The sequence below is a fragment of the Centrocercus urophasianus genome, unplaced genomic scaffold, assembly GCF_019232065.1.
Source record: "Centrocercus urophasianus isolate 14NV4802_14NV808 unplaced genomic scaffold, USGS_Curo_1.0 seq_28, whole genome shotgun sequence".
NCBI classification, from domain to species: domain Eukaryota; kingdom Metazoa; phylum Chordata; class Aves; order Galliformes; family Phasianidae; genus Centrocercus; species Centrocercus urophasianus.
The window spans coordinates 14,195,470-14,256,354 of record NW_024884844.1 but is presented as its reverse complement, the minus strand read 5'-3'; the positions used below and the strand labels follow the sequence as shown (position 1 = coordinate 14,256,354).

The window sequence follows — 60,885 nt, the reverse complement described above, 5'->3', positions numbered from 1 at the left end:
CCCACTCGCTCGCTCACTCACTCACCGCGGGCGGCGGCGGGCGCGGCCGCCCCCTCAGCCGCGGCGGGCCCTAGCCCGGGGTCTCCATGGTGGCGGCGGCAGCAGCGCTGGTGGCGCCGCCGCCCGCTCCGCCTGGCCGCGCTCCGCCTCCCCGCCGTACGTCACGCGACGCCCCGCCCCCCGCCCCGCTCCTATTGGCCCGACTCGAGGCGGGGCGGCGGAGGATTGGTTGACGCATCGCGCCGAGCCGGCCAATGGCGAAAGGAGTTGAGGTTGCTATGGTTACCGATGCTGTTAGGCGGGTGATGGGGAATGCCGGCAGTGCCCCGCGGAGGCGCGCGGCAGTGAGAACGGTTTGCGTGTGGCTGCTCTGACGTTCGGTCCGCGCTGCTGAAGGTGCCGCGAACCTCTGCTGGGAAAGGAAGGGCAGCTGAAGTGCAGCTGCTGCACTCGTAAGCCCGGAATTCATCTTCGTTACCCGCTTGGAAAATCGTCTCCTACCCCTGGAAGATTCTGGTGTGATGTCTGTGATAGCCGTTGCCATTTGCATGGATTAATACAGTAAGTGCTGCTGCTTGTGCTAAACGCAAAGCTCTTGGCGTATGTAAGTCTTGGTTCCTGGCTGCCCTGAGCATCCCATTATTCATACTGTGTTACACACAAAATGTTACCAAACCAGAATGGTGACCTCCTTCTAGGAAACAGAGTCCAGAGGTGTAAAAGCTTAAGCTTTGTAAAGGAAGAATTAGCAAGGGTGGAATAAGAACATAGAATCATAGAATGGCCTGAGTTGAAAAGGACCACAATGCTCATCCACTTCCAACCCCTGCTATGTTCAGGTTCACCAACCACCAGGCCAGGCTGCCCAGAGCCGCATCCAGCCTGGCCTTGAAGATAAAAAGTGGGGGGAAGGGTCAAAACAGAGAGAAGAGCAAAAGAGTAGGAGAAATAAGATGCAAGATCAGAAGAACAGACCTAGAATAAAGGGATGAGAGAGCACAGAACCTCTGAGAGTGATGACTTACATTGCCTGCAAGGTTGCTTCACCCAAAGGTGCACTGGATTAATTAGATCAACTTCCAGTCTAAACTGGATATAACCTATAATTTGGATGTTGCTACACTGGCCTGGCTTCTGCAGATGACAGCGTTTAGAAAATGAAAAAGCTTACTCGCCTCGCTTGGCAAACGGAACATTTCTGAGCATTATTGTTGTGAATACAGGAGGCACAGTCTACTGGCAGGCTGTGAAAGGTGGCTTAATGCCATCTCTTGGCCTTTCAGATTCTGGGTGGCTCCAGGTGGACAGCTGCAACCTTCAGTGTTATTTGGAACAGGCTGTTCCATGTGCCCTGTCTCCCTGCAGAACCACTACACTCAGAGTTCTCTCTGTATTTTGGAATTTACAGCTGGGGCTAGATGGGAGTGAGGAACAACAGCAAGAATGAGAAAATGCTCGTCAGCCAGTTCATCTTGGCAAGATAGAAATACAAAGAGTTAAAAAATAGGTTTTTTTTGAGACCTTATAAGATTTTCAAATATATTGAATGACTGTCAGTGAAGAACAGCAATTTCATTCTAATTGGTATTAGTCATGCAGTCATAGCTTTTCATATTTATTTTGGCACTCACAGCAGTCACTGCATTATCTAATTTGACCACTGTGTATCACAAGTCATCAGTTCCCACCCATCTATCCCTGTACTGAGCCCCATAGGGACAAAATGTGTTGTGGAAAAGCATCTGAGTTTGACTCGCCAGTAAAAAGAGCTTGATTCTCCTGATTCCATTCTTCTTATTCCATTAGCTAGTAGTTGCCTTTATTAAATACACATGTAAACTCTTACAGCAATTTTGGGATCAGCAACAAACAAGTGCTGTTTCTTTTTATCTTTTTATTTTTCAGAATGTGACTTGGAAGTAAGATTTCTTTCTCATTCTCAGTATCATCTGGAAAGTGCCAATTCCATTATGTTTGCAAATCTTTTTAAAAAAATCTAATGGCATATTTTCCTTCTGAAACTTCCTTGTTTTTTATGAGCCTTAAATCTGTTCTCTTAAAAGGTTTATGCTTGTTCTCCAGCTTTTTAGGCACACAATTTACTTAACGGATATTTTGCTGCTGCTGTTCTCCTTCAGTCTTTCAAGTCATTAGTATGTTTTTCTGCTTCATTTAATCTATCCTGAAATTAATCCAATTTATCTTTTTTGTTTGCTTTTGTTTTCGTTTTTAGTTCTGCTGCTATGTCCTGTCTGGATGACCTGCAACATCCTCCCACCACAATATCTCTTGTGTGAACTTTTCATAGAATCGTAGTATTGCCGGGGTTGGAAAAGAGCTCCAAGGTCATCTAGACCAGCTATCCATCTACCACCAATTTTTCCCCACTAAATCATATCCCTTACTACCACATCTAAACTCTTCTTGAAAACCTCCAGGGGCAGTGACTCAACCACCCACCTGGGCAGCATTCCAGCACCTGAATGCTTTTTTGGAGAATAAATTGTTCCTAACATCCAACCTAAACCACCTGTGGTGCAACTTGAAGCCATTCCCTCTCATGCTGTTGCTAGTTAAGCTGGAGAAGAGACCGGCCTCCACCTCGCCACAACCTCCTTTCAGAAGTCGTAGAGAGCAATAAGGCCTCCCGTGAGCCTCCTCTTCTGCAGGCTGAACAATCCCACTTCTTTCAACTGCTCCCCATAAGCGTGCACAGCTCCATTGCCCTTCTCTGGACATGTTCCAGGGCCTCGATGTCTTTCTTGTAGTCAGAGGCCCAAAACTGAACACTGCACTTGAGGTGCAGCCTCACCAGAACTGAGTACAGAGGGACGATCACCTCCTGCTCTGCTGGCTGCCCTATTTCTGATACAAGCTAGGACAGCATCGGCCTTCTTGGCCACCTCGGCACACTGCTGGTTCATGTTCAGCCGAGCATCAAACAACACCCCCGGGTCTGTTTCTTCCACATGGTCTTCCAGCCACTTTTGACCAACCCTCCCCTAAAGACACCCTAGAGGAGTCAGCTCCCTGCAGCTCAGACCTCCCCAGTACAGGGGCTCTTCTCCTGCCTGCCCATCTCTCCTGAGCAGCCTAAGCCACCAGCCTCAGCCCTGCCGCAGTGCGAGTTGTCCTGCTATCTCTCACTGAGCCTGCGGTATCATAACCCTAAGACTGGGCCAAAAATTCCAGTTTCCCTTGCTCATTTCCAATGCTACATGCACTTGTGTAGAGGAGCAGTATGGGGAGCAGTTCAGTTTGTTCGGCCCAGAGAAGAGGAGCCTGAGAAGCCCACAGCTCCTCACAGGGAGTAGAGAAGCAGTGCTGAGCTCTGCTCTCTGGTGACAGCAACAGGGCCAGAGGAAACAGCTCGGAGCTGCATGTGGAGGGTCAGGTGGGAGTGAGGGAAAGGCTTTGCTCCGGAGGGCAGTGGGCATGGCCCCGAGCTGCCGGAGCTCAGAGAACATTTGGACAGCACTCTCAGCCATAGGGTTGTGTTCAGGTGGTGCTATGTGGGGCCAGGAGTTGTGTTTGATGGTTCTTGAGGGTGCCCTACTCTGTGATTCTATGATGTTCACAGTCCTTGCAAAACATCATCATGCCTATCTTTAATTTGAGAGATAGTTTCTCTTTTTTCAAGATCACCCTTGCTTTCTCATTTGAGGTAATCACACAGGAACCGTAGCTTTGCTTAGAAGTGGAAGCTGTTGCCACAGAAGTGGGAGCTGTTGCTCCTTGGAAATGGAGGACAGGGAAGATCAGTACTGGGCACAAAAACAGTGTTGTCTTTGTCTTTTTTTTTTTTTTTTTTTTTTCTGGAAACTGTTTAGTGCTGTCTCTTATCTGTAATTTCTTACAGATGCTGAAATTACAAAGGATTGGAAAAAAATTGCTGGAGAAGAGTAATGTTCATGGCAAGGCTACTGAACAAATGAGCAGCTGCTTAGCATTCACAATGGAAATCATTCAGATGTGTGGGGCTTTTCCCCCTCATCACTAAAACCTACAATTTGATTTTAAAAGTTACTGCAAAGCATTGTGTTGATGTCACAACAGCTCAATCATGATACAGTTGACTTTGGGTAGCTTCTAAACTGTATTTGCATCTGGTTTTAGAAAGCAGTGTGCATTCTCATGCTTCTTTTGTTGTAAACTGAGATGTGGGAACTAATAGAAGATGTATTCCTGGAAGAGTCATGGAGTGACATCTTGCTGTTTCAGCCAGGGGTTTTTACAGAAATATGTAGTCTTGTATGGAGACATATCACATCATTGCTCTGTCTTTGGTATGGATTTCTCCTTCTCCGTTTAAAAACAAGTAAATGAGGAAAGCTGTTTGGATGACACCAAGTTATTTGCATTTCCTTTTTTCTTCTTCTATTTCCGTGGTTTTGCAGGGTCTAGAATCAGAAGTTCATACCTGGTGCTTCAAGCACTCATCATATCATTAATCTTCTCAGGGCACAGCCTCTTCAGTCTGGCTGAAGCCTAGGTGTGATGGAAAGGGGAAGTGCTATCCTGTCATGTTATCTCTCTAGCTTTCATTGTGCCAGCAAGCACGATTGCACAGCTGTGCAGTCAGCTAGGTTGGAAAATTGATCCAGTTTTCCCCAAACTCTCCACAACATAGCTTCTTTTTCAGTTGTATCAATGTCCTCGTCCAGCTCGCTGTTCTGGCCTTCAGTGCCCACACTGAAGCAGCGGGCAAGTAGCCATGTGTAGAGTGGATGGGGGACCTTCTCTTCTGGCAGTGATGTGAAATGGGCTGCCCTGAGCATCTCTGCCAGCAGAACTGAGGTTTGAGGAATAACAGCTTGCTGGACAGCAATATAAACTCAGTTGCTGAGTTTAAGAAAAATAACCTTTCTTTGGCAAAACAAAAGGTGTCCATATCAAGATATTGTCCTGGTTTATAGGGTGAAACGGTGAGTGCTCATTTGGCAATGTGGAGGGTACAGCGTGCTGCACCACAGGGACATCTACAAATCAGGGCTGCTCTTGCGTGCTGCTGCATCTGACGAAACCGGGCAGCTCAGCAGCAGCTGAGTGGGCGATATGGGGAGGGAATGTGAGAATAAGCTGTGGGAATGTCCAATAAAGAGAAAAACGATTAGCAGTCACTGTTTGGTGGGTTTTCATGTTCTAAGCCTGTAAGCATTATCTGTGGAAACTAGCAACCTATTTTTAAAAAATCAAGACCAAAACCAAAACCCCCAGCCAACAAAACAAAGCCACCAGCACTGACACAAATGCCACAAAAACTCTGGCGGGTGCAAGCACCAAAATCTGTTCAAGGATAGGTGAAGGCCTGCTGGGATAATTCGCAGTTCCTACGGGACAAAACAGTGCTGGGCTTTATTTGTGGACTGGAAAAAAACTTGGGAAAGTTGCCAAACTGTAATCTTTCTCATCAATCTAGGAATGCAGAATTTCAAACTGGAATTCAGGCAGCCTTACCAAGACAACAAAGAAAATACATAAGCAAGAAGGCTTTTGTTTATGGACTCTGCTTTTCTAAGTGTTGAAATAAGAGGCTTTCAGAAAAATATCTTTGTGTGTGACTCTGTATCTTTCTAATTGTTGGAAACAAAATGGAATCAGTGGGCTTAGCTGGTGATCAGTGGGGCTGTGATCTGATGACAGCAGTCCAGATCCCCGTGCAGAAATTTATACTCAGTGATCAGTAAACGATTTCTTTCTCAGTGGATTGATGACTTCTGCACACTCTGAGTGACATCAGGTGTCTTCTGCTGAATTTCTGCTATTACTTGGTATTGATTTATTTCAGTATCAGATGGCAAGGTAAATGTGATGGTACTCAGACTTCTGCTGCAGCTCCTTTAAGCCCAGCTCTCCAGCTATCCCTGCCTATGAAATAGCATCCTTTTCCCATTGGCCCTGTGTTGCTATAGATGGAACATTGCTCCAAAGCACTGGCTGCTCTCACCCCAGTCTTTCATTCCATGTTGTTAAAGTAACGTGTTTTCTTTTCTCATTAAGCCACCCCTTTCTTCTAAAACTTCACAGCTTTGGGCTTCTCTTCAGAAAGATATTTCTGCTACCTCTGGATATAATAATGCTATTAGTCCTGTAAGACCTTTCTTCCTGGTTATTTCATGCAGCCTTAGGTTGGTTGGTTATTTTAAATGTATTCTAGTTCCCTTAGAAAAATGTTCTTTTACTTCCTGTTGTATATTTGTGTAGTATCAAGAACGTGTGATACCAATTCAGACTTTACTAAACTCCTTGTTTTGGTATGTTTAAGGTTATACATGCAGCTGTGTGGTCCTTGGGATCCTGACCAGGACGGCCATAGCCTTGCAGAGCAGAGTCCTCAAGAGTAAACCTAAGTCTTTAGGAAGGACAATGGCACCAAAGCTTTTACAAATAAACAAACTGACATTTTTTTCTTCTACAGTTTGGAGTGATCTGTATGGATCATAAGTGTGGAAATAAGGAACTATGCAGTGTTTTCTTACAGATTCAGTTTGAAGTGCTGTGCCTTGTCTAGTTCTGGGAGCCACCTGTTAGAGAGGTAATGCATATTTTAGCTTGCCAAGGGAATTGATTTTGTTTTTAATCACAAAGTTAAATGTCCTTGTGACATAAAAGCATGAGAAGGGTTTACTTGGCTCACTTTAGTGTTTAGAAGGCAGGTTAAATTTTGGGCCAGGAGCATCATTTCATTAGTGCTCTTAAGCAAAGAAACCCTAAGCAAGAAGGCTGCTTTTCTTAGGGCTTCTCTGCTCTGTCTGCTATCTGTGTTTATATGACTCAAAAGTTTTCTGGTTTAAGAGAAAAATAAGACAGAATCAGTTTTGTGTGGGTGGCTGAAATGCTCTTTTTCCAAAACTGATGAGCCTGAAGAGATCATAAAATTGCAATATTTTGTTCCCCTAGTATCTCTCTCCTTGGAGTGCCTCAGACTTTGTTTTCCACTAGCAGAAAAAAAGTGTCAGGCAACACGGAGATGCTGTGCTGTAATGCAGGGAATGCTGATTCCACTGCAGTTTTCTGTAACATCGTTTTAAGCTCTGTTATGTTAAATGAGTAATGTAGATCCACGTTTTTTATAGGAAGGATGCCAGAGCAGCATAGCATTATGCTGTTCTATACACCATTGCAAATATGCTCCTTTCCACCTATGGTAGTGAATGAGCAGACATGCTTTGCAAGTCTGCTAATTAAGGGTCAATTTTACTGTACGTTTGTTGCTGCTTAAATAATGGAGGAAATTATAGGCTGCTGTGATGGATAAATTCACTTGCTTCTTCCAGCGAGTCTTTAAATAAATGTGTCACAGCATATGGTTTAATTTGTAATATTTTTAATGCTACACATGGAGGTAATGCTCTTAATTTCAATTATGCTTTGATATGGACAGGTGTGCTGCCTGCAGCTGGCTAACTTTAAATGCTGCCCTTGGTCAGTGCAGATGGCCTGTCCGTGTTTGCACAGAGCAGCACAGCCAAATGGCAGCTGGGTCCCTCGGCTCATGGCTGCCTGGCAGGCATGGGTGACTCCATTTCCTACCTTCTTATGTCCTTTGTCCACTGTCAGACATTTGGTTTCCTTTCTTTTACATCGTTGTTGCACTGAAAACATTTTTTTTTCTACGTGAAATTTTCTTCATTTTTTCTTGGGTTTGCTAATTAAAATATTTGAAGATACAAGAGGGAAATAGAAGTCCTCTTTCATGTATGGGTGTCCAGAAAGGTTTTGTTTCGCTTCTGTTCTGCTCCCTTGCAGCGTCACAGTCTTCCCACAGGCTGATTGCCCAAAGCGCTCCTCAAACTGATCTTCATATTCTGGATTAACATTTACTTAATGAGGAAATAACGAAGTTACATCAGACGAAGAGGACTGTGTCACTTCTGGGAACACTAAGGTTCTAACACTTGACTATTTCAAACAGCTCCGCAGTCCTTTCATGAAGGAACGACGGTTTGATTGATAATCCATCTATGGGATTTCTCTAACAGCTGTTTTGACGCTGAATGATGAAAGTATTATTGTGTGTTACTTTTGGTGGAGGACCGAGTGCTGCAAGTTCTTTGAGATCAAAATGTTGTGAACGGGTTTTCAGCACTCAGTTTGCTGGTAGGAGGAAATGGGTCTGATTAAAGGGGGTTATTTTTAGTTTTTACTCCATCCTGTGCAGTGAGTGACTTTTCTGCCTCTTTTTGCTAACAATGCTGAGGATCAGAGCGTTCAAACACCTGCATGTCAATATTCCTTTCCTTTGGATGGAAACATGCAAAAGCCAAGAAATTAATATTTCCTTCTAATATTTAGTGGGAGGTTTGGGGTTTTTTTTCCCCCTAGATTTTAAGAGATGTCTAGACATTAGAAAGTGAGAGCACTGACATGGAGGGACTTGAATGTTTGTTTTCTCCTGAGTTTGTCAGGAAACATCTGTCCTGCTCCTGTAATCAAAGCTGCTATTCATTCCTAACATTTTTCAATGGAGTCAGTGGTTCATTTCTGGTTTTTATTTTTAACTGTGTACGTCAGTAGTGATTTACTTGAACTGCCAACACCTGCTGTTGCAAAATTAAGAAACCCTTGTTTCCCCAAAATGCACCTATTAAACTGTCAGTGATTCTGCTGTTAAATTGTCTTTTGCGTAGAGTTGATACGGCTTCATATTATTGATTTTACATTTATAATACATCTGATTTAAAACCTGCTTAAAAGTTTAATTTTAAATAGCATGTCCAGACCACTAAATGCCACCCCCACAATAATTTTACTCTTCTGTCAATTAGCATCACTTTAGCCAAGAAGGAAAAATGATGGCATCACCTGAATCTGCAAAGACTTTTGTATGTAAACGATGTGTTGAACGGAGGCAGGGAGATCCAGACTCCTTTGAAGTTAGTAGCTCAGTTCTTTGTGAAGTCTCATGCTTGTGGAATTGGGACCTTCGCTGAGGAAGAAGCACCAGAAGCTGTGATGTGTGACATCCTCATTGGCCAGCTGTGCAGGCTTGGCTTGCTGCAGAAGTGCTGACTAACACTTGTGGAGTTTAATTTCTATTTAAATGAAAGGGAACAGGATCTTGCCTTCATGTCTGGCATTCCCATTTAAGAATATGCTTAAGTCATGTGCTTGAAGCACAAGTACTTACATTAAGATAAGAACATTCTTAAACGTTTAGTGAAATTGGAGGCATAATCCTTCTTTTAAGAAGACATATTGGTATTACCTTGGAGAGTTCTGAGCTGCAGTGAAGCACTGACTTATCTGCAGGAGCAGAAAAGGACGACTGGTGTGCCCTGTGCTTCTCACTGTCACTAAAAGGTTTAGTCACGGCCGCTTGTAGACATGGCTGATTTAGCAGGCTGGGGGAACAGTTCTCTATGTAGCGATGGCTTCTGTTCAATGCCTCTTTCTTCTTTTGTACTTTTTGTTTCTAAGATGCATCGAGGCTTCCATCCTGGAGGCTGTATTGAAGTTAGAACAAAGCCTGAAAGTGTGGTGCCTGAATCAAGGCTTAGACGGACTTTCATAGCATTGAAGAGGTTTTAAAAACATCAGCATTACAGCAGAAATAAATGTAACTTGCAGTGCTTATGTAATTCTCCTTGCTACATTCTCTAGTTACCGAAGATTAAACATGGGTTTGAACACATCCCGCCCTTGCCAAAACCATCTCAACATACTTATTTTCCATTTTGTAGCAGTCATAACATCGAATCTGTGGAATCAGAAAATGATTTCAGTTGACAGTCTGAGATCAAATAGAAATGTATGACATGATTGCAGAAGAGGTTGTGAGAGAATTTGTTCTTACTTAATAGTAAGTAATAACAGAATACAGTAGCCTTAAAATTGCAGAAAAATGGCCAGATTGCTGTGGGGTTTTGGTTTATTTTATTTTTTTGGATCAGTTCCCTCAGGCGTACTCCCCTACTTTCTGACCGAAAGGACGGAAGCTAATGGGAGTGTGTGAAATTTTGCTGAACAAAAAGTTGTTGGCTGAAGGAAGAGCTGGAATGTTTGTCAAAGGGATAAATAAATAAATCTGCAGAGGTAGCTGTGCACCTCTGAGGTTACCAGGATCCACTGTTACTTTCTGAAAGGGACAGCATTCCTTGTGGTGGGGTTTGTCGCTGAGGAGATGCTTTGTAGAAGGTGATCTTCACCTGCACAGGGCGTAGCTCTGTGTCTGCTCAGTGCCCTCAGGTCTCTGAGCTGCTGCTTTCAGTCTGCCCTTGATGCTAAAAACAAGCCTGAGCTAAGACCTCATCGTGTCTAAACTTTTTGGAGACAAAGTCTCCCCCCACTGTAAGCTCTGGAGCACCTTGTAGACTGCAAGCTGAGGAGGAGGAAGGTCCTGGCTTGTGCTGCCTGCTGGCTGGGACTGGAGCTTGTGTCTGTGATGTGGGAGCACAGCCATCCAGCACGGCCGGCTCCACGTGCTGGAGCAGTGCTATCACCAGGCAGTCACCCAGCCACATCCTGGAAGGACACTCACCTGACACAGATGCTGTCTGGGAAAGCAATAACAGTTGTGTAGGTACGGGCCAGGATCAGCAAGCAGCACGTGGCACGGCCGAGCTGTTGGTCAGAGCCTTACGGGGCACTGCGGGCACTGGGGGCACTCAGCCATGCTGCTGTCCCAGGGCACTGCTGGAGCTGCTCTGTGCTGCAACCAGCATGGGGCAGAGCCAAGAAAGGCAACACTGGTGGATTTCTGTTCTCTTCGGTTTTTTGAATGTGAAGGATTGGGTAAAGTGTTCTGGATTGAATGCTCAAGTGACACGACATCTCACCTTGGTTTAGGATGTTTGAGTGGTAGGCACTGCCTGACAGCAGCCAGAGGACGTTATCCCTTCAGATGTACAGACTGAAAGGACTGACCAAGTTTCTGGATAGTGTGCTTGATCCCAGTTGTGTTTAACAGGCATTAATAAACTGCTGAAAAAGGCCACAGAAACAAACCTATTCCAGAGAAAATATACAATGACTCTAAAAGCAGGACAGCTTGCTGCACAGTGAAGTTACCGTTGTTCCAAGCTGTACTATGTACCAAATAGCTTTTCTTTACAGAAGAAGTGTGTGAATTGAAGTTACTCTGCTGTACAGATGAACAGATTTCTGAAGCGCTGCAGTCTTACTAAAACTGAGGCTTTCACTCTGAAATTTCTTTAGGTTCAAAAACAAGTATACGAAAAAAAGGAGGCAGATGAGATATCAGGAATAGTTTACTTGCTAGATCTAGCTCACTATCTCTGCTCAAGCAGCTGCAAAACTTTAAAATTAGTCATTTGCACCATGAAACACAAATTCTAGATAATAAGCTGTAGTAGTTGCTACAGATTTCACCTGCAAGTTAGACAAGGCTGCAGGGTAGGCCTTGAGTGAGTGCTCCAAGAATTAACCCACAGTTATTAAATATATTTGTCATTTCCAGGTGCACAGTAAATTCAGTCTTGGTGAGATTATCATTACGATGAGAATATACCCAGCCCTGCTCCCCTTTACATGCAGACTCCACAGCTAGAAGTGCTAACAGGTCATAGAATTTAGTGAAGCAGGATCACAGTGGGAACTACTTTTTTAAGGTTATGAACTGAAAAAATTCTTATGGTCTCCTCAAGAGCGAAGGGAGGAGAGTGCTTAAGGACACTGTCACGTGTACTGAAATGCAATTAATATCCCTTGAATTCTTGCACTGCCTTTTGTGAACTGGAGTGGAAATGCAAGAGGAAGTAGACAATATTTCTGCTACTTATCACTGTCCACGGCTTATGCTTGTAAGCACAAAAATGGAAGTGAGCTTTCTGCTCTCTGAAGCTGCACAGCTCATTCACTCGGCAGGGATTCCCTCGGGCAGCTGGCACTGCTCCATGTGCTGTGTGCAGTGCTGGCCTGCCCTGCCTGTGCTGGGTCGCTGCTGCACACACAGGTACGGCTGTGCAGCTCTGCTGGGGGCTCAGCGCTTCTCAGAACCCTGTGAAAACAGCCCAGCTGGAGAACCCTTGGAGGTACTGATTCCCTCTAACATCAGCATGGGAAATCGGGGTGCCAAGAATAGCGAGAGCAAAGAAAAGCCATCCTGCTTTGTTACAGATCTCTCAGTTTGACTAGAACTTTGTAAGGAACTTTGGCGTCTCACTGCAGTTAGAACTAACCCACGCCCTTGTGGATGCATTATGCTGGGCTGGTACAAGTCTGAGAAGTCAGAATTCTGTTCTGTGACTCGTTCCACAAGGCACGTGCAGTCTGTGCTGTGTCCAATGGAGATAAATGTGTTTCTGCTTGCAGAATCTCTGAATATGGTATCCTTGCTGTTATCTCTGGCAAGGGAGACGAAAACTACTGTGTAAATATTAACCACAGCATGCAAATCCCTGAAGAGACATTGCCCAGTGTGCTGCTGGGCAGAGCTTGTGTGGCTCCGCTGACAGTGGTCACAGCCACACAGAATCATTTGGTTGGCTCTTGCCCTTCTTTTCTTGGCCTCAACCGATGCAGCATGTGTCTGGTGCTATTGGAAGAGGCCTGGGGCAGTTTTACCATGCTGTCATGTCAGGAGCAATGTCTGTAGGTGATGGTAATAACTGCTGAGCATCTCCCTGAATGAGGCTGGGGTTGTGATAGCTGGTGATTAAGTATTTCTTGTCCCAATTGTATTTCTGCTGATTCTTCCAAGAAGTAAAGGCTATTCTGTGCATAGCTGACCTTTTTAAGAAGCAGCAAAAAAATGTATTTTGTTTTAGAGGGGAAAGAAGAGACATTTCGACTTTGTGTGTCTTGACATACTAAGTAAGGGTGTAACTCTCATTCTGTACTGTTCTGCAAGTCTCTAAGTAGAGAATTTACATATAGAATGGATTTGATTAAAATAAAAATCAATTCCATCTGAAGTATATGTGCGGACAGAGAATTATGCAGAAACAGGTTGTTACGCCCATAGAACATTACCATCACAAATAGGCCAAACAAAGCAGCTTCTTCTGGGCAGAATTACTCCTTTGGCTGGATGAATTTGGCCTTGTTACATGGTTACAGGTTAAACCCAAGCAATTGCTTTAAGGAGAGAAAATGGGATCAACAAAATGAATATGCTAATTCTTTTCTTTCTTTTTCCCTTGAGCAGTGTGCAGACTTTGGGATAGCACCGTGAATTTGTTTGCAAGTGACTACTAGACTGTAAAATAAACATTAATGTTTTATAATAAGAACAAACTCCCAAATGTATTATCATATTTTCTCCTTCAATTTCAGCCCCTGTGATCAGATGTTGGCCTTCAGAGCAGCTCCTGACCCACTGATACTGCCAATTTCTTCCTGAACAAACTTGGAAAGGTCCCTTTCTTGTTAATGTGGTTGCTCTTGAGTGAAGGTAGATGACGTTTAGACTTGTGGATTTTGGTTCAGTGCAAGGCAGGGTTTCTTTCACTTAAATAACATAGAAGAATATGCACTGAGAAGCACTGGGAAACGTCATGCCATCAGTGAGCATTCGCTATTATCTACTTGCTGCCATCATCCAATATTCTTTGTACAGCACCTGATAGCCATGATTTTTCTTTGCTTTCTAACTTTCATCGTTAACTAAAATACAGTATGAATATCAAACAGTGTCTTGGAGACACAGGAATGGCTGTGTGCAGTTGTGGCTTAGTTTCAACTGCATTTGCTTTTTTTTGTTTTTTTGCAGTGGTAATGGTACTTCGTTCAATGAAACTTGTCCATCTCGGTCAGGTTTTTACACTTAAGCTGTTTTTGATGATTCTGCAATGCAGAATGTTGTCAGGAAGAAATATAGCTCGCAGGAACATACAATACTAAGTATCCTTGGTTGCAGTCGCAGAGTTTGTGTAGACTGAAATTAATAGCTCTCTGTCAGAGTCATTCCCTTTCAATTGCTTCTGCTGCTCTTCTCTGCCTTTCTTTTTATGCGTTGGGCCATCCTCGGAATTTGTGTGGATAAGCTGATTCAACTTGCTAGAACAGCAGAAAAATAACTCCACAAAACACAGATGAACAGACATTGCTGGTCTGCTATTTACTGTGTTGCTACTTGCTGCAGGAGCAGCACATGCCAAAGCTGCACCACATTAGGTGGAATTTGTGTCTAGGAAGCAATGGTGAGGTGAAGCTGGGAGTGAGGGGGAGGGTTTGGGGCAGACAGGCTGCATGCAGCCTTTCCCTTCTGCTGTGCTTCGGCCGTTCATCCAGATCTGCTGAAACCCCACCTCTAGCTTTGCATGCATGTTTGCTTCACATGCGAAACCTGTGATAGTGCCTAACTGAAGTGGAAACACAGTTCTAGGACATCAAAGTTGGCCCTGCTAGGCAGGGGGGTTGGAACTACATGATCCTTGAGGTCCCTTCCAACCCGGGTGATTCTGTGATTCTGTTTGTTTTTTAACTGCATTGTAGATGTTATTGTTTACGGTTGGACTAGATGGCCTTGGAAGCCTTTTCCAACTTTGGTGATTCTATGACTGCAGTGTAAATGCGAGGCTGATCCCAGCGTGCTGTAGACCCTTGATGTACATTGTCTGTCCTCACTGCTTATTAAGAATTAAGCCAGTATTACTGAAACAGCTGGGTTGGATTGGCAGGTGTTAATGCAGAGGCTCTTGAAGGAGTATAAAGAGATCTAGATATAAACTATAGTATGTAAGTACAAAATCAGAGAGGCCTTTCAGGCTTCATTTCTAAAAATCAAAGAGCAGCTCAAAAAGCAATCTTCCATTTGGACCAGTAGGACAGATACATTTCAAAAAGCATGAAGGATGAGTGATCTACTTGGTAACAGTGTCACAGATCCATCAAATGAATCACAGTTTGGTTTCCATTTCTCAGCTGCTCCCTAAATAACATGAGAGATTTTTTGAACGATAGCAAAAGAAGTGAAATCTTTCTTAAAATGGAAGATGAACTTGTGTAATTTCTAATTACACATTCACTCTGATATGTGCTCTCCTCTTGGAAATCAATGTGTGTTTATTGTACGTGTATTTTTAGCACCCTCAGTGCTGGTGTTCTCAAGACATGTTTGTTTCTCAACAGATGCTAAACAACACGTAGAAAGAAGTGAAGCAGACCACAGAACAATGTCTGCAGCTCAGAGGATTGGTGATGTTGGTATGTACACTGTCGAGTACAAATTCAATTGTAAAAATAGAACAGTTTATGCAATATGTGGTTTAACTGTGACGTATGGAAGCTGCTCCAGTATTTTGATGTCTAATGCAAAATATGTTTCCACAAAGAGCTGTGGGGTCATTCTGTCAGATTTTCTGTAGGGCATGTAGCAAATGCGAATCCTTCGGAGAGCCTTGGAGGAGGGTTGTGAGATGGCTTTCAGGACTTGCCTTAGGATTTTATATGGGGTCCTTCTGCAGTGCTCTAGAAATACAGCTTTGAGCCATGGCGTGCTTACTGATGAATGGGAAAAAAAAGTTTATAGTGATACTTAATGGCAAGTTTCACTATTAAAGATACGCCCCCCCCCCCCCAAAAAAAAAAAAAAATGGGAAGGAAAACCTCATTCTCTGATTCTATGAAAATTCCCAGCTTACACACGAAATTACTGAAGGTCTGAGTGCTGAGCCTTACATTACCTGGGCAAATGTTGAAGTATTTTTGTTCACTATTAAAATTGTATCTCATGTTTAGCCAATATTTATTACAGAGAATCGTGAAAAAATGTTAGCTTAGTATTTTTCACTAATGTGGATATGTATGTATATATTTTTGGATGTATATGTACATATTAGGTACATAAAGGCATCTTTATATTTGTAAGACGGAAGGCACATCCAACACGAACATATTAAATGTAAAGTTTTCATCTGATATGCTAGCAGCCTCGTTTTGGAGTTAATTGTACATGAATAGATTTAATTGCCTTCAGAAATATCCTCAAAGAGGAAGGTCCTCAGTAAAAGAAGCTGATAAAGATTACGAGTGGAGATTCATAAGGTTCAGATGTACAAGGCAAAGCAAAAAGCATATCAAAAGCAAAGGCAAAAGTGAATGACATGGGGTGAGAGATTTGGGAATTGACCCTGCCTTCCATCCCTTCTGATTCTTGCAGATGTGAAGGAGCACCACCAAGTGTAACCTTTATGTGTTTCTCTGATGCACTTCTCCGTGGTCAGACTAAAAAAGAAACAGGGCTTTTTTTCTTTTTTTTTTTTTTTAGATAACATTCCAGTTTCTTTTCTGTTCATCCAGTGGGGTGTCTCCTTCTCCTTTCCTCACTTTCTGCACTGAGCTCTGTTGCTTCCCCTACATCAGTATGTCCTTCCTGTTCTTACGTTCTTTTTGCTGTCCACCCTTTTCACTCATTTAATATCGTGAGAAAGAAAGAGAACAAAAAAGATGTGTTTGTTTTTTTGATCACACCCTTATCCTTGATACACCTCACTGAGGAATAAAGCTGGCATACAGAAAGCATGGTTTCAGAAGCTGATGGTAAATGGCAGCTGTTAAACAGGGACACCAAGCTGTAATTTCATCGAGTGGCTTAAGGAGAATGACAGTGCTGTTATAGGCCAAGGAATACTGGTCAGGCTATTGCAATTTTGACCGTGACACCCAGGTGGGTTCCTCACCCTGGATATCTGTACCACAATTTGGAACAACTGGCGTGAGAGCTTTATGCTAGTGAAATGATTTCAGGATAACTTCTGATTCCTGATCAGAAGGTGACACTGTCAGCAGGTGAAGGTCAGCAGTGGCATGAGAACAGCAGCAGCTGTAACAGGCACTGCAGGGGGAGAGGCGGGTTGTAATGTCCTCTGGAAGGTGGCTGTCCCAGCTTTGTTCTGACACTTACTTGCACCATAGTAGGCTACCCTGGAATTATGTGAGGTTCAGTATGCTGGAAGGCAGAAGATCACACTGCTGTGTATTTCTGAGATCACGAGATTTATGCCATTTATGCTGTATTTAATGACTTCTGAGAGTAGTTAGTATCAGTTATTGATAACAGCAGCAGTTACTGATTCATTTCGGATGAGTATGACAGGATGAAATTGCAAACCTGGCTTATATACCAGGTGAAATGCCTGCAGGGAGCCTTAATTAGCTACGTTATGGAAATGCTCTGAGGCTCTTGCTGTGTCCAGCTGCTTCTGAGAGTGGACACCAATGCTGCTACTTGAAATGACTGCAGACTGGCAGTGATTTAAAGGTTCAGGAGCAGTAGTGAAGAATTAACAGGCTTAAGAGGAAGAACTGAATGTGTACTTGTTCAAAGGGTTCGTCTGCTAAAATTTTCCTTCTTTGAATGCATAATGATGGTACACAGAATCACAAATCATTTGGGTCAGAAGCTTTGGGTCAGAAGGGACATATGAGATCACGTCGTTCCAACCCCTGCTGCAGGCATGAACACCTCCCTGCAGCCCAGGCTGCTCACAGCCCCATCCAGCCTGGCCTTGAGTGCTTCCAGAGAGGGAACATCCACAGCCTCACTGGGCAGCCTGTTCTGTGTCACCCTCACAGTGAAGAATTTCTTCCTAATGCCTAGTCTACACAATCTCTGATGGACAAAGCTGTAACCAATCTCAAAAGCAGGGAAAAAGTGTTCATGTAGAATCTTGCTAACTTAGGGAAGACGATTTCAAATCTGGATCTAGGGGAACAAAAGACAGTAGATGAACAATGCTTCCTACAGGACTGAAAACCAGGGGAAAAGAGTTGTTCATACAAAGATTACAGGAAGGATAAAATGGAAGAAATTTTCCCTCTGTGAGATCTCTTGAAGGGAGAAGCGCGAGTTAGCTTCACTGCGTGGTGAAAGACCAGCTTGATTAAGCTTTATCAAACGCTTTTTCAGCTCAGCTGCCTCCTCTGGGTTTTTGGACAACAGACTTTCAGTACTGAGACAACCTTTCAAATAGTGATGGGGATAGACGAATCGGATAGGGATATGGGTAGAAGGTGGGCATTCTGAGCCACACCAGTGTGACAGGAGCTAAGCAGAATGCTTTCCTTGCTTTTTTTAAGGAAGTTCTGTAGGAAAGTTTTGCTGTTCTTGTGGCTGGAGATTTGATGAGAAGTGTTTCTGAGACTGACCCAGTCACATACTTACATTCAAGTATTGACTTATAGAGCTTTTCTTTAAAAAAAAATCCTATTAATCAATTCGTACAAGACAATACATGTTGAGGTGGTATTCCAGTTGGTGTAATAATTATGCCTATATTGAAGCCTAAATATTTCTGTGTTAGAAGTTACTGAAATTCCAGTAAACTCTATTTGAAGTGAATTATTCTTTTAGTACACATAGAAAAAAATAACTGCTTTTACTACTTATGAAAAGACAAATGGTTAATTTTTCTTACTGCTTCTATCTTATCTAGCTTTTGTTTATATCAGATTCCTATTCAGCACCTACAAATCTCTGTTATGAAAACTTCTAATGTTTTTATTGTGCTGTCTCTAATTTCTATGCATAATGCTTTCATTTTTTGGCTCATACTTAAAATATTTCTTGAGAATTTGACGTGGTTGTAAATGTTTTATGTGATAACTAGAAAATCTGGTGAATCCTATGAGAATGCTTTGCAGTCAGAAGTACAAACCCATTGACTACAAACGTCTGTGTGAACTCACTGCAGCAGAAAAAATGGCATCCAGAAAAATTCAATTAAAGGTATGTATTTTTTAATGTTAATGTTTTTGTGTTACCATGTTTTTAATACAGTGATCATATTTCTTTTCACTGTCTGCATGGGATCTGACAGCAAAGAGGAGAGTAGGGGGTTGGATGAATCAGGGCATCCTCTGCAAACAGGGGGTTTTTGAAGCAGCTGGCTGGGGAGTGCTGGGGTTGGGTGGTACAGAGGGAGCTGTGGTGGGAAGCAAGAAGAGAAGTAGCACGAGAGGAGCGAATGTCTTCTGGGCGTTCCGCTCCTTCTTCTCTTCATTAGCCAGAATGTCTGGCTGCTACTTCCTCCACTGTCCCATGATGGATTTTTAAGAAGTAACTCCATCTCTCTGAAAGCACTCCTTCCTGTTCTCCATGAAGTTGAAGCAATGCCTTTGTGAAATCTGCAGATAAATTCAGAGCATCTCTAATTGGACAGATTTAGAAAAGCACCCTTTTTCAGTAACCAATATTTTTCTTCAGAGATGTGCTTTCATTCTTACATCTTCTTCCCACCTGTAAGAAAGTTTGTTGCTGTTTCTTTCTCTTACTCACCCACCCCCTTTATCCTCTGGGAAATAGGAATATGAAGGCAAAGAAGAAGAAGAAAACGGATTACACTTCTTTCATTTTTCATTTTAATTGCAACTTGAAGTGGAATAAAAATTTTCATGGCAATTAATTACCCCTCGTTCTTTAGAAAACAGCTTTGTAAAGAGCTGTTAGGTTTTCTGTTCTGTAATTCAGTTTCAATATGAAGAAATTCGATATTCACGTACCAAAAATACTGACACTCTTAATTGCCTTGCAGATCAAAAAAATGGAGCAAATTTCAAAAGTTAGCAAAGAGCAAATGCTGCAGAAACAGCACTGCCGAGTGTGGTGGCAAGAGTATAAGAGACTCAGTGAGAACAGGTAGGAGCTGAGGAATTCATTGTTAAATAAATACATCAGATGGCAGAGATTGTTGTGAGGCACATGGGATGAAAGGGACATTAGGAGGAGAAGACAGATCTTTGTGCAGGCAAAAGAGTTTGTGACTGCCATTGAAAGGGGTCTGCAGGTGCAAAGAGAACAGATTAAAAATGGGCAGAGCGAGGTGGATGTTCTGCATGCACACAGGTCACTGCAAAAGTAAACGGAGAGACCTGGGGCTTTTCAACCTGGAGAAGAGAAGAGTGAGAGGGCCTCTGATCAGTGCTTGTGAATACGTGAAGTGTGAGAATCAGATGGGTGGTGCTGGGCTTTCTTCAGTGCCGGGCAGTGGCAGGACAAGAGGCAACAGGCTGCAGAAGCTGTTTTTGTGCCTTTTGAACGATGTCTATTATCCCAGAATTCTCAGGAAGAATACTTCTGGTACCCTGATGCAGTTCTTTTCTCAGAAAGAATTTGCTGCCCGAACCACAACTTTGCTGCCTTATGTCCACCAGCTTGCATGCTATGTAGCAGATCTCTTACAGCATGTTTTGCTGAAGGAAGGCTGGCTTCCATACCTCTCTCCCATCAAACTCCTGCCCTTGGTACCTTCACACGTGGAGAGTCCTTTTTATTTAATGAATGAAATGTCTGAGGTTTATCATTCTTGCAAACTTAATAACTAAGAAATCAATCAAGTCTTCTGTCAAACTCATTCCCATTTTGCAGGGAAAAAGCAGAAGCAGAAATACAGGCTCTTCTTGATGAAGGAAGTCATAAGTACGACTTTTTTTTGGATATATGGGACTTGGGTAAGAATTTTCAATTCATTTATTGATTATTTATTACAGTCAAAATTATCTTAATTGCTTGTTGAGTTTTTAAATACCGGTCATGACAGTTATTGGTTTAGGAAGCACAGTGCTGCATAATACTTTGTGTTTTAGAAAGCTTTTGTGTTTCATCTGCACATAGAGCATAAATTGTCCCAGGAGCGGGATGCTTACCAAACTGATGCTGTGGCTCCTATCTGGCAACTAAGAGAGAATCTGAAGTTCTGGCTGTCTGAAATGCAGCATTACGTCACAGAAGACTCATCTCTGAAAAACAAATTCAGTCTAGCTGAGAAGTTACAGCAGGTTGGCATTTTATCATTACTTGTCCGATTTCTGATTGTGGGCTGCTTAGCATTTATTTTGTATGCAATGTTTTGAGGCTAAAGCTGACTTTCAGACTATTCAGTAAGTGTTCAGTAAGTTCTGCACTTGCCACAGTGCAAATCTGTTTCACTGAAACCTGTAAGAGCATAGCAGAGTTAAACTGGAAATCAAGTTTTTGTTTCTAAATCAGAAATTTCACATTCCAACAATATAAAGAAATAACAGTAATGTATTTCATGAAATAGATCGAATCTGTGAAGAAACAATGGAAAACAGTTTTGGAATTTCTTGACCTTGAAAGTCTGGCTTTGGAAAGAGAGCTTCAAGACTACAAAATAGAAGTAAGTTTTTCCTTATAAATGTAGTTACTGATGTTGGAGAAAAAATATAATGCAGAGTAGTGTGCTGAGTAGCATGTTTTCATCCCAGGCCATAGTGCATGGATTTGAAGAGAAAAACGGACTTTTCCATGAAGTTCCTTCAGATCTCCTGTCTTTGAAGTTCCCTTACCCAGACTTGAAGAGCTTTGTTATCAATGAATACCACAAGCTTGCAAATGAATACTGGTCTAAGCTGCAAGAGATTGATCAACAGCTAGACGTCATATATAGGTAATGATACCTGCTTCTGGATTTCTTTTGCAGAGGACAACATAGACTTCAATGCATTTTGCAATTTGCAGGTTCTGCAGTTTCCTTTACTATTTTGTTCGGTGCAGAGAACAGTTGACTCACTGCCCAGCTCTCTGGAGCTAACGTCAGCAGCTGTTTGCACAGAGCTGAAATGCTTTTGTCTATAAAGCTGATAAATAGGTCTCGTCTTTTAAAGAATTTTGGATCACTGCACTAATTATCATCATAAACAAATGTAAGAATATATATAGATAAAGAATGGTTTAAAGAAGGAGAGGTTTTTCTGTAAATGAAAAAGTTAATAGAAAGAACACAAATATTCATAATGATCTGGAAATGTAACGTAACTAGAAATGCAATATGTAACTAAGAAATATAATATGCTAATGGAGCAAAGATCAGCTTTCCTGCTCCAGCTAACTTGAGTCCAGGAGAGTGCTGAGTTGCATCTGTTGTACCAGCCTTGGCTTCTTTTTGTTCTTTACTGATATCACCCAGATTAAAATGATGTCAGGTTTTTAAGAAGGTGGAGAGTGGGAAGGCCAGAGGAATTATTTGGAGCCTGGGAAGAATAAACTGGAGACAGCAGAAAAAAACCTGTTTTATTGGTAAAACAATCACAAACGTGATCTAAACTCCCCCTTTTCCTACACACTCTTGCAGTGCAGTGCTTAAATATCCTGCCACTGCTGATAAATTAGTGTGGGAATGCTCAAACGGGTTTAAGATGTTGCATCCCCTAGAAAGTGATGTTATCTACATATCTTTTATATAAACTGCCTGGATATTTTGTAGGGCCTTCTCCTACTGTTATCTGAAACCAGTCTATTATTACTATACAGTCCTAGGTGTTATAACATGATACCTATTAAAAATTGTCCTGATCTTTCCAATTTTTATAGCATTTATAAAGCAGCAGGTGGCAAATTTATAGCAGTTTCAGTGTTTATTGCTTTTAGAAACTGAAGATTTTTTTTCAAGCATAATATAGGATGATGATGTTTGATCAGTCAAATTCACTTCCTTTATTTCTGCTGAAACACAGATTTTGTTTTTGGGAAAAATCCAACTTCTAAATTGTCCCATAAATCGTGGACTTGGAACTGATGCGTTATAGCTGATGATTCTCTAAGCACAACTATATTTTTGCCACAACTTCCAAGGATATCTCAATTATTTAAATAGCTGAAAGATGGGTTTCGTATTACATATTCAGCACCATCCTCAGCAACACCCTTTCAATGAAAGGGATATTGGGACTATGGTGAGTAAACGTGGTCCCTTTTTTAAGGCCCATTAATGGGATGTTTCTGGTGGAACAATCAGCAATAACATAATTGATGGCCAGGGAGTTAACATCTCATTTGGTGGCACTGATCATATCATGGAATATAGAATCCTTGTTGCAGCCTATCTGCAGATTCCACAACACATCAGTGCATCAAGTTTATGTTGTCCCAGCTATTGTAAAGGATGTGTGGGGATTATAGGGCAGCTTCCCTTCCGAGTCCCTTTGTGTTCTTTAAAAGCATAAGGCCAGGGATTAACCCTGGGTAAATTTGTTTCAAAGGAAGCAGCTGCCCCAGGCTTGCTGACTGTCAGACCATCTCCATGTTTCAGTTCTGGAACAGAAACAAGATTGAAATGTTTTCTGGTAGCAGAATTACACAGAAGAAAAGCAAGAAGGATGTTTAAAAATCGGGTTGTGCCATCAGCTTTGTAAATGTTTGCCAATATCCTGGTGCTGAAGAAGCATACTACCTTAAATAGTGACGTAAAGAGGGATGACAAATTTCTTTTAGATGAGGTCTTGTTTTATGTAATTTTGCAGAAGTTTAATTAAGAAAATATCTTGCATTTATTGAAGCTAGATATTTTTCTAATTCTCTGCGCATGTAATGGTTGCAAATACACCAGACTGATCATGTTTCCTTTAGCTATTTGTCTGTATACAGCTGACCAAATCTCTTCACAGCTGACAAACCAAGACTTCTGTGTTTCCCTGCTTCCAATAACCCACATGTGGCTCCAGCTGTTAGCTCCCTGGGCCATCTTCCACAACTCCCAATTTCTCCGTCGTGCTCGTGAGCAGCACAGCACCCATCATTAGCTGCCATCACAGCAGTGGACAGTCAGAGGGATCCGTAGGGAGGTGAGAGGGCTGAGGCAAATGTGGGTGCAAGACCTCACATACCCTTGTGCCCTGCAGATGGGGAGCACCAGGCCGGCCTTCTGAGGCAGGGTCTGTGCCGGCCCCTGCTCTCAGGTGGGCAGTGCAGTGTCTGCTGGTCGGGATGTGCTTTACTGCAGGCAAAAGACCTCTAGATGTTCATCAACCTGCATGATTGGAACGAATGCCGTGTTATCTTAAGAAATGCAGTCAGTTAAGCCTCCATGGGAGCAGTTGCAGTTGAAGAGGTTTAAGTCATAGCAAAGGATAATTAATTTGTTCATTAAATTTATTCTTCAGAATGCCTATACCTCAAAATACCAAATTATGACACAGATTCTAAAATTAATAACTGAACTGATTTCATTGAAAGCACTCTCAAGAGAAAAGAAGAGGGGGGTGATGTTTATAGCACTCATTTTTGAGGATCAGTTGCAAGGCAGCTTTCATAGAGGCTGCAGGAACAGCACAGCTTTCCTTTGCCTTCCCTGTCGCAGCTCAGGAGCTCTTGACTTGGAGACCTGCAGCCCAGCCTTGCAGTTACAGGACTGCAGCCATTCCCTTTTTGATGGGCTCCTTAATGCCTTTTACTCTGTTGGGCACTATTTCTTCTTTGTTCCTAGAAAATGAAAGCACCATACGCTCAGCAATCTGCATTCATTGTCTTTCATGAAAAATTAAGGAGCAGCCTATAAGGAAGCACTTTAATTGCTAGACAATGTCTGCTATACTGAAGTTATTTCCTGTTTAATGTTGTCTCCAGCTTGCGCAGTAGCTGTCAGTCATTGAAAATAAACTTTTTACAGGAGCTGGATCTTCTCTCCCTCCCATTTTGAAACCACCTCCATTTCTTTTCATGGTGCTGGATCTAAAATTAAACAGCTGCGTCTTGGAAATAGTTTGTCAGGTATTTCACACAGTTTATGAGAAGTTAAAAAAAAAATGAGTGGAGAATAAGAGAAACACATGTCTATCTCAGGTAAAATTGCTGAGGGAAAGATTGCTCTGTCTACCATTTCATTAATTTTAATATTAATCGGTGTCCAAATCCGTATTATTATTTCAGTATTCTTATTCCTAAACCGATATCTGCAGATGTATCTGCTAAGGCCCTTGTCCTTAGCAGCTCAGGCTGAGGTGTGTGATGCATCCCGCAGGCAGTAGCTGAGGCACTGGGCAGCAGGACAGGCCTGGCTGGGCACAGTTACCAGTTGTTCTGGATTTCTGCAGGAACACTGACTGGAAGGAAGAGGATCAGTGGGTTTTTCAGACTGTCATCAATCAGTATCCGAGTGATCTCCAGCAGAGAAGGACTCTGTACCTTGATATGCTGCACAGATGTCTTCCTCACAAGTCTAGGCACGAACTGGTTAGTAGAGCTCAAATGTATGCATTCCTACAGAAAGCTTCCGGTAGCGTTTGTATTAAAAATGCCTAGCAAAGGTTTTTCTTTCGTAAGTTCTTAATTACTGGTTTTATTCTGCACGGTGAAGATGTGATGTCCCTGTCTTTAAAATCCACGAACTTGAAAGCCGTTCACTTCTTGATCGCGGCTTCAAAATATGCACTGTGGGGATTTTATAGTTCCACAAGCCCTTGCTGCCAAGTTCACAAAATTAGTTTGCTAGCATTGCTTTGCTGTACCATTTTATAGCTATGTCACACTATTCAGCTTCTCTTGTTATTTTTATTTTTTATGAGGATGTATACCACTGTCACACCGTCTAGGAATAGTTATTTTAATTGGCTTGTGGCACATATACAGCAGGAAGAGCGAAGAGATATCTCCTGCTCTCAGGGAGAGGCTATTTTTATATTCATAATGTGCTTCAAATTGATTGCTGATTCCTTTTACACTCCACAGTGAATAAGCACATAGCGGGTAATGGAGAAACCCAGTTCAAGGCCAGAATACTTCAGGATGTCGTAGGGAAAGCTGGAGTCTTTTTTTACCTCTGCATTTATTTTTAGACCATCTACTTTCTTGTATTTGAGGAGTGCCTGCTACAAAGCAGTGACAATGAAGTGATAGAGATTTATGGCATGCTCTCACTGACGGCGAAGTTCTTGTGGACTTGGGAACTTTTGCATGTGATAACTGGGCTAAATAATGATGTGCTTCGTACAGTGTTTGTGTGTTTTTCCCCATAGACATTATTAATGGGCCTCTCTAATTCTTTGGGGGGGCATTTAAAATTTAAAAATCGTAATTCCACATTGAATGCAGTGTTTATATTGTCATGACAGGTACAGAAACGTTAGAACAGTACTAAGAATCTATTCTTAGAACGTTTATTACATTAGCATAACTAACTAAACTTAGAACCTTGTCTACTTCCTTCTCTCTGAAGAAGAGTGGGTGACTGGACAAGCACTGGGTGCTTGATTCAGCAGCAGGTCATCAGAGTGACCTGCTTTTAGATGAGCAACCTGCTCATCTCCTTTCTTGTACAGGAGTTTCTTAGTGTAGTTTAGCTGCTTGCCAGCAAGGCTCACCTGAGTTTGAGGCAGCAGTGATGGCTGTGTGAACCTTTGATGAGATGACCATATAAACAGCTGTGCAGAGAGGAGCTCCAGGGGGAGTGATACATTTAATCTCCAACCAGCTGCAAGCCCATGGGAAACCTGTGAGCCAGGCACCAGCTGAGTCAGCATCCCCTTGTCTTCTGCTAAAAGCCTGGAAGGGAGCATCAGGAATGGGCCTCTAGAAGTTTGTGAGCAGAAGGCCATCTCTAGAATGTTCATCCTTGTAGTTCATATTTTTGGGGGATGTAAGACAGGTCCAAGTTTCTAATGCCACAGTCCATGCAGCCTCACCCATTACTGCTTCTGTCAACGGTATCAAGCTCGAATGTTCTTTGGAACCTCACTGACTAAAATCAAAGAAGGAGTATTTAAGATGAAAAACTGTGTGTTATTAATGGCAGTATGCTGCTTGGCAAGCTAAAAGTCTGTTTGTAAGTGTCCTATTGGGAAAGAAAAAGTGAAGCTAATTCTCATCTGTACTACATCAATGCAACTGCTTTACATGGTGTTTTGTTTCTCTATAGGAGGTCATAATTTGCTATGAAGAGCCTCATCTAACTAAAAGCGCTTGGTATTTTTGATGATGTATTGAAAAGACCTACTTGCATTTTATGTATTCTATGACAGCATTTGTATTCTAAGAAAGCATTCTGTTTGTTTGTGTTCCAAAAGTACAGTTCAGAAAAGAACAGTGGGATATCAGAATACTGAAATGCTGTGTGGTGGAGGAGACAACAGGAAGGATGGCAGTGCTAGGATGGCCTGCCAGTGTTGGAAGGCTGCTGCAGAGCTAGCATCAGGCAGAATGCTTTCAGGCTCTCGATTGTGATTCCATGCGGATATTGGAGATACAGTAATTATGCCAATGATACTCAAGATTTGCAAAATATTTTATTGATTTTAATTTTCAAGCTTGTCTGAAATGCATTACTTTTTTTTTTAGGTTACTCATGAGAAAGCTTGGGATCGTTACAATTTCTTTAAGAATCAACGCAGAGTCTTGATATTAAGTTGGGCTCAAGCTAGGAAAGCATTCGTCCTGAAGGCGGTGATGGCTGTTGCTGAAGCCTCCGCTGCTCGGGAGGCAGAAGTGGAATCAGCAATTAACAGACAAAAGCAACAGGAGATCTGTGCTGAGCTGAAAGCCAAGGTAGGATCTGTTATAAATATGCCTCGTGCAAGCTCGGTTTTTACTGCCAAATTCAAAATGAATAGAAGCCAAAACTGTTCTAATAGTTACTGGTTTTAGATGAAAAAACTAAGATGACCATCCTGTTTTCACCAGTGTTATTGAATCACTTTGGCCAATTTAAAAAAACAAACAAACAAACAACAAACCAAAACAGAGAACAGGGTGAACTGCAGTCTGTTGGTGCAGGTCAGTGTGTTTGTGAGGCTTGACTTGAAAATGGTTTTGAAGATTCTCCATTTCATTACCCATAGGGATCCTTGTTAGCATCATATTCCTTCTACCAGCTCTTGAAATTAGTTTGTCTTTTATTGATTAAGAATTTGATCATCTAGCTCAGTGTAGGCCTTACTATGAGTTTCGTGCTGTGGGTATAATCTCTGTATAAACAGCAATCACATTTGTTTTGGTGGATTTTTAGCACCATCTCAGAGTCTGATAAACTACAATTTCTGAACTATTGGAAGAACAAGATCTGTTCTGCTGTTTAGAATATGAGAGGCTGCAAGCAAGCCACCAGGCGTGGAGGTCTGGCACCATACTCTGTTTCTTTTTAACCCTGGAAAGCCACAAAATATTTGTGTTTTAGTTAAACCTCACGCACTTTGAGGAACAATGCCATAATCGTTTTCAACACTAGAATCTTCTGAAGTGGTAGTGAAGCATCACTATCACCAGTCTTTTAAATGAACACTGGTTTGTTTTCAGAGGCATAACAAGTACCTGCCTTCCCTTCTGTTTACTTTTCAAGTTGTAGAAAGAATTCTTAAAAATGGGCTCCATCACTTTTGCCCCTGTTGTGAAACAGAGGTTTCACAGTATTCTGAAAGGTGATTTGCTGTGTGAAGAGGTGAGAAAGACTTATAGGGCAAAAGGGCATTTATTCCAGAATTTTGCATTTTATGAGTCAGTCTTCTTTTTCCTCCTCAAAAAGTAACAAAGTGTTATGTTACCTCTGCCTAGCTGAAGATTTTCACCCATGCGTTGAACGCTGCCTCCAAGTCCTTAGGTTCTGACCTCCTGTTTCCGTAACCAGGAACTGTTTGAAACTTAAGCCTATTAGTGCTATGCTTCTCAAAAGCTGCTTTCAAAGGTGACTTTGTTTTAAAAAAATAAAAGAGGGTGAAAGTCTGATCAAAAACAATTCACCCCTTTCCCAGAAGAAAGGAATCGAAACGGCGCAGCGTTTCCGCTAAAGAAGAACATCATTGTGACCTGCAGCTGAAGGGCTGCAGGATGGAAGGAGAAATTGGGCAGCTTTTCTGAGGGAAATCATTCCGAACGTATGCATCTGTGTGTTTTGTCTGGATTTGAGGCTATATGCATCTGAAAATTTACACGTTACCTAGTGGCAGTTCCTTCAGCTGGCTTCTGCTTGTAGTGTGAAGTGTGCAGCTAAGGAAGGGGTGCCACAGAAAGGGGCTGCTGGTAACTAAGAAGTAACTCTGGGAGTTAAATATTCATAGAGGAAAATCCATCCTGATGAGCATCGTTAAGGTGAGATTAAAAATAAATTTGTCTCTGCAAAGGAAGGCCTGTAGAGCTGAAAACCAGGTGTAGGCTTGTTCTAATCCTTTTTGTCATTAGCTGGCTTACTGTTCTGCATTTCAGTGAGTTCAGCATAAGGAGATCTCACGCATACCACTTTCCCAGAGGAAAAAAATGTACTTCCTGAATGATTTATCTGTCTACATATTTTTTTTATTATTGTCAGTAATAACCACATAACATCACCCAACATTTATGCATATTCTGTGGCAGTAACAAACCAAGGCATAGCAAACGACCTAATGAACACATGATTTAAAGCTGGTTTAAATGCACAAGAGGCAACTGTGCCATCAATGAGTCTCAGCCTCGTGGATGACTGGAGATGGCACAATGATTAAAAAGTAAAGCAGCAGAGAAGTTACGTTCTTGCTTGCAGCAGTTCTTACTTGGGAATGGATTGCTAAGTTTGTATCCCATATTTCATCTCCCAGAAAATCTCTGAATGTCCTCACCAGAACTCGGGAACTTCTGGTGAAATAAATCATGAGAGCCATTCATCCAAGTGAAATAAGGTGTGAAATGAGCAATGCTAATGAGGATAAACTCTCTTGTCCTTAAAGATCCTTAAGTTTCTGATACCTGTCTTTAACATCTCCATTTGTCCTGGGGAAGGGAGGCAGCAGAGCTGTGGGGGGAAATGTACCCTAAATGAGCAGAAGGGTTACATTTCATGTTCTTTACAGTGTGTGCATTTGGGTTCTGTAGAAGATGCTGTGTTTCAGTAAAATCTCTCTTCCTAAACAACATAAAGAGAAGCAAATTGTTCTGTCAAAAGGCAGGTAGGCAATGAGGTGAGAGTGACCTTTTAGGAGGGTTGGCAGAGTGCTCCTCACAGTTGGTGCTCGATGGCCTGAACTACTCACTGTTCTGCATCTACAGATTGCATCCAGGTGTTGTGCAGGTATTCAGGATGTTATTTTCTATTGAACTTATTTTAAAATATTTTAATCCAGTTCTCTGCACCTTCGTATAATGCAAGTCATAAAGGACGATCAGCAGAGGACCTGCAGAAGTGCACAAAAGGGCGGCTCAGTCTCAAGTGAATGGTGCACAGGGTGAACTTGTTCTTCCTTAGCATAAAGCAGAGCGTCAGTTTTCCTTTGTATCTTTTCTCTCTTTGTGCTCTGGGGTTAATCCCCACTCTAGTGCTAGAATCTTTTACAACAGGCTTTTAATTTTTGGAGAACAATTTATGCATTCCTTATCCTAACAGAAACTAAGATAATAAATTGATTGAAAAAGGAGCCTAGTTAGGTGGAATTAATGGGGGTATTAAAATTATGTAAAGCGTGTTGAATATGGGCTTTCTTCTTTTCCTTTCCTGTATAATAAGAAGGGAGTTTATTTATTTTTTTAATAAAATATCAGTAAACTTGGAGAGAAGTGTTGTACCTCCTTATTCAGTCAAATCACTGATTTGAATGAATGACTACCAAATGAGGTCAAATTATGCAACAGAATGTTTGTCTGCTTTTAAATTCTGGATAGCTGTCAGTTGTAATGCTTTGTCTGTAATTTGATAATTTTGCAGGAAACATTTTTTAAAATAAGTAGTGGGACATCTGTAATTCATAATTTGTTATTATTTATTGATTGATGAAAGTGTAGGGTCTGAGTCCCAAACCAAACACATCTGGCTTCTACAACTGAGAACCTTTCCTGGCATAAGAAGAGACTGAATGCTGGATGCAGCTCATGTTAGCCAGAATGATCTCATTAAGATCTATAAAGATTGGCTATTTTGCACCAGTTCAGGACTTTTTGCTTGTCAAATTTATTATTATTGTTATTTCTGTGCAGTATGTGCAGTACATAAACCACTTATAGGCTTTGTCGGTGACTTTTTAGTTCAGCAGTGTAATGACTGGAGTTTACAGACATCTACGTTATGTCCAGGACTCCATCATCCCTGTGGGTCCCTTCCAACTCGGAACGTTCCGTTGGTCTGTGATTCTGTGGATCCAGAGTTTTCTTTCTCGGAAGGATGGAGGAATGGCGTTGATGCGCCCAGTTCCCTTCCTAGAAATGATAGATACAAGGAACTTTTCATAAGCTGGTTTTCAAATACAGGTGTTCACTCAGTAAGTATGTGATAAAGCTGAGGGCTGTAGGACATTACAGCACTTCTACATACCCAAGACTTAGAATCTCACCAGAGATGAGCCATCTCTTGGCTCTGAGCATGTTTTCAGTCCAGAGCTAATCAACCCAGATTTTTTAGCTTGAGTTTAGTAAAACATTGACAAGCTGCACAGCTTTTGGGTCAGACCAAGATTGTACGTTTTAAGCTTGAAGCATATGCAGAGTTTGTCTCTGCCTGCTTTCCATGCTTTCCTTTTTCCCCTCTTTTTCCCTGTGCCTCCAGCATTTTTCAGTTAATTACGTTATTTCTGATTATCAACCTCTCTGTTGCGATCTTCTTGCAATATATTATGTAACGTTTTATCTGAGATTTAAGGGTTTAGTAGCTCAAACGTTTTTTCTTACCTCCTGGTGCTGTTCACACCTCTTTGTTATGGTGATGTTACTGTGAGGCCAATTTATAGGAGAGAATCATTTAACTTCGCCCTTGTTCCATATTCGCACAGTAGAAGGAGTTCATAAAGCAATCTGTAGTGTGTAGAAAGCAAACATTCTTGTACTGCAAATGAAGAAATAATTGTTCTTTTTTTCTAATTAAGAACAAGTCATTAGGAGGATGTGAATATAAATAAACAGATGGTTATTGGGTTATCCGGATCTTTACATTTTACTTCAGAGGGACTGAAGAAATACTAATCTGAGAGAAACAGAAGTTCAGGCTTCACTTTTTGCTTGTTCCATGAATTATTTACAGAGTAATTTATAACCACATGTTCTTTCTACTTGCAGTGATTTACTCCTGTTGTTAGTTGCACACAACATGTTTTATGTCTGCTAATTATTAAAGGCAGTGCACAGGGACTGCCAGCGATCAGCTCAGTGTAAGCGCTGAGTTACCAGATGAGCCACAGCAGTGGACACCCTGCTCTATGCCAGTGGGAAGCAAATTAGTTTTAACTGCCTTTCCAGTTTGCTCAGGCCTTATGATCGTAATTAGAATTCACACTATAAAAGTCAGCATACAGATTTGAGAACACATTTTTGTTGCAGCATTATGCTTTCATATCCCTCTTTCTGCTATAAGCATTTTTATCGCTGAAGAAAGCATCTATGGTTCTATTAATTATGAAAAACTGCCTTTATTCACATTCTGTGTTTTAAATTAGATCTTTTCTTGTGGCAGATATGGACTTTTATGGGACAAAATTAATGCTAGTACCAGTAGTTTTGATTTTCTCTTTTATTTCTTGCAGACTTTGCAGAGAGAAGCCTGTGGAGCACAAGCTGCTCAAGGGTACCAGACAAACTCTACTAGGGGTGTGAACTTTTGTTGTTAATGTCAGAAGAGAAATTCACTCTGTGATTAGAAAAACAAACTTGCAGATGTATTATTTCTGAGTTATCTCATTACCAAATGCTCTAGCAAAGGATTTTTCATAGGTCTTGTGTAAGTCCGTTGAAAGCAGCTTGTCCCACTTGCCTGGGATGTCGTATGAGGCCCTGTGGAGTCTGGAGGTTGCTGTTCAGAAGAATGGGAGGTGAAAGAACTCCCGCTCTGGAGGAGAAGAGGGAAGGGTTTGGTTAGAGGCGAAAGTTACTGGAGATTTCAGCCCGCCATCTGTTAGTATCACAGTGTTTTGTTGTTCACATACTGCTGACATCACTGGCCACTGTTGCTGTAACTTCTCACTTCTGCTGATCAGCCCAGGAGATGATGCGCTCTCTGAAAGGAAAGGTGCATGCAAATGTTCCAGATAAAGCTCTAGGAGATTCTGAAAATGTGTTGCTAGTTTGGGTGATTTTATAAGGTTGAAAGAATGAACTCTCAGGATATGGAAATGGAAAAATTTCCCTTCTTTCCCATTTTTGTTATGACTTAAAGTACTGACTTCGTCACACCAGCAAAGATTATTGGAAATTCTTGCTTAGAATGTGAATTCTAGGTGCTTGTTTTATCTGTGCAGCATCAGCTCTGGAGCTGTGTGCAGTCATCCTGTGGCACTTCTCCTCCCAGCCATTCTCTGAGTTTTGCTTTGTAGCAGCCCAGTTTACAAAGGCGAGTTTTAGTTTGAGCTGTTCCATCTGAGCCTCTGAATGCAAGTAGTTGTCCTCTGTCCTTGTTTGTCTAGCTAAGCAATCCAGCTGCTTGAAGGATCTTGGGGCAGAGTTTGTTGTTATCACCTAGGCAACTTCAATATCTGCTTCTAATGGAAGCCAGTGTTTCTTAATAGGAAACACTGTATATGGTGTAACATTAGCTTAGTTAACTTAATGGGATTCCTACGGAAAATCTCCTCAGAACTTTGTCTGTCATTAAAAGAGATATATCTGTAATATTAAGTGCATGGTAAATACGTTACTACTATTCAGACTTCAAGTAGTTTGCAGTGTACTTTACATTATTGCAATATAGAACGTTGTAATAATGAACTGAAAATAGATACGTATGCATTCTGTTCAGCACAGCAATTTAATAATTCACTTGGCAAGAGCTCCTCTAACAGCACATGGACTGTGAAACATACTTGAAATGCCAGTTGTAATTAAAAACTTTCCAAACTGAATGTTGGCAGTACTTGTACTGCTAAGATGCAAGTTTCTTTGTGAAACAGACAACAGGGGATCCACTTTTCAGTGTAATTTTTAATATTAGTTTAACCACCTTTTTTTTTTTAAATTATTAAACAAAGCATTTACTGCTGACACAGTAAGATCTCCTGTTAGGTTTTTGCACTCCTAAGAAGGGAAGAATGCAATGAAGTACACATTAATTTTTTGGTGCATTCTATGGTCCCAGATTATTCTTTAGTGGATCATCAGAAATGCTGTTAAGGGTTGTTTTTCTTCTTCAGACCTGTATCTGTTCTCCTCTGGAGGAAAATCCCAATGAATGCAGTGGTTTTTCTTGAAAAGCTTGGAAACTGAGTGTCCTGTAGTCACTTGTAAACTATTGTAAAGTATTAAAATGTATGCCACAGAGATTCCATTTCTCTGCCTGCCCTTTCTTGTTGTTGACTTTGCAGCAGGACCCAGAGGCTCTCAGATAGGATTGGGCTCCACAGAGTTACGAGCTGTACAAATATGTAGTGAAGCGTAGTTTGCAAAGTGAATCGCAGAACTGCACAAGATGGGTTTGGAAAGGACTGTAAAGCCCATCCAGTTCCAAAGCCCCTGCTGTGGGCTGGCTGCCTCCCAGCTCAGGCTGCCTGGGGCCCACCCATAGCCTGGCTTACCTCCAGGGATGGGGACCTCAGCTCAGGGCAGTGCCACGGCCTCACCACCCTTTGAATAAGAAATCTCTTCCTAGAATCTAACCTGGATCTACCCTTTATTACTTTAAAGCCATTACTTCTTGTCCTATCAATGCACTCCTTGATGAAGAGTCCCCTGAGGTATTGAAAGGCCCCTATGAGGTCTCCCTGGAGCCTTATCTTCTGCAGGATAAACAACCCCAGCTCCCTCAGCCTGTCCCCACGCAGAGCTGTCCCAGCACCCTGAGCATCCCCAGGCCCTTCTCTGGAACCCTGCAGCAGGTCCATGTCCTCGTGCTGGGGGTCCCAGAGCACTGCAGGGGACTCAGCAGAGAGGCACGGCCACCTCCCTGAGCTGCTAGCCACACTTCTGTTGATGCAGTGAAGGATACAGTTGGCTGCATCAGATACACGGGAAGGTTTGATTTCTACACGAGGCAGCGCACCTGGTCCCTTTTTGTCATGAGTCAAGGTAGTCTAGCTCCTTATTTCACAAGCTGCGCCAATGCTAGCAGGAATCTGATTTGAAATCTGGCCTGTGCCTTCTTTGGGTGGTGCTTTCTGAGAAGTTCCCCTATACAGGCATTCTGACCGCAGCGTAAGGTGAGACCATGAGACCAGAACTAGCAGAAAGATGGCTGTAATGCTCAAATGTGGTTTAAAAACTGAATCATTTTGACGTTAGACTTAGTTGCTCAATGCCTAGATTTTGGAATCTCTTACATAATAGAGGATTTTAATTTAGCTTAGTTTAGTTGGGAGCGTTTTATCCTAAATGACTTCAGCAGTTCGTTTGGGGCAGACATGACATAGCGCCAACCTACTGAATCGCCTCTCAGAAATATTTTGCAGACAGTCACTTTCTGCTCTTGCCAGTTTTTCCTTTTTTGTTGCAACAGCAAATCGCTTTTTAAAGAACGTGACTCTTCTTTTGCCTTAATGAAAGGCATTGATCGGATGAATGTGGGAGTGGGCAGGGGTGGTGAAACCTAATTTCATGTGCTGCCTCCTGGAAAGAGTAAATGGGTATTGAGGGGAAGTATGATATAATGAAACTTTCCTTCCTTCTGCTCATTCTGTTCTATCTTCTTGTTCTGCAATGCACTCATACACCTGGAAATCCTAACTAGATTAGATGAAAGTGGAAAGCAGATTATATCCACTAAGTAAATGCTTGTGTTGAGTAGTGATTTAGGGCAGTGTAGATAGCGCTGGGGAAAGCAGTGGAGGTAAGCACTGTATTTATTATTGATGTGCATCAGTTTTGGCTGGTAAACATTTTTGCATGTTTTGTGATGCAGATGAGTGAAATCCTGTATTTGATGCTTTGTTATGCCCACTTATTTGTATGTAACCTGCTGAAAATCTCGATCACACCCTGATAGTGATCTCTGCCATGAATGAAAGGACACTAAGAGAAGAGTTATATGCATGTAACTAGGGAGAGACTTGTCATGAGGCTGGTGTAACATACATGCCATGAGCACAATTGCTAACCAAAATGAACAGGTAAGGAAGCTTGAGATGTTTTCAGACTAGTTTTGGTATCTTTAGTATCAGATGCAATGTACTGATTTATTGCCATAGGCTTTCCTTTAATCAGTTACCTTGGTGACAGGCTCTGTGTTGGGACACTTCTGATTGTAAATATGTACTGAGATAGATAGAAGTTCCCCTGAAGTTCCAGTTAACTGCAGATTTAGTAAAACCTTTTTAATGGTTCAGCATGCTAACTAATGGCTGAAATAAAACAAATGAAAGAGATCCTGGTAAGTAGGTAATTAATATCTGGAGAAGGTCAGTAAGGCATCAGGAGGGTTCTCAGACTTAAAGGAGGCTGAAGCTGCAGCACATCTTGACCCCACTTAGGCTGGCACTTGTCATTATTCTAAGGAGCTTGAGGCGAATGCAAAGCAGGGATAAGGAAAATGCAAGCTTAAAAAGGCAATTTTTGGATATGTATTTTAACTCTGGCTCACTTAAGTTCAGAGTATCTCCAGTAGTGTTGTTATTACAGCAGTTTAAGTTTTGTCAGTTTCCCAGCAGTTTATTTTAGCCCCAGTCTGCACACACGTCTCACAGATTTCATTCTTCCTCTGTTTTGTTGTTAGATTTGAAAGCTTCATGAATGTTTTTGTTTCAGTCTGTTTTGCTGTTTCGAACACGAAGTGGAAATGGCTGCGTGTTCTTCCATGCTCGTGTTCTAATGCTCCTGCTTAAGCTCTGGCAGGCTGAAAGGGCTGGGTTTTATGCTTGTTTTTTTTTTTTCTTTTTAGGAGTGAAAGGGTAATTTTACCACTGCCAAAGAAACTGTAGTAAATGGTTTTCTTTTTTTTGTCTGTTTGTTTGTTTTTACTTATACAGCCAAGATATGAGCTTCTACTAAGGGAACGTTTTCAAAATTCTGAGGAGAAAGATCATCTATAAAGAGAAGCATCTGTGCTGAGGAATACAGCAGTAATGTTTTAACATTTTCTTTCCATAGTATACAATTCTGAATTCCAGCTCAAAATCCTTTCTAAGAATAGCCAAAATAATAATAATAAAAAAAGATAGCTGTCTCTGTGCTGACTGCCATTATGTGAGCACACACTCAAATCCCCACTGGTGTTTGCTGGCACAGCTTGGCCCTGTGCATTTCGAAGTACAAGACTCACTCACCCGCACTGCAGTTCTTAGCTCTGGGAATGAAGCTGAAGCTGGAAAAGGTTGTATGTGCTCTGGGAGAGTAACAACGCAATGGGACATCAGCTTGAAGATACCCTGGGTCTATTGGCTGCAAAGAAGAAAGTAGAAATGCTGTCTCAGCACAGAGGGGCGAACACGGGATCTGTCCTGCAGAGATCTGCTCACTGGGGGACACGGACCGCCAGCGCTCTGCGTGTCCAGAGGCCTTGCATGGGAATGGGAGAGAATGAATGGTGCAAGGTGCAGCCGGTGAAATGCATTAAAGATGGCAAAATGCAAACGAGATGCTTTACTGCCAGTATGCAAGTACCCCCAGTAGTATAGAAAGCCAGGTGAGGAATGGCTGTAGGCTCACTCTTTTGAGGAACGTGGAGGTCTGCTAACACTTCAGAAAACCATTGCCAAAAGAGCTGGCAAGCCAGCAGCAGGGAGACAGCGTTAATCCCATTGAAAGCCACGCGTAACAGATGAGCTGCTCGCGACAGCGCCGGGGGAAGTCGGGGCTTCCCGCTGCGAGCAACGCACTGCAGGGCACGGGAAGCAGTCACTGCCTGCTGACACGGCCCGTTCAGCAGCACGCAGCGGTGCCTCGCGGTGGGTTCGGGATGCTGAGCAGGATCCGTCCCGCGCGGGCAGCCTGCCATAGCGCGGGCAGCCGGGGCCGTCAGCTGGGGCTGCCGAGCTGCGCACGGCTACGGAGCTGGCTGGGGCCGCAAGGCATCGCGTCCCACTGCCCTGGGCTGGCACCGCACCGCGTGCTGGTCTGCTTGCTGGGGAATCTTGGTACAGTCGTTCTTCTCTGGTCCTGAGGCTGCTCTGTTAGCTCGCTCCCCAGGTCTCTTCCTGTTTGCGCGTCCGCTTTACACCCACAGCGTTAATGCCTGTGCTGACTCCTCATTTCCGTCTGTTCCTCTGATTTGCTGGTTTTGTGATCATTTTCACTTTTCCCTGCTTGACTCACGGTCAAGTACTGCACGGAGCAAACAGGGCACTTCCGTGGGGTTGGGATGTGGATACTTAATGACAGAGGCTCAGACGATCGTTTGCCATTTCTCAGGCTACAGCAGCTTAATCCCGACTGTGTCCGTGCTTTAGAGAATGGCTGCAAGGCAATCAGCTGCGTTTTGCTTCTGAGGAATAACAGCTTTCCCTTCCTACTCCTGGGCACTGGCAGCATCTGTCAGGAGCGTTTCACCAGACTGCCCTGAGTGCCACAGTTATAGATCCCTTCATAAAGGAAATGATGGGGTCATTAAGAAACTTAACCGTTATTGAAAGTCCAAGAGCTGGAAAGATTTAAGATCCGATGTTGCTGAGGTTCTTTTGGCAATTTTACCTAATCTTTCCGTACGTGTTCTTACTGCATAATACACAAGTCAGCTGTGAATTATAAATTAATATGCAGAAAGACAGTGCTACCTGAATGGTTACGTATTGCTGACAGGTTACAAATTTCAGTTTGAAAATGGATCACACGGGTTTCCTTACCAGTGTCAGTTTAGCAGGATCACAACATTGCACACATTCTCCTGCACAGCTGTTTAAACAGTCTTTTCAATTCTTTCTCTCAGGTCCTACAATGGAGAGCACAACAGGAGGAGGCAGCTGAGCTGGAAGCTGCTGTAGCTGCTAGAAGAAAAGAAAAGGAAGATGAGAAAGAAAGGCTACAGAAAAAGCAGGAAATGATTCGCAGAGCTCAGGAGAAAGAAAAAGTATGAGAAACTTTTTAAAGTATTTCTGCATTCGTGATTTACAACTGCCTTTAGAAGCTTTAGCTGATCTTGCTGCTCTGTGTTCTTGGAGCAGATTTAGTGTCAGTACGGAGATCAGCGGCCCATGGAGTCCCGGTGCTTCCCTTTTAGCCTTAAACCTGCCTCTGCTTGTGCATCTGTGTTACTTTGCTCCTAACAAAAGGGTCTCACAAAGACAGTGTTTGGAGCTATCTGGGTGTCACCCAGCCTCAGCACTGAGGCACCAGAGGCTTTGGGCTCTTACAGTCCTGTGCTTCTCAGCAGTGTGGCAAAGACTATGAAAGCTGCAGTTAAATATGCTGCAATGCAGCAAATGGGCTTTACAGCATGTTGTCTGCAAGACAGCGCTCTGCACTTTGCAGCACAAGGACCTTAAAAGTGAACCTGGAGCACAGCGATGCTATTAACCAGCTCAGGGTACCGCAGGTCTGCAGGACATTGTTCTAAGCACTTGTGTGGTCACCACTTAAATCTGAACTTCAACTTAATAGAAATCAGAAATAGGGAATATGGAGTGTTTGTAAAATCAAATTGTCACCTCTGTATTTCTGTTGACCTTTCTATTTGATGGATAGGAAACAAATTCAGGAGGTTTTAGTATTAAAATCCTGTCCTTTTTTCTGATTACTTTTGCAATGAAATCTGGCTTGCGTAGAGTCCAATTTACCTGTGGAATATTTGCTAAGACTGCAAAATTATTTCTGGAAAGAATAAGTAGGAGAATATTATAGGTTGTTATTGGCTGGTCTTTCAGATGCTGGCGAGTGAATGAACTCCTTTAATGTAATGGGACTTCTCATGCTAACATGTTTGTGAGGACAGGCACTAAGAGCTGTGTTGTTATAACATGGCAATTAGAAGAAGAGAAAAGAAAGGCCTGAACTATTTCAAGCAGAGTTGCTTTCAGAGTGTGTCTTGGAGGCTGTAGTGGCATCAATCTGTGCCTCACTGCAGAAAGCTTGGGCAAATAGGAAGGAAAATGAAATCTTCATGTAAGTTATCATGTTTTCCCTTAGACTTTGCCTTCTTTTCTTTATGTACCCTCCTAGTTTCTGTGTGACATGCCTTAGTGGGAGCAAATGTTTACTGATGGGACTAAAACATGGGCAATTAGACTCCCTAGAAACTGATGGAAACTCATTTCAGTAGATGTGTCTCTTGCAGTGATAGTCCTTGCAGAAAAAACTGAAGCTATCTATTTTTACAGCAATTTGCTTAAGTTATTACTAAAGCAATTTACTTTACAACACTTAGTAAAAGCAGAAAGGAGATGATAGCAGACCAAAATAAATGACTTGCAGGCTGCTGGAAACAAATGCCTTAGCGGAAAAATGGAAATAAAATCCTTCACCACTTGGATTTTCCCTATCTACTTCTATAGCACTCAAATATTTTTTCTGTGCTCTGTTTGAAGAGACACGTCTCTCTGCCACGACAGACGGGGCAAAAGCAGCAGCCCGTGCTGAAGGCTCCTGCTGGTAGTTGTGCACAACTGCTGAAGGGTTGTAGAGACAGTGCTGCAAAGGAGCACCGGAATGAAAGTGGTGCCTGGAGAAAAGAAGCCGAAGCTTTGCTGAAGCCTTGCCTGCAGGTGGACTGCTGTCCACTCGTTAGTTCTCCTTGTTGTAAGTCCCCAGAGCCAACATTTGAAAAGCTGCCTAATTTCTAATCAGTTTTATTGGATTTGTGACTTCACTGTTCTTGTCACGGCTTTGCATTTTGCACACATCCAGGTTCTTGTCTAGCTGAAGAAGTTCCTGCTTCCATTTGTCACCCAATCTTCTTCCTTTCCTGCCATTTATCTTAAAGATTATGGATGCATTCTTGGCAGAATGCGTCCTCCTGCCAAGCCATCCTAAATCACATAGTTAGAAAATTGTCCAAAAGTCACTTCAATGAGATGTTTCTCTTTCCTTCGTAATACTCAGAATGCTTTCACTTTTCCTAAGGAAAAAAATTCAGATTAGAAGGGACATCAACAGCTCTTTAGTTCTGCTGAAAGTAGGGTCTGCTCTGAGGTCTGACCAGACAACTCATGGCTTTATACTTGTTTTAATTTGTTTTATTTATCCTTATTCTATTTATCTTTAAGACTATAATTTAATTATTATTTTAATTATATTTTATTATAATCATTTATATTTAAGAGTATAATTTCAGATTCAAATGTGCAGAAAAGAATATTTATGTGTGTGAAAAAACAGGCAGAGAAATCACAGAATGGTTGGGTTGGAAGGGACCTCAAGGATCACGAATCTCCAACCCCCTGCCACAGGCAGGGCCACCAACCCCCACATTTCAGAGCAGCCCAGGCTGCCCAAGGCCCCATCCAACCTGGCCTTGAAAATCTTTCTCTTCAGAGCAGTCTTGGGTCAGCTTCAGTCAGCCTGGATTTTCTCTTTACTTTTGCTTTGCTTGTGGTAGTAGACACCATAACTGAACTTTAAAAACAGAAGTTCTACAAATACACGCAGGGGAATTTTTCAAGATTATGTGCACTGTGTTACAAAACCACATTATGCATAAGATTTTTTTCACACTGACATTTATTTCTGTGTAATTGCAGTTTGCTGATATCTTATTGCCCGTTTAGGCTCTGGATTTAAAGCTACGAGCCAAGCAGGAAGCAGAAATCATGAGAACTTGTACGTTTGTTATCCGCAGTCACTTTCCATATCGGAGTTTGCAGGGTGAGACGTGGTGGCATTTTGGCTGTGTCTGATGGATAGCGTGTGAGTGGGCTCAGCTGGACGTGTGATGGTGAGCCTCTGTGGTTCCACTGCCAGCACCACAGTGAGAGGTACAGAGAAAGGGGAGTCGGATCTAATGGCAGTTTGCTTCTTTGCTGCAAGAAACGGTGCTGCTACTTTTCTTTTTGTTAAAGAACCAAATACCTGGTCTAGCATTAAATAGGGAGGTTGGTGGCCCTGCATGTGGCAGGGGAGTTGGAGATTCATGATCCTTGAGGTCCCTTCCAACCCTGGCCATTCTGTGATTCTGTGATTAAGGCTTGTTCTGTAGAGCTGTCTGCTCTCACGCAGTGTTTATAGTGGCAGGTGGCTCTGTGAGCTGTGTTGACCTGACTGCCAGCAATGTTAATTTCATGAGTAAATATTTTACTTGTACATATAGTTGTATACCTAGTTGTATATATTTTCCACCTTCCCCTTGCCTGTGGATAATGTCTGTGTGGAACAGCTCTCTGCCTATGCGCAGATGGGATGGCAGCTGTTTGAGGTCAGCAGTCGTATGTTCCATTTGAGTAAATGACATCTTGGGCTGCAAGGAAGGGCTGCAAACACGGCGTGTGGCCGCTTCTGTGTGCTGGGACAGCAAAGCAGGAGGTGGAATATTTGTGATCGGTGTGACCGGGTGTGCAGGCTGCATCAGATGCCTCCACTCCTAAATCCGAGAAGGGGTGCAATGGCAATAGGTACAAATGCTCTGCTTCTTCAATTAGTCTGCAGATCAGACATTCTTCCTGTGTATTTAAATACCGAATTTCAGAAATATCCATTGGCCTCTACTCAGATTATGAAAATTCCTTCAGACAGTGTGGGATGCAGAATAATTCCAAAAGAGAGAGTTTTGTTTTAAAAGTATTCCAAACAGGATTTGATAACCATTTTTTTTAGAATGCTTCTCTGCAGTCCTTGTTTTCATGTTCTCCATGCATAAAGAATGCCCTAAGGAGACAAGTGACTTGTAAGTTAGCAATGCTGAAATAGAAGCACTGTTTGGAGACCTGTGTTATTTTGAACCAGAACCGTTACAATTTTTGCTTCACGAGGTATACTGCATAAGAGGAGGAACTTTGCTGCTCCAGCTAACATCTCCAGGAGAGGCCTAAATTCGGTTTGATCAGTCAGTGACACAGGTGATTGCAGCAATTGCCAGGAAATCCACTGCTTCTAACAGGTCTGGGGCTTCCTCATTCAGCCCTGTGGCAGGGTGATGCACCATGCTGTGCTCTGGCTGTTTTTCTGTTTGTTGCTGATTTGAGGCACATCAGGGCATGTCATTATCTCTGTGTCCCAACTTGTCTTTTTCTTCTGGTACCTGCAAGTCCACTGGGAAGAAAAGGTAGAAATGAAGGAGTGGCTGACAAAGAGAAACTGCAAGTGTTACCACTTGTAGATCTGTCATGTCACCCCAGCTCTGCGTGGCTTGAGCAGAGGGCTCAGTGTAATGCAGAAAAGAAAACAGGCAGTATGTCATGGAAAGGGTGTGGAATCTGGCTTGTATTACTACATGTTGGTACTATTGTGTGTTACCAACAGGTAGAGGCAGGCCAGGCCAGCTGTGCTTCGTGATGACAGGAGCCACGAGGTCAGGAAGAACAGGAGATCAAGGGCAGCAGCTTGTTGGGGTTTCCATGTGACAACTGACTGGAGGGCTGTGGTGCCAGTATGCATAATGTTACTTCCCACAGCCAAATTAAGGTGCCATGACTGTCCCATCACCTTATGTGGGTTTAACTGCTTTATGTTATGAATGTAATCAAAGACTCATGGCACACACAGTACATTTGGGCTCGTACACAGATTCCTGTCTACAGGTGTCTGAACTCTTCTTGGAAATTAGGCTTATGGACGGTCGTTGGTTTGTTCACTGTTTGTTCAACTTCTAGGTTAAAAAATACTTGGCTGAGAAACAGCTGAAGTGGCAAGAACAGGAAGAAAAAGAGCTCCAACGTTTGGAGGAATTAAGGAAATTAATGGCTAAACAAGCAATTAAAGACAGAGAACGGTAAGATACATGACATGTGAATATACTGTCAGTAGGGACTTTTTACAACAGAATTTGTTTTGTTCTCCCTACCTCTCACCTTAAAACAAAATCAAGTGCTTTTTTTGTTCCTGTTTGCTGGTTTCCCCACTTGACACGTGAAGGTTGCATCATGGCTGTATTCTGAACACAATTTATTTCTTCTTTTAAATTAATTCAAATCAGTCACAGCATCAGAGCCATGTAAGCAATGAACAGCTGCAAACAAAGAAGGGCACACACATGAAGTCCAGCTCCCTTCATGCTTGCTGAGCTCCATGTTGTGGACGGGTAGCTGAACCTTCTGTGCTATTTTCCATATTGATCAGGTGTGTTTTTGTTTGAAGGCAGCAAGGGGAGCACACGAAGCATCTGCAGCCTTAAAGACACTTATCATCCTTTCAGAGAACCTTAAATTGTGTCCCTGAATTTTGAGATAATCAAATAATTACTCAGTGTTGAGTATTCAGACCTAGTTTTAGTAAAAGCTGTTGCTCTTGCTCTGCATGAAGAGCTCTCAGTTGTTGACACAGCAAATGGTACTGCACTGGATCAAGTATTTCCATGGAACTCTTTGCTTTCTTCTTCTCAAGCAAACTGCATTTAGGATTTTAACCAATGCCAGTGAGAAAATCTTGGTGGTGATTTCTGTATGTGGGAACCAGGATGCTTCTAAGGGTGGAACTGAAATACAAACGATGTATGTTGCAGCGCATTCCTGGTAGCTGCTATTTGCTTGTTTGATGAATGGGCTGAGCCTGTCTGTGTTTCAACCTGTGCCAAGTCTTCTCTGCGGAATGTGGTCTCTAATGACCTGCTGAAGGAAGGAGGACCATTAAAAAGCCATTGTATGCAGTCTGGTTGTAACTGCTCTCGAATGAAAAGTTTGCCTTTTTTACATGAAATGACTCGCCAGGTGAGCAGACTGGAAATGGAATTAAAATAGGGATGAAGTTCAGTTGACTTTTAAAGACTGAAATTTATCGTAGTCATTCATGGTGAAACACTGCTTCCATCTGACTTTGCTACGGTGCCTCTCTGACAGCTGAGTTTAGGTTTATGCTGGGAGTACTCCTACACCGTGCCTCAAACGTTCCTGGCACTGGTTTTAGCCAAGAGCAGAGGAAATACAGGGCTTGAATTACTGAGTTTTCAGCAGAACAGAATAGGAGAAAATGACTTTTCTTTAAACCTGTACACTGCAGTGTGCCAGGCAGTTGGGGAGCGTTCTTTTCTTATGGTAATAAACGCTGCGGGATAAAATATAAGGAAATGGCACAGTTCATTGAGGAATGCAGGGAGGAAACAATCATACCTTCAGGCTATTATGAATCAAACGTCAGCAAATGCTCAGCATTATGTTTCCCTGAATCGGCATACTGTACAAAATAAAACAGTTTGAAGGAAAATGCTTGCTCTTTGCGGAGATTAATAATGCTCTGTGCTTTTCATCTCCGAAGCCTTCACAAATATTAATCAAATAGGGGCAGAGAGGTGTTTCTGTTACTAGGAGCTGTAGTGCTACTGGCACGGCGTCAGGCACGTGTTGTACTGAAGGCAGGGTGCTGGTGTAGTGATTTCACAGTGAAGAACTGCAGTCCTACAGCAACTCATTGTATCCTCACATGCTTGCCTGTCCCAGAACACAACACGTCTTTAAGTCTTTGCAGAGCTGATTGTAAAAGATGGATCAGAGCAGCACAGCAATTGTGACCTGATATGTCCTCAGGCTCTTTTGGGAAAGGGGAAGGTTTGGTGTGAGCCAGCTGGCTGTTCCAAGGAGGAGATACAGCCTGGGCAGACACAGAGCATTTCTAATGGATGCAATCAGATACCAAAAAATGTTCTGCCCCTATCCAGAATTGTTTCTATGTTTAATTTCAAATTAAGCAATTGGGCTTATAAAATAATGATTGAATATAAATATATGTCCCAGACTTGCTGCTGTGTTCAGGTCACACTGGGTAAGCATGAAATGCTGGATAACCAGGGCTGTGACCAAACTGAAGGAGTAAAGGCCCCAAAACAAGATGCTGGGAGCACTGCCTGTCTGCGTGTGGCCCACTGAAAGCAGAGATTTAAATATGAATGAGGTGTTTATTGAACTGACACAGGGAATAAGGTAGGTTCTGATACATGCAAAAATGCTACCTGTGTTATAAACCTTCCCCTCCCCTCCCAATTCCAACTATATCTGTCCCAATAAGCTGTAGTACATTTTTTCCTATTGAACATTTATGAGGTGTTGTGTTGAAGCGGAGTTTTAGTGAAATTCTGCTTGTCCAAAGTTACATAAGTGTGCCCACAATACTTCAAGGCAGTTTTACTGAGCCTGAGCAGCTCAGCTTGTTTTTCAGCTGGAGATTTATTAAAATCAGTACTTAGAGTGGTACTTAGAATCAAGATTGAGTATTGAAATATCTTAATTTTTAGCTTTGTGTAAAATCAATTTTACTTAATTTCATACAGCAACAAAACTCTGGGTCCCTTCGCTGCCCTACTCTGCCTGTTGGCTGCCTTGCTATTCATTTCCAGTCACTGGCAACTTCACTCTGGGTAAAACATTTGCGTTTGATTTTATCAAAGCTTCACACCCCGATGTGAATCAGAATTCCTGCAGCAAAACGTGTGAGCTTAGACCTGAATGTGTGCCCTCAGTTTTAGAAGTTCCCAAGCGGTTGAATTTTGTATCTGATAATTAGAACTCGTAGCACTCGGCTCAAGCAGAGTGAAGGATTTTTTATGTAAAATAATTTTGTCACTTTCAAAGAGTATTTCTGCTTTTTATTAAATATTCTGCATATGAAAAACTGATTAAATTTTCTCCCAGGGAAAAAAAAATGACCTGTAAAGATTTCCATTGCGAGCGTTGATTCTATAAAGCGTTTGGATGTGGTGCTGAGGGCCACGATTTAGCAGAAGGCTGTTAGAGTTAGGGCAGTATGGTTGGGTTGTGGATGGACTTGATGACCTTTAATGTCTTTTCCAACCTGAGCAATTCTATGATTCTATTCTATTCCATACAGTGATGTGGAAAGCCTTTCCAGGGCATCCATGAGCTGCTTTGTACTGCTCTCTTAGCACCAACATATTTGTCCCAGTAGTTGTTATTGGGCTGTGGCTGCAGTGCTCTTTTGGAGCCACCAGCACAACTACGCATTCAGTTCCAGTACGTGCAGTGCACAGCATGTGTGCTCCTTGGAGCTAACGAAACGTTGAGAGCAATGACAACAGCTCTGCTGCCTTGAAGCAGCCCTTATTTCTGTGCTTCCCTGAAGGCAAACCGTGGCAACAGCAGCTTGTGTGAAGGGCTGCCAGTGATGCACCACAGAACATCCTGCAGCTTCGTGAGAAACAGACTTTGGCAGCGGGCTGAGAAGCAGAATGAAGCATGGTGGTATGGTGGCCGTGGTATCTCAAGGGCTGTAAACACCTGCTGCAGGAAGCTGACCAGTGAAGGCAGTGCCGTAGGTGAAGATTCGGGACCTATCTGTGCTGAGCTCCATTTGTTCCTTCGGAGAAAGTTTTTAATTCATGAGTTTTCTTGCTTCTTGGAAGGGATTTGTTTCTTTAAATGAGAAGGGCTATAGGGAACAGTTGTGCTGCCATACACAGATGTCAGAGAACATTTCTTCTTGGCAAAGAAAATGGAAAAAAGTGAGTAATGGTGCTATAAAGTTTAAAGCTTGCTAGAGAAGAGCTAGGGTTGTAGAAATGAAGTCTGAAAGGTTAACCAACTTATAAAAAATATATAAAGGGAATGGCATTCTTTGTGTTTGTCAGGAATTTTGATGGTGGGCATAAGAGAGCATCAGGCTAGTTTTCAATTGGAAAGTAACAACTTTAAAGTGAAACTTGACCAGTTTTCCTGTTTGTATGCATGCTGTTTTACAGGGTGGAGTTCAGACAAGGGCTGCTAGAAAAGAGGATCCTGGAGAAAAAGGAGGAGGCCCTTCGAGAAGCCTGTGCAGCAGAAGAGAAAGAGAAATGCCTGGAAGCACTTCGACAAAAGGTGCTTCTATTTCTTACGTGTGGTATTTTCAGATGCAGTAGAGACAGAGCACATGCTGACATACTACATGGAAGGTAAAACAAAATGTTACACCACAAGCAAATAAATGAAGGAGCTAAAATGCACTCCGGGTCTGATATTAGTGTTGATTCTGTCGTGCTATAAATCTTACATGCTTTGTAACTGACAGGAAGAATATTAAGAAGTTAAAGTGCACTGAGATGTCCAGAAATATGGACGGGGCTAAACTGAGCCTGCTGGCTGCTTTGGTTATGGGCTGTGAACATCAGATCTCGTGTCAATCTGTGCTAGAGCTGCAGATGCTGACACTGCTGTAGTACCACCCCTGAGGTCTCCTTTGCACCCAGGGCCACACACTGCCCTTGTAGCACAGAGCAGTGGTGCATGTCCTCAGGAGGGGCTGTCCTCTGGTAGCCTGGAGTTCAACATAGGCTTGTTTCCCCACAGCATTTTTGAGCTAGCATCATGAGCTCTCTCTTCATAGAAATGCCATTTGGCTTTCAGGTTTATTTCAGTTTGTAAGGACTGGCACTGGCATTCCCAGTGTGCAGGTGCTCTGTGTGCAGCCTGCCAGTATAGCAGGCAGTTCTCCAGGCTGTGGCAGCCCTGCACTTACCAGTCATGCACAGTGCTATATGAAGTCTAGGCAATTAAATTGTCTCTATTGGGAAGCTGGAAAAAATCTCCCTGAGTTTCACTGCATCAAAGTGGTTTTCAGTGTTTGGTTTGAGGCAGTTTTCCTGCATTGACACCTTGCATCTTCCCCTCTGTTCTGTGTTACAGCACTTGGAGGTTGCTGGCAGGGCCTGGCTGGGAGCTGTGCTGCTGGCAGCATTCAGAGAGCACAGGGCTGTGCTGGCGGTGGGACCTGGTCCTGTGCCCCTGGGGGGATGCACAGGCTCTGGGCTCAACTTTCTGGCTTTACAGCCCTTACGTATGGAGGCAGGTTGGTTTAAGGTTCTAAACCATGTCAGCGATGGTGCTCTCAAGGGCCGTGTGTTACTGATACCACCGTGTCCCTACACAGCCTGTAACGCTTGTTTTCGTTTGTGTGCTTTAGGTTTCCATCGTAGCAAAACCAGACCCAGCAAGAGTGGTGGCTGATACTGCAGCATCTAAAGCTCGGATGGGCGTTGGGTCCACAGAAGAGTTTGTTCTTCAGAAGCCGCTGTTTCAGTTGCAAACATACAGTGAAGAGCAGGTAATAGCCTGTCCTTATACTGCATGCTTTATTGTATGCCACCGTACTGTGAGAGCAACAGGTGGTAACGGGTGTGTAGCTGAAATAGTAACACTAATGGCAGAACACAGAACACAATGTACGTGAAACTGAAATCCTTAGGAGCAATGGGTGGAGCCAGCTGTGTGCCCAGGAGTCTGCAGTGCTGCAGCACACAGCAGCATGCACACACACACACACACACACACACACACAGGGGCTGTGCTGCTGTCCCTGAGCCACATCTCCCACCAGTGGGGAGGATGCGGAGCTGGGTGCCGACTGCTTGCTGAGTGCTTTGCTATTGCTCCATTTCTGAACTCACCCCGTTCATGCTTTTACACGCTCACTTTAAAAAGTGCCTCCTATTCACCTGCTCCTGTAGGTGTTGTGCTAAGTGTCTGACGTGAAATGGAAGTCCTCCTCACTGCGTTGGCTAAAGGAGAAACCAGTCGGGGGTAAGCAGTGAGGTGGTTTTCAGGTTGCCTGCTCTGCTGAGGACAGTGCTAGCTCTATTTCAACTGAAGTTAAGCAACACAGGGAGAGATGTTCTGTTTTTTTTTTTACTACTCTCCATCTGTCAGTGTATGCATTCGGAACTGAGAAGCCCTAAAATGTCTTAAAAAGGGAAGTGCTGGGCAAGCATAGTAATAGACATCATTACATTTCAGCTTATTCAACGCTAAAATAAAGCTTTTATGCCACAGAACTACATAATAGCATTCTTCTTTCTGTCAGTATCATTTCCAAATTCCAGAATGGGAATGATTTCGAATGCAAGGCTCTTTGTTTGGCTAAGAAAATTTACCCAAATCCAATGGATGTTGTGAGGTTTGGAAAAGCCTGGCTTGAGCGTGCTCTGAAGAGGTGTGTGTGAGGTTGATTCGTGGGTTCTCAGAACGTGCTGCCCACTTCAGCTGGTCGTGGGCACTGCTCTGCTCCTGCCAACACCCAGCACCCAGCCAAGGGAGCTGAAAGAGGCCGTGCATTTTGTCAGATAACCTCATGTCAAATCTTAGCGTTAATTTCCCTGGGCCTTACTTGCTGTTACAGATATGGAAGTGGTACTGCCATGCAGTCACTAAGCAGTGCAATGAAAAAAAATCATAAGTGCATTCGAAGTGCTAATATCCCATAGGGAAAAAGGCAAAAAAACCCAGGAAGAATTAAAAGTTTTGTCCTGAAAGCAGGGTTGCATTCATGGAGAACATCAGAGAAGTCAGAATCCTTTTCCTGAGCAGGCTGAGTTCACTCAGTTTCTCATCTGCACTTTGAACTGAGCCACAATGAGGACTGAAAACCAGAGCTCTTTGTTTACACAGATTGTGATCATTAGTACTTAAAAAGAATGATATCAAACTATGTGTAGTGAGTTATTCACCAGTGAACTTCTTCGCTTCCAAAGGCTCTGTTTGTGACCAAGACATTTTTAATCACCTTCTGAACCCTTCTGTTTCAAACATATATAGCATATAATGTATGTGTCTATATGTGCATTCACAAATAGCCTTTCAGTTTATCTTTACTTGCAGTGCAAGTGAGGAAAGTAGGGCTGTGTTTCATCATTGCTGTGGTTTATTTTAACAGATCATTTCTGACCCCAGGCTTCGTGTCGAGTTAGCTCTTCGAGAAGCTGGACTTCATAAAACACTTTATGCAAAAGAGATTTTGCCAAAAATTCCTCCACTGAAGCTTCCAAGAAGAGACATGGAATCTACAGTGTTTAAGATGTAGAGCACTTTGTGTGTCAAGAGCAGAGAAGCTTCAGAGGTGTCATCTGGGCCGTAACAGTAGACCTTTCAATAAATTCTCACTGGCCGTGTCATGGAGCTGCTGGGTTGTCACTGTGTGCAATCATTCAAGGAAAGGATGTGCCTTTCCTTGCAGCGTTCGGTGCAACATCTGAGCCCTGCCTGGGTGCAGGCTTTGAGGAGCTCTGCTGGGCTGCTCTTCAACTCCCCATGCTGCAGGATTCCCCATATTTCTTCCCAGCAGGAGATCAGCAGTGATGGGAAAGACCTCTGCCAACTCTGCTGGTCAATTTGAGTAGCATGGTTTGGAATTCTGGTTTTTAATTCAGACCCCAAAGGCTTTGCAGTGAGTTGGATTGTATTGTGGTGCACAAATGCATCCCACGTGGCTTTCATTCCAGGTTGCCTGTGAATTTGATTCTTTTAATTATAAGATCTTTCTGCTATTCCTTGATGACGATCAGAAGGAACTTAACCTTTGTCTATATTTAGAAACCAGTTTGCTGCGTCGTACTTACTGGAAACCAGTCATGCAAGCAATTTCGTATTGGCAGTGTTTCAGAATGAATTATACATTATAAACACCATTTCAGATCTGGGATTCTTATTTTGGAGTGGACTCCACTGCGTGCGATCCTCTTCAATTAAAGTAAATTGATGTCATTTCATTTCGTAACTGATTGCATTTTCAAGCCTCACATAAGATGGCTGTAAAATGTATTCTGTATGTAAACAAGTTACAGCAAGGAGCTTAACCCAGAGTTCCTAAGGACAATAAATGTCAGAAAGATCTGAACATCCGTATTTGCATATCTAGTTAACTAGAGGAACTTAATTAGCCTAATATTGTGATGCTTTACAGGCGTTAATGGGACACACATCCTCAAGGCCCTGTGAAGCAGTGATTCCTTGTTGCCCAAAGGAGGATCTGCGGGTGAAGATGTTGGAGGCCCTGCCAGCAGAACCTGTCTGCAGAGCTGTGCTGGCTGCTGCCCTCCTCAGCAGGCTGTTCTTCCTGTTGACTGGTTCAGCAGCTCTGCACTGAGCGCCTTGCAGTCTGACAGGCGATGTTCCATTCTTCACACCTTGCACTGAAGGTAATGCTGACAACATGTAGCAGTGCATCCTGACCTCAGGAGGGGGGTTGGTGCCCAGGGAGGGAGGTTTGCTCTGGTGTGGGTGGGTGAGGCTGTGAAAACAGAAGCAGAGAACTGAGGAAGGGATCACAAAGCCAGGGGAGGGCGGGTGCTGCAGGCTGCAGCAATGGGCAGCTTTAAATCGAAGCAAAGTAATCTGAGTACTGAAGTGAATCTGAGTTATTTTGCTTGGGGTAGAAACGCTGCAGAGACTGCTTGCTCAAGAGCAGCGGAAGCTGAATATCCTCTGCATTTTGTCTCATTGCAACTCAGTGCATATCTGTGCATTTTAATTTGGTGTCTTGTTCGAGGTAACTCAGTATTTTTAACACATGCTTGGGCAGCTTGTTGGTTGCTCCAGCAGAGGAGGCCAGCACTGCTTTGCTTCTCTTCTGGAGACCAGATTGGCTCCAGGGAACAATCCTCCCGATGGCTTCCCAAGAACAGAAGGTCTCATTCTTAAGGCAGTGGTTTTTTTTCTCTCCTTTAAAGGCAGATCCAGAAGACAATCTCAGTGGTGCAAAATCTTGTGAAACTGTAATTGTCTCTAGTAAGTAACTAGTGAGATGCTTATGGAGAAACAACGTTTACATGAAGCAGAAAATCATTTTTGAAAAAAGGGGCTCTGTTTTATAAGCAGTATCGTGGATGCTGTCACATGTGCTGCTTTACAGAGAATGGGCTCTGTAGTGTCATCTGAAATCTGGGAAGAACCCTCTAACTCCAGTGTGGTGTTAGAAAGAGGCATTCCTTTATTGCTCACCAGGTGCACCGGGCCAGGTGACGAGCAGTTTGATCTTCTGGAGTTCAGGTTCTACTCTGAAACAGTTCAGACGTCCCTATGCAGCACACTGGCATACAGATTCATTCTCTGTCAAGGACTCATTAATACATGCTAATGCACCTTTGGCCATGCTCGGTGATATCTGGGGTGGCCAAGTGCCCACCTGCTTCTTCCCTATTTTCCACCATCAGCTTCGTCACTGAGACCTTCCAATCACTTTCAGCTGCTGGATATTCTGAGGCCTGAGAACAACATCTTTATGAAAATGAAGTCACTCCACTTTAAGATGTACAACTCAGCTGTCAGTTTTGGTCATCAGAAGTGGCTCAAGTGTTAACTGGTGCCTGAAAGTCAAGTATGCCACAGCTGCAGGATGAGTCGGTGCAGTACCAACTGCTGCAGAAACACAATGCTTGTGCCAGCTTATGTGCACATAAGCTTATGTGTGCTTTTGGGTTTGTATTTATAGAAGAGCAATGTGAGTGGCTGCAGTGCTGGCTCTGATCCCTGGGAAGCGGGCGGCTGTGCTGGATGGTTTGCATTCTGAAAGGAGCTCCCAGAGACGGAGGTGCTGAGCCCTATAAGCCATTAACTGACTGATGCGAAACCCTGGGAGGGTGTCAGAATGTGCAACAGAGTAAACATTTCCCAATGTAATCGTTAAGTTAGAAGCGGAATGATTGAAGAGTCTTAACTGCACCACATTGTAGAAAATAAAGAAGTGGCTGTCTCCTGCAGAGCAAATGATCAGGGCTGTAGCTGTGTCAGCTGCAGCAAAGCAAACCCCTACCAAATTGGGCAGAATGTTAAACATCGTGTTGCTTTTCCTGGAGTAGTTTTCACTAAGAGCTCACCTACCTTACGGTTAGTACACGAGGTTCTTGAAGTGGACGTTGGACTTTGCAGAGCTGAGCTTGAACTGCAGGTTAAATTGCATGTCAGTAACGGGTGACTGAAGGACACTAGCTCAAGTCCTGCTCTTCCTTAGCCTTCAGATCAGTATTTGTGCCTGAAAACTGAAGTCCAGGAAGGCAAACTCAGAACCAGGCTCCTTCTCTGAAACAAGTGGAGTTTGTGTGCTCCCAGTGCTGACCCGGCGTGATGGCAGTCAGAGTGCTGCTGGGAGGCTGCGATGCTGCAGGGAGCTCTGCAGCAGAGGGTGAGGGTGAGGTGGTGGGGGGACCAGGGTGAGTGGGGCCCAAGTGGGCCATCAGAGGGGGCCATGCACTGGGAGGAAATGGGGTAAAGGTTTGAAGTTGAGGGCAGATTGAGGTTGGATGTCAGGGGGAAGTTCTTTGCTATGAGAGCAGTGAGGTGCTGGAACAGCTGCCCAGAGAGGTTGTGGATGCCCTGTCCATTCCTGGAGGTGTTCAAGGCCAGGTTGGATGGGGCCCTGGGCAGCCTGGGCTGCTCTGAAATGTGGAGGTTGGTGGCCCTGTGGGTGGCAGGGGAGATTGGAGATTCCTGATCCTTGAGGTCCCTTCCAACCCAACCATTCTGTGATTCTGTGATTCAGGTGTCACTGAATCAGGTCGTGGGGTGAGACCGAGTACTGCACAAATGGCCCCTTGGAGAATGCTGATAAGTGTCCTCAGACTGAAATGTTTTGTGCTTTTAATAATATTAGAGATACCATCTTGAGTTTCTGTAATATGCAATACTTTTATTTATCTGAACTCTTGAATCCTGTAAGTCACTGTTCTAAAAACACTAAGATTTATTTGCAAGCAACCTTGTAAGTGACCCTTCAAAACTGGAAGCGGTGTCAGCGGTGAATTGGCTGTGCTATGTGTAACCCCGGTGCAATGCCTTCCACCTCACCCACGAGCAGTTTGACCTTCTTACAGCATGGAGCAGTGCTCACAGATCCTGCCTGCATCCCTGTCGGTTGGTGGCAGAGATGCTCCCTGCCCACTGGGTGCCTGGGCTGGGCTCTGGCCCCACAGAGCTCATCAGGCCACGAGTCCGAGAGCCCTACTGACTGCAGCGAGGAGCAGCAGCCCTCACAGAGCAATGAGCTGTGTGTGCCATTTGCTCAGCTATCAGCACTGCGCCAGGAGCAACGTGTTCCCCTGATGAGGGGCACGGGGCAAGGGCACCCTGCAGGACAGTCCTTCCATCCACAGGGCAGGAGCCAGAGGGGCACACTCTTATTTCCTGAGCAGCACTGATGCAGTTCCGGCAGTTTGAGATCCACTGCACCAGCACAGCAGTGTTTGCAGTTACACCTCCCCTGCTCGCAGGCAGCAGTGCCTCTGCAGCTCTGGGGACGCGCGGCCCCCCGGTCTGTCTTTCCTGCTCTCCAGGTCCATTTGCCCGTGGTGCGGGTTGGTCTCCCGGTGGCGTGGGGATGGCAGTGCCCTCAGTCGCTGGAAGGCCGCGTGTTCCCTGCAGCAGCATGCAGCCCCAGGCGTCTCCGGATGAAGGCCGCCACCAGGCGCTGCGGCCGCTGCTGGTATTCCTGCAGCACCTCGTGGGACGCCCGGATCTGGTCCCCCTCCAGCCGGTCCAGGAGCGTTACGCAGACCACAGCAGCTGCAAGAAGGCCCAAGTGCTGCGTTGCAAGGGCGGCTGAATGCCCCCGGGCTGCGCTGGGAGCTGCTGGGGGCTGCCTGAGGTGGGGCATCACAAGGTGTGGGGTGGGCGTGAGGCTGGTGAGCTGGGACATGGCTGCATCGCTGCAGCTGAGGGTGCACCCAGGCCACGAGAGGGGTGAGGCGGTACTTCCTGCTCTATCCAACAGGTACTTGGGCCTTTTGAAACAAGCTTATTATTTTATTGAGCCGTGGCATTTGTTTCAGTGTGCTTTTTCTAATGGAAATTGCTAGGAATGCATTTTGGCCTTCACATCAGCTCATAACACACCAAAGCCCCAGGCCCTGCAGGGAGGAGCAGGGCAGCCCAGGGCAGCACTCACCTCTCAGCCCACACAGCCCACACAGCGCGGCAAACGCCGTCGACTCCATTTCAATGTTTCTCACACCAGCATCATGAGCTCGCTTTAAGTACTCCAACTTTTTTTCATTGGAAAAAGAGCACAGAGCTCCATCTAATCTCCCTTGACCTTGAAAGGAAACAGAACCGTCACGGCTTGCCCTTGCAGGCAGCAGGCTCAGTGACCCAGGCTGTCTGCAGTGCCAATGTTTTGGCTGGAGCTGACCGAGTTTTCTTTTGCACAGTTACCTCACTCATGTCCCAGTTAACCTGAACTCCAGGCCAGCATACTATGTCTCTGTATAGAAGAAAAAAATCAGTGTAGGTTTACGCTGTATAAAGGAAGACCCGGCTGCCGAGCAGGAGGCATCTGGCACTGTGCTGGGGCAAATGAAAGGTCGCAGCCTCTCCGAGGCCTGTGATGTACATCAGGTGGAGGTGTGCCAGGTTAAATTCAAACAACTCCAAGTCACTGTGGGAGAGGCATAGCAAGTTGTGCAGAAAATCAGGGAGAGAAAAGCCCCTTTAACTTAGGTTTAGTTCTTTTAGGGACTGACTCTGGCAGCAGGCAGTGGGAGCTGTTTGCAGGTGGCATTACCAGCTTCAGAGGCACTGCTCCCCGTGCTGCTCCCTGTGAGCCTTCATCAGCCCTACGGGTCCCCAAGGACCTGCTGCACACGGTGCCCCCTGGGCCTCTTCTCCCCACACCTGCCCTGCAGCCAGCGCCCCGCACCTTGTGCAGCCTCCTGCAGTGTGCAGTCTCACTCCTTGGGGTGAGCAGAACCTGTGGCATCTTGTTGCTGTTCCTACTGTTAATCCCCTTAATGAATTTCTATTTAAATAAAATGTGGCCTTGAGGAACACACAGATGGTTGCATTCACAAGCAGAGGTCTACAGATAGTTTTCAGTCGATTAATTCTTCATTTATTACATTTCATCTACTCTGTAATCAGCACTTTGTTCTGAAAAGGAAACAGTTCCAGAGTAACCGAAGCTTGTTTGCCCAAACGTCACACGCTTCCTGACATGGCTATTATGAACTTACAGTCCTGTCCTGAGCAGCAGAGCACGGCTTGTCCGCAGGGATGGGCTATGGACCAGGGCTGCTCCTCTACAGCCCGAAGCCATCGGCCCCCCACTGCTGGGAGTCCCTATGCACCCACACTGCCATGACACAGCTGGGCCGGGCAGCAGCTGCCAGAGGGCTCTCCCTTTGCTCCACCACCACCTACAGCAGTGCCAGCCATACGGGTGACACTACAAATGTAACGAGGTGCCAGGTGCACACACGTCCTATCAGTAGAGGAACTCATGGCCTGGCTAAGTGCTGGGATTTGTAATGCATGTTCTGAAGGTGCACACTGCTCTGAACTGACCCTGACGCACTGCTGGGACAGCTGCAACCCGTAGGACTGGCTGCACAGATAGCTCTGCCCATGGGGAAGGGCAGCCAAAGCACGTCTTACCTTCATAGAAGTCATAGGTGCACATGGTGTGCCCGACGAGCGTGGGGAAGTCAGGAATGGCCTTACTGCAGGCCAGCAGCTCCTCCACAAGGCCCCCATCCAGGTCAGTGCCCCGCACCACCACGTCACCCAGCACCACCTGCTCGAACCGCGGCTGGAAGCAGGCGTCCACCGCCCTGTCTGTGATCACCACGGAGCCCGCCTGCACCCCTGGGAAAGCAGAGGCTGAGGCTAAGCCTGAGCCCCCGTTGCTGGTGATCTGCTGCAAGGCTTCAGCACCACAAATACCTGCAGGTATCTGTGCGATGGGTTTTTAGTGAGTGAAGCAGATGTGAGGGAATAATTGGAATTTGTGTGGTGGCACAGATGTATCAGTAAAGTGCACAGAATCAGCACATGATGAATGACTGGGAGCATGCTGAGTGACGGCACTTTAATTGCTGATGGATGCAGAGCCATGCCCTGGCACCAGGCCGTGCAGGTGTGAGCAGCACCGCTGCCCCAGCAGGCATAACAAAAACATGCTCTGCTAAGCTGGTCACCAGGATTGTGCTGGATTTAAACCCAGAATAAAGTATCATGTTATCTGACACATGGGGGCCTGACGAAATGCAAAAGCTCATAGTGACATGACTAATTGCTGGGAAAAAAATTGCTAATAGCCTTTTGCCTGGAAAGAAAGAAGTCATGGGACAGCTCACCTAAGCCTCCAGAAGTACCAATGCGTATAATGGTGACATCTCGGCATTTGGCATGGTGCAGCAGTTTGATCAGCTCATGAAGCATGATGGACACAGAAGGGATCCCCATTCCATGCTATTGAGAGAAGAAAGAGTCATTCTGTAGGTGCTGGATGGGTGACGGCAGTGAGCTCAGCTCAGCATCACACCCTCTTCCCACTGTAGAGGCCAGCAGGCATTATCAGGGAGCTTTGTTCCTGCAGCCTGCCCAGGCAGAGCTCCCAGCCCCTCCTGCCCTCAATGCTGTGTTGTGGCCCCAACGCCGCCACTTGGGGCTGGCGGAGCTCCTGCAAAACTCGTGCCCCCCTGGTGACCCTTGTCCTGTTCCTATGCCTCCCATCTCAGTTCTTTGCACCACTGTAGGCACCCACCTGCTCTTGGCTTGGCTTTTAGAAGTACGAGATGCTCAGGAGCATAGCCTTTTTTCCTATGATAAAGGCCTCCACTTTTTTTCTTTTAGCCAAGGCAGCGAGCAGCAGGGGTCCAAGGAACACCTGCAGGGCTGATCCCCAGGACATCAGACTGATTCCCTCAGCCAGGTTGGACTTGGCTTTGTCAGAGGAATCAGATGGGATCCCTGCCATGAAAGCAGCCCCAGGCCCAGGCACCCTGCAGGCCAGCCCAGCACCCAGCACTGTCCTCAGGGAGTAACCACTAGCAGAGGAGGTTCTGACCAAGCAACTCATGTCAGGGGAATACCTTCAGCCACACTTCACAGTTTGTGCAGGGTGGGAAGGGTTTTTACCAGGAACTGTCACACTGCTCATCTCACGAGCAAAATTCCTGCACACTCATTTTGAATACCATGTTTTTTAAATAGCGAACACAACTGAGCTGAGAGCCCGTGCTGGAATGAATAGCAGGGACGGGTCGGTGGTTGGACTTGATCCAACCTAATTTACTCTGCAAGAAGCTGAGAGCAGAGGACGGGGCAGGGCTGCACGGCGCTGCACTCACGCTGATGGACAGCAGCGGTCCCACGCGGTACATGGCGTAGCGGTCCGACCCCGCGCAGATGTCGACCAGGTCCTCCCCGTCGCCCTCCAGCCCCAGCTCCTTGTGCATGAACTGCGCAAATGCCCTCATCCTGTTCGGGCTGCCGCCAACGCAGACGAACTGGGTGTAAAACGCAGATGTGTTGGCAGCGTCGGCTACAACAGGTACCGCGATTCAGCCTGCAGCGCGGCGGGGTCCGCAACGGGATGCTGCCTCCCCGGAGCAGCGCAGGGCACTGCACTGGAGCCGGCAGGCCTGGGCCGGGGCAGCCGAGCCGCCGAACCTGGTTGGGTATCGCTTCCAGGGCAAGAAAATCTGCAATAACTCCACTGCTGTACATTCAGCAAATGTAAGCTGCCGGTACGCCTAGTGACAGCAGAGCCAAGCCAGATATTAGCTTGTTGTCTAATTTATTCTATCAGCAGCATCAACTGCAATTAGAGAGCGCTGCTGATGGCACAGAGGCCACGGAGGTGGGGAGAAAAGGGACACGTTTTCACAGCATTCGTGCTAAAACAGTGCTGCCCAAATGCTGGAGTGGACCGACCCTCAGCTGCAGAGCAGCTGCTCTCCGGCAGGAGCACACACCGCCGGGGGGCCGCACTAAGGGACGGCAGCACGGTGCGACGAGAAAAAGGGCAAGCCGCCGCCCGGTTCGGCCCCTGCCGGTTACCTTTACGTCCCCAAACATTGCCGGCAGGTCGTGCGTCTTCGTTCCTAAGTCCAAATGATACAGCACGTCCTCATCCATCGCCTCCAGATGCGGGTTTTTGACGTGGACGAATCCACCGCTGCGGGGAGACGGGGTGAAGGTGGGTGAGCGGGGCAGCGGGAGGGCGGGCGGCCCGGGATGAGGCGAGGCGGCAATGAGGGGCAGCCGCCCTCCTGCCAAGCCCTGCTGCCACACGGGGGTCCTCTACGTTACAGCTCTCGATGCCGGTAACCCCTTCCGTGTCTTTCGTCTTTGGCAGACGGGATTTCTCAGTATTTGTCGTCAGTTCGTCAGTGGCGGCCCCAGCTCCTCCTTTGGAGGAACTCTGCCAGAAGCGCCCGGCAGGTAACACGCTGTGCCATATCACACGGAACGGCTTTTTAACGGAATTGTATATTCGCGTGCCCAGCAACGCAAGCACTGAGAATCGGGACTGTGCGGGCGCCGGGAGGTCGGCTCGCCCTGCCTGTCCCCGTGCTTTAATAAACGTAAAGCAACAACCAACGGAGATTGATTTCGTAAATCGGGCTTAAACAAACCCAGAGAACGTTTTTCCCGTCCCAGTCACAGCAGCTCAGAACCCGCCCGGGACTCACCCCGAGTAACGCGTCGTTTCGGTCATGACGGCTCCGCCGAAGGCGACCCAAAGCGGGAGCAGCGGCCACAGTGCCCGCAGCGGCTCCGTCCGCGGGCTGCCGGGGCCGGGAAGAGCCCCGCAGCGCTCCGCACGGCTTAAATGCCCCGCTCGGCGCGTTGCTCAACACCCGCGGCGCACTCCCCTCCCGCCTCCCCCCCAGTCCCCCGCGGGGCCGTTCCTCCTCCTCCGCCGCCCGTTGGCCGCGGAAGCCGCTCCGCGTCGCCGGGAGCAGCGGATTGGCCGCCGTCGCGGGCTGTGCCGCCGCCGCCCCGGGCACGCCCGCCGCGTGTCCGCTCGCCCTTTGCTCGCCGCCGGCGGCCGCCGCGTGGCCGACACATGTGCGGAGCGGAGCGGGGCGGCTCTGCGGGGCGGCTCCACGTGACGGGATCGCGCCCCGCTGCACCGCCCGCTGCCGGAGCGCCCGGAGCGCCGCCGTCCGCGCCGTGCCCCTCTCCGTGCCCCGCTCCGTGCCGCTGCCGGGGCCGATTTTAGCGTGCGGGGAGCTTCGCCGCTCAGAACTGGAAAGTTGCCCGAAAGTCGAGCGAACCGCGCGTCGGGGCCAGCGGCAAAGAGACGGAGTGCGAATCGCCTCCGCGGGGCTGAGCAATGACCGTGCGCCGGGCGGCTTCGGGCGAAAACAAAACGGAGAAGAGAAACCCGTACGCGAGTCGAGGCGCTCGTACCGCAGCACGCGCCGCAGCCGCGCCCGACAGCCGCCATCCGCAGCCGGGCAGCCGCTCCCCGACGGCTCTGCAACAACGCGCGGCGCCGAGCAGCGCTTCTGTAGAGCGACAATTAAAGGCGCGTTTTGCGTTTTAAAGCCCTGTCTCGTTTCTCTGTTGCCTAACGGCCTTTTCCTTCGCCGCTTCCAGCTGCGCTCCGCTCTGCGCACGGGGACCGGCGGAGGGCAGCAGGAGCGCGACCCGTCGAGGCTGAGCGGGCGGCCGCCGCCTCCCCGCGGCTCGGCCCGCGTTCTCCGGATCCCGCCGCGCAGTTCCGGCGCTGGACGAGCGAGACCCGCGGCCACGGGGACGCGCGCGCCTTGCGCCGCTCGGGACGCCGGGAGCGCCGGGGTCCCGCGCCGCCGGCAGGGGGCGCTCAGGGGACGGGCATCGCAGCGTCGCGTCGGCGGCAGGAAGTGACGCAGTGAGCCCGGCGCTCATTGGCGG

At 44.9% G+C, this 60,885-nt stretch overlaps 3 protein-coding genes across 3 annotated transcripts in view; 1 reads left to right on the top strand and 2 right to left on the bottom strand.

The window, feature by feature from the left end:
• Positions 1-59, bottom strand: part of PKP4 (plakophilin 4) — a 64,580-nt gene extending 64,521 nt beyond the window's left edge. The window contains exon 1 of the mRNA XM_042827059.1: positions 26-59. The gene's annotated coding sequence lies outside the window, so the exon portion shown is untranslated. The remainder of the gene's footprint in view (positions 1-25) is intronic.
• A 15,015-nt stretch (positions 60-15,074) lies between these two features.
• On the top strand, positions 15,075-53,382 carry CCDC148 (coiled-coil domain containing 148). The gene is made up of 15 exons (XM_042827297.1): positions 15,075-15,108; positions 18,513-18,631; positions 19,437-19,540; positions 20,270-20,352; positions 20,516-20,679; positions 20,946-21,041; positions 21,130-21,311; positions 24,733-24,871; positions 26,972-27,178; positions 38,361-38,501; positions 43,171-43,289; positions 47,202-47,319; positions 48,401-48,541; positions 50,147-51,407; positions 52,213-53,382. The coding sequence occupies exons 1-14, from the start codon at positions 15,078-15,080 to the stop codon at positions 50,291-50,293; spliced, it is 1,791 nt and encodes a 596-aa protein (XP_042683231.1). The 5' UTR covers positions 15,075-15,077; the 3' UTR covers positions 50,294-51,407; positions 52,213-53,382.
• Positions 53,383-53,872: 490 nt separating this feature from the next.
• On the bottom strand, positions 53,873-59,785 carry UPP2 (uridine phosphorylase 2). The gene is made up of 7 exons (XM_042827432.1): positions 59,676-59,785; positions 59,041-59,158; positions 58,329-58,487; positions 57,333-57,447; positions 56,632-56,841; positions 55,148-55,294; positions 53,873-54,765 (listed from the first exon to the last, which is right to left on the bottom strand). The coding sequence occupies exons 1-7, from the start codon at positions 59,699-59,701 to the stop codon at positions 54,593-54,595; spliced, it is 948 nt and encodes a 315-aa protein (XP_042683366.1). The 5' UTR covers positions 59,702-59,785; the 3' UTR covers positions 53,873-54,592.
• Positions 59,786-60,885: the final 1,100 nt, after the last annotated feature.

What these genes read in the sequence shown, in the direction of transcription:
- UPP2 (XM_042827432.1), bottom strand. Translation starts at nt 59,701, where the DNA reads ATGACCGAAACGACGCGTTACTCGGG. An exon ending in TGGTACTTCTGGAGGCTTAG is followed by an intron (nt 56,842 to 57,332) that starts GTGAGCTGTCCC and finishes CTGCTTTCCCAG; the next exon opens with GGGTGCAGGCGGGCTCCGTG. An exon ending in TGGGCTGTGTGGGCTGAGAG is followed by an intron (nt 54,766 to 55,147) that starts GTGAGTGCTGCC and finishes GCCTTCTTGCAG; the next exon opens with CTGCTGTGGTCTGCGTAACG.
- CCDC148 (XM_042827297.1), top strand. Translation starts at nt 15,078, where the DNA reads ATGTCTGCAGCTCAGAGGATTGGTGATGTTG. An exon ending in TTCAAGACTACAAAATAGAA is followed by an intron (nt 21,042 to 21,129) that starts GTAAGTTTTTCC and finishes TTTTCATCCCAG; the next exon opens with GCCATAGTGCATGGATTTGA. An exon ending in AAACATACAGTGAAGAGCAG is followed by an intron (nt 48,542 to 50,146) that starts GTAATAGCCTGT and finishes TTATTTTAACAG; the next exon opens with ATCATTTCTGACCCCAGGCT.